The sequence below is a fragment of the Schistocerca serialis genome, chromosome 7, assembly GCF_023864345.2.
Source record: "Schistocerca serialis cubense isolate TAMUIC-IGC-003099 chromosome 7, iqSchSeri2.2, whole genome shotgun sequence".
Lineage (NCBI taxonomy): Eukaryota > Metazoa > Arthropoda > Insecta > Orthoptera > Acrididae > Schistocerca > Schistocerca serialis.
The window spans coordinates 79,855,430-79,927,518 of NC_064644.1; positions in this window are offsets into that span (position 1 = coordinate 79,855,430).

Here is a 72,089-nt window from a genome sequence, read left to right on the forward strand (position 1 = left end):
TCGATCGTCAATTGAAGCTCATGGTATTCACATTTGCTACGTAAGTTAAAATCTGAAACGCGATGATTTTTTGTTATATAATTATTGAGAAGCCATATCAGCACTGTAATTTACGACAAGTTAGATAAGTAATTAAAGATAATTGAGGGTCACTGTAGACCATTTTGATAGTTTTCTCTTTTGTGAAACTTAATTTAAACCTAAATTATAGATGTGATATATCATAGGTCATCCTTCGATCCATTGTAGAACTTGAAAACCCATTCAGGGAATATTCGTTCACATTTTTGTTGAACGCAGTTGGTTTTTATCATCCTGTATTAAAACATTTCCTTTTATCAATAGTGCAATTTATAAACAATGTTTTGTGAGTAGAATAAAATTTCCAATGGTAAGCTTAACTGCTTTTTCGACGTTATTTTACCAGCTAACTAAAAATAGGAAAGCCTTGAACCCCTTCCACTAAATTTAGTTAGTATTGAGATTCTTTTGCAGGGAGTGCAGTGGAGCTGACGCTGAAATCATTAAGTATTTGGTTATATCATCGCTAGTCTCACTGAACTCTTCTGAACTCTACATGTCATGTGTGGTCTGGCGCCTCCTTACCAGCAACAGGTCCCAGGTTCAAACTAGTCAATTCCCTAAAAAACGCGCTCAGAGCGTCGTTGCGCGAAAGTGGTAGGGAGACACGATATAGAACAAACAGACACCACGCAGAATGTTAGAGTACAAGGGTTGAGAGTAAACCGAAAGTAATGAGGAGTAGAAGAATTGGGATTAGTGATAAACTTAACATCAAGACTGGGAACACGAAGTAGACGAAGTAAAGGAACTCTGCTACCTCCGAAGTAGAATAATACAGGTGACCGAGAAGTTCCTAAGCGTTTCTATTTCTTGTAGGAAATCTGAAAGCTGTTGACCACAGAACAACGAATCCGTGTCGTAAGTAGGAGACTCAGCGAATTATCCTTTACTGAAATTCAAAACTATCTCGTACAGATAGCCTTGGATTCGGAACGTAACTCCCCTGATGCATATACGTGGATGGCGCAACCAACAGCGCATTAACGATCCATTCCTAGTCACCTCAACATCGTACCTGGGCGTACCTGAGCAAATGCTGCAGCCCCAATAGTTTGTCAACAACATTCTGAATTCGATGGTGTTTCAACGGAGTGGCGTTCCACCGCATTTTGCGCATATTGCGCGTAGTACCCTAAAAGTGACATTCCCAGGACGCTAGATTGGACGAGGCTCTCAACGGTTCTCGGTAGCACGCTTGACTGGTTAAACGCTCTTCTTTATTTGGAGTCACAGCAAGAATCAGTTGTACAAGATGTACATAAGCGATTTTCAGCGCCAGTGGTGAATATACAGGGTGGTCCATTGACCGTGGCCGGGCCAAATATCTCACGAAATAAGCGTCAAACGAAAAAACTACGCAGAACGAAACTTGTCTAGTTTGAAGGGGGAAAACAGATGGCGCTATAGTTGGACCGCTAGATGGCGCTGCCATAAATCAAACGGATATCAACTGCGTTTTTTAAAATAGGAACACCAATTTTTTATTACATGTTAATGTAGTAAGTAAAAGAAAAAGCACTCGGTCTTCAGGCCACGAGTGGCCTACTGGGACCATCCGACCGCCTTGTCATCCTCAGAGGAGGATGAGGATAGGAGGGGCGTGGGGTCAGAACACCACTCTCCCGGTCGTTATGAAGGTATTCTTGACCGAAGCCGCTACTATTCGGTCGAGTAGCTACTCAATTGGCATCACGAGGCTGAATGCGACCCGAAAAATGGTAGCAGTACATGGCGGCTGGATGTTCACCCAACCAAGTGCCGGCCACGTCCAACAGCGCTTAACTTCCGTGATCTCACGGAAACCGGTGTATCCAATGCTGCAAAGCCGTTGCCTGTAGTAAATAAACAAATATGAATGTTTTAGTTGGACCACTTTCTTCGCTTTGTAATAGATGGTGCTGTAATAGTCACAAACATATTGCTCACAATTTTAGACGAACAGTGGTAACAAGTACGTTTTTTAAATTAAAATATAGAACATAGGTACGTCTGAAGATTTTATTTCGGTTGTTCCAATGTGATACATGTACCTATGTGAACTTATAATTTATGAGAACGCATGCTGTTACTGCGTGATTAGCTGTAAATACCACATTAATGCAATAAATGCTCGAAATTATATCCGTCAACCTCAATTCATTTGGCAATACGTTTAAAGATATTCCTCTTAATAGCGAGTAGTTCGCCTTCCGTAATGTTCACACATGCATTGACAATGCGCTGACACACGTTGTCAGGCGTTATCGGTGGACCATGATAGCTAATATCCTTGAACTTTCCCCACAGAAGGAAATCCGTGGACGTCAGAGTCGGTGAACGTGCGGGCCATGGTATGGTGCTTCGACGACCAATAGACCTGCCATGAAATATACTATTCAGTACCGCTTCAACCACACGCGAGCTATGTGCCGGACATCCATCATGTTGGAAGTAAATCGCCATTCTGTCATGCAGTGAAACATCTCGTAGTAACATCAGTAGAACATTACGTAGGGAACCAGCATACATTGCATCATTTAGATTGCCATCGATAAGATGGCGGCCAATTATCCTTCCTCCCATAATACCGCACCATACATTAACCCGCGAAGTTTACTGATGTTCCACTTGTCGCAGCCATCGTGGATTTTCCGTTGCCCAATAGTGCATATTATGCCGGTTTACGTTACCACTGTTGGTGAACAACTCTTCGTCGCCAGATAGAAAGCGTGCAAAAAATCTGTCATCGTCCCGTAATTTCTCTTGTGCCCAGTGGCAGAACTGTACATGACGTTCAAAGTCGTCGCCATGCAATTCCCGGTGCATAGAAATATAGTACGGGTGCAATCCATGTTGATTTAGTATTCTCAACACCGAATTTTTTGAGATTCCCGATTCTCGCGTAGTTTTTCTGCTACTGATGTGCGGATTAGCCGCGACAGCAGCTAAAACACGTACTTGGGTATCATCACTTGTTGTAGGTCGTGGTTGACGTTTCACATGTGGCTGAACGCTTCCTGTTTCCTTAAATAACGTAACTATCCGGCAATGGGTCCGTACACTTCGATGACGTCGTCCAGGATGCCGAGCAGCATACATAGCACACGCCCGTTGGGCATTTTGATCACAATAACCATACACAACACGATATCGACCTTTTCCGCAATTGGTAAACGGTCCATTTTAACATGGGTAATGTATCAGAAAGCAAATACCGTCCGCACTGGAGGAATGTTACGCGACACCACGTACTTATACACTCCTGGAAATTGAAATAAGAACACCGTGAATTCATTGTCCCAGGAAGGGGAAACTTTATTGACACATTCCTGGGGTCAGATACATCACATGATCACACTCACAGAACCACAGGCACATAGACACAGGCAACAGAGCATGCACAATGTCGGCACTGGTACAGTGTATATCCACCTTTCGCAGCAATGCAGGCTGCTATTCTCCCATGGAGACGATCGTAAAGATGCTGGATGTAGTCCTGTGGAACGGCTTGCCGTGCCATTTCCACCTGGCGCCTCAGTTGGACCAGCGTTCGTGCTGGGCGTGCAGACCGCGTGAGACGACGCTTCATCCAGTCCCAAACATGCTCAATGGGGGACAGATCCGGAGATCTTGCTGGCCAGGGTAGTTGACTTACACCTTCTAGAGCACGTTGGGTGGCACGGGATACATGCGGACGTGCATTGTCCTGTTGGAACAGCAAGTTCCCTTGCCGGTCTAGGAATGGTAGAACGATGGGTTCGATGACGGTTTGGATGTACCGTGCACTATTCAGTGTCCCCTCGACGATCACCAGTGGTGTACGGCCAGTGTAGGAGATCGCTCCCCACACCATGATGCCGGGTGTTGGCCCTGTGTGCTTCGGTCGTATGCAGTCCTGATTGTGGCGCTCACCTGAACGGCGCCAAACACGCATACGACCATCATTGGCACCAAGGCAGAAGCGACACTCATCGCTGAAGACGACACGTCTCCATTCGTCCCTCCATTCACGCCTGTCGCGACACCACTGGAGGCGGGCTGCACGATGTTGGGGCGTGAGCGGAAGACGGCCTAACGGTGTGCGGGACCGTAGCCCAGCTTCATGGAGACGGTTGCGAATGGTCCTCGCCGATACCCCAGGAGCAACAGTGTCCCTAATTTGCTGGGAAGTGGCGATGCGGTCCCCTACGGCACTGCGTAGGATCCTACGGTCTTGGCGTGCATCCGTGCGTCGCTGCGGTCCGGTCCCAGGTCGACGGGCACGCGCACCTTCCGCCGACCACTGGCGACAACATCGATGTACTGTGGAGACCTCACGCCCCACGTGTTGAGCAATTCGGCGGTACGTCCACCCGGCCTCCCGCATGCCCACTATACGCCCTCGCTCGAAGTCCGTCAACTGCACATACGGTTCACGTCCACGCTGTCGCGGCATGCTACCAGTGTTAAAGACTGCGATGAAGCTCCGTATGCCAAGGCAAACTCGCTGACACTGACGGCGGCGGTGTACAAATGCTGCGCAGCTGGCGCCATTCGACGGCCAACACCGCGGTTCCTGGTGTGTCCGCTGTGCCGTGCGTGTGATCATTGCTTGTACAGCCCTCTCGCAGTGTCCGGAGCAAGTATGGTGGGTCTGACACACTGGTGTCAATATGTTCTTTTTTCCATTTCCAGGAGTGTACGTTTCTGACCATTCAGCGCCATCTATAACAAAGCGAAAAAGTGGTCCAACTAAAACATTCATATTTATATACATACTACACGAATATGTAATAAAAAATGGGGGTTCCTGTTTTAAAAAACGCAGTTGATATCCGTTTGACCTATGACAGCGCCATATAGTGGGTCAACCATAGCGCCTTCTGATTTCCCGCTTCAAGCTAGACGAAATTCTTCTTTGCAGTTTTTTCGTTTGACGCTTATTTCGTGAGATATTTGGACCGGTCACTATCAATGGACCACCATGTATAGTTCGGCAGCGGTTCGTACAATTATTCCAGCAATGTTGCAGCGTGTTTTCAGGTGCACCGAGGAGAGATAGCACTCTGCTTGGATATGTAAGGCAATCATTTTGAACGACAGTGACTTCATTGAATTATGGTGTCTTCTTCCATGTTATATTCAAATTATTTCATCTTGCCGACATAACAGTTGAACCGAAGTGCTCCTCCCCAAAAATGGTTGTGGAATTCTCGGGCACCGTATGATGGACGAAGCAAAGAGGAAAGAAAAAGCGGAGTAGCATAAGCAAAGAAGGTATTCGTGTCCAACAGAAGTATAGTAGTATCATGCTTTAGCTTTAATCCCAGGCAGAAATGTCTGAGAGTGGGAGTCAATCCCGTACTGCGAGAAAACGACCCCTGAAGGGACCGATAGCGTTTGATGTGTTGTGCCACAGAATGATGCTGGAACTTATAGGGACTGTTCGAATAAGAAATAAGAATCCTCTACGGAGATACGACGAGTGAAAAACACAGACAACAGGTAGGTACGGGATGGTAAGAGGTGAGAGAAGCATCCCCACGGACATAAAGGGAGCTGCAGACGGTGATAATAAATGCAACAAATAGTTGAGGACGCTGGGTTCGAGTACTACTTAGAGATGGAGAGTGAATCGTGTCGGGCCATACCGAACCCGCCAGAAGACGAAAAGAATCCCTTCCATACAATGGTTACACAGATTAGCACTGTGGTAAGAGAATATATAAATCACAAATAGGGACCGTCACTTGCCGCTGTACTCTGAGGTGACAAAGGTCATGAGACACGGCCTTTTGCGCTGCATAGTGCAGAAACTCGACGTGGCAGGGACTCAACAAGTCATTGGAAGTCCCACTTCAGAAACAGTGAGCCATGCTGTTCATAACTGAGTGTTGCCGGTACAGGATTTTGTGCAAGAACTGACTTCTCGATTTTGCCCCGTAAATGTTCAGTGGGATTCACGTCGGGAGACCAGGACGGCGGAATTCCCTCCAAATGTCCAGGATGTTCTTCAAACCAGTCGCCAGAAACTGTGGCTCGGTGATACAGCACATTGTTATACATAAGAATTCCGTATTTGTTTGGGAACATGAACCCCATAAATACTTGTAAATGGTCTCGAAGTGGCCGAACGTAACCATTTCCAGCCTATAATCTGTTAAGCTGGACCAAAGAGCCCAGTACATTATCAGTAAACTCTTCCGGGCTAAGTTGCCGTGGTCGATCTGTAGAACTTCTTCTCCCTGACGTTTCGTTCTCAACTACGGAGAACATCTTCCGAGGTGAGTCGACGACTGGCTGCTAGGAGATGTGGCCGCCTCTTATATAGAGATCGTAGGGGGCGCCACCACACGTCACGTGGCGTCGATGTGCAGCTATCTCCGGCTATCGTCTGTTCTCTCGATTGCAGGCAAATCGATTGTCACGTGATTGATGCAACGTTGACCGCCATATCTTATCCAATTTTAATCCTTCTTCTTTACGATTAAAATTGTATTGATGTTTGTGGATTTCAATTGCCTCTCTGTACATACCTGTATAATAGTGCGACGTCCTCGCTAGCACGCTTGTTTCACCAAATTTTATTTCGTGATCTCCATCCTTAAAAACATGTTCCGCTACTGCCGATTTGTCGATATGTCCCAAGCGACAGTACCGTCTAATTTCTTATGGTGGGTCGTGTGTTGCCACATAGCAGCTGTGACTGGGTCCGGGGTCCGGTGTGACTGAAAGTAACACCACACCGGCTCCCGTCCCCACTCACACCGTTGCCCGTGTCCCGCCACGTGGAGGCGGGCCGAATTGGTTGGATTCATTTGATATCTTTTTTTTGTGCAGCATTAGAAAAACTTATAACTAATACAAAATCAAGTAAGATATTAATAAACAAAACGAAATTAAATATTTAGAAAGAAGGAGGGAAGAGAATTGAATACAGAAGAGATAGGTGTAATATTGCCAGTCACCTGGTTGTGGGCGGCGGCCCAGGTCTTGGAATGACCCTCAAGACGCTGGCCATCGCTCACCATGCCTTTAACATCTACCATCCTAAAAACTAACTTAACTAGAAGATATTAGGGTACGGTAAGGCTAGAAACTAAGACTAAGACCTCCATGTCCAGCCTGCTAAACTATTTACGATATACAATAGTGAGGTATCTGATTTTGTGCTTGTTGCTAATGAAAGGGTACTTGTGGTAAAAGTAATAAGGTAATGACGCTAACGGTTTGTGTTGAGCCTACAGGGCTCCTAGTAGAGTACATCAGGCGCAAGCACCTCCCGGCCCCGCTGACAAGACGACCTGAACGGTGGTTTTCCCCGATCTACCATAGGTATCCGTCGGGTTGGGCTCAAAAGAGAGGGACCACAATTAAGATCCTTCCATCCAGACTGTGCGCTTCCAGACAGCAACAAAGTCCACGAGACATTGTCTACAAACATTATCGTTCAGAGCGCTAGTTTCCTTGTTTTGCAGACGTTATATAAAGGGCTGCCAGACGCACCAGTACGTCGCTGCAGCTCGGCAAACAGCTAGAGAAGGCTGGACACTTTCTTCGCCCTTCGGTCCGCGCGGCCGTTTCCTACGCTTTCGCGGAGAACGACGTGCAATTAGCCGCGCGGAAGCCGGCGCTCGGGCCCGGGGCGCGCCGGTCTCAGCGAAAGCCGGCCGGGCCGCGGGCTGCGGGCAGCCGCCCGAGATCAACAATTGGTCCTCCGCCGGCGTTTCGCAAGCGCGGCCGCGGCCGTCCTCAGGCTGCTGCTTTCTACGGCGCTTGCGAAACGCAGCAGAGCGTCCGTAGCGTCGTGTGCACGCTGCCCCATTACCCGCGCGCTCCGGCTTAACTAGCCCACAGCCGTAATGCGGGCCATTGATAGATGCTCCGCTGTTCGTCACAGTGAGTGAGCACGGCCGGGGCGCGTCCCACACTGCTCTCTGCTCTCCGTGTCGCAACGGCCGCCGTCTTCGGGGCGCAGCTGCGCCTCTGGCACACCTGCCGGAAGGAACGTCGAAGTCATCAAGAGCCCGAAGCGGCGATTCTCGCAGGTATTAAAATCCTGTAGAGTAAGCCGTAAAACAGTCCTTTGCAAGGGTTTCCGCTTCTATGCTGAAATCTGAAGGGTAAGGCTCAACTCCTCCCAACATATTACAATGAAATGAACACCCTTAGCTGCATACAGGCGTTGACATACGTCAACGGGGACAGATGAAAATGTGGGCCCCGACCGGGACTCGAACTCGGGATCTCCTGCTTGCATGGCAGACGCTCTATCGATCTTTTTTTTAATTTTTTTTTTTATTTTTTATAAAGGAACCGCTGGTGGGTTGCAGGGAGACGGGTAGGGCAGGGGTCGACACCCGAAGCCTGGCCATCCCGCCGCCACGCCCAAGCAACGTGTTCGAGTTCGAGGATCGAAGGATCAGGAAGAGGATGTAGTGGGTTTCTCGATGTTGTTTTATTTATTTATTTCTTCAATTTTTTTAGAACATTTTTAATTGTTTTTTTATATAAATTTTCATTTCGTATTGTGTTTATAGATTTATTTTTGTTAACCGCGGGACTGCTACGGTCGCAGGTTCGAATCCTGCCTCGGGCATGGGTGTGTGTGATGTTCTTAGGTTAGTTAGGTTTAAGTAGTTCTAAGTTCTAGGGGACTTATGACCCAAGATGTTGAGTCCCATAGTGCTCTGAGCCATTTGAACCATTTTTTATATTTGTTCCATTACAAAGAAAGATCCTACAACTGCCGTAGCCGAGCGTCCGAGTCGTCTTCTCGCCTGTTGGAAGGGGTTCCCCCCTATTCCGTCCGTAGAGGATCAATATGCTCCAGGATTCTTCTTCATTTTCAGCGTCACAGAGTAATATCTTTGTCTGTGTCAGCGTCTCATACTCGGAACGCCCCAGTGAGCAGGAGGATCCGCAAATAATGAACCTAAATAATTTGCGAAACGAGTTCTGTGCTCCGGGTGGCGGCTGAAAGCTGCATGTGTCGTCATCAGTAGGGACCATAAGACGAGTGTGCCTTTGGGAGCATCGCGAAATATGTAGTAAAGGGCCGTGCCTTATAGCCAGCTAACGGCGTTCGTCCTGGTTGATGGAAAGTATACTCCTTCGGGGCGCAATGTATCATCAGGGGAGATAGACTCCGGCAATCGCCGCAAGAGTAATGCCAGCATGCGCTGCGTCAGTAGCCAGCACTCGCTGGTCGCGGCACAAGTCAGACGGTGTGCATCCGAGTCAACGACTGAGCATGTCGGACGCAAGGGGTCGTCCGTCAGATGTATGGAATGTAGCCTCTGACGATTAGCGAACTTCCCATTCACAACCACGTACCACAATGAACGCACCGTCGTAGGTAGAAAAGGAGTGTGTGCCGCTCTCCACACCGTGTTCCAGACACCTTCAGGATGTCTGTGGATCCATCTGACCCACCGAGGACACAGAGGATAGCGCGACTGCAGGGATTTATCTCTGGCACGCCTCCAGGGAAACTCACATTCTCAACGTATTGTCCCGCACTACATTCGTAGTGCTCCCGCCCATTATACTCATTATCCCCGGCGCATTGCCGATTCCCGGAAGAGTTCGGGCACTGTTTGTGCATTCGCACAGAAGAAGAAGATGGTCAAGTGTCCGGTGAGCCTTAACTATATATAGATGCTAAAATGGTTTCTGTTCTTTCGGACATGTCCGAAAGAACAGATAACATCGGTGACCCCGCAGCTCGTTAGAATGAAAAAATTGCAATGAAATGAACACCCATAGCTGCTTACAGGCGTTGACATACGTCAACGGGGACAGATGAAAATGTATGTCCCGACCGGGACTCGAACCCGGGATCTACTGCTTACATGGTAGACGCTCTATCCATCTGACCCACCGAGTACACAGAGGACAGCGCGACTGCAGGGATTTATCTCTGGCACGCCTTCCGCGAAAGAACAGATACCATCTTAGTATATATATAGTTAAGGCTCACCGGCCACTCGACCATCTTCTTCTTCTGTGCGATTGCACAAACGGTGCCCGAACTCTTACGGGAATCGGCAACACGCCGCGGGTAGTGAGTATAAAGGGCGGGGGCACTACGAATGTAGTGCGGGACATTACGTTGAGAATGTGGGTTTCGCGGGAGGCGTGCCAGAGATAAATCCCTGCAGGCGCGCTATACTCTGTGTCCTCGGTGCCTCAGATGGGTAGAGCTTCTGCCATGTAAGCAGGAGATCCCGGGTTCGAGTCCCGGTCGGGGCGCACATTTTCATCTGTCCCCGTTGACGTATGTCAACGCCTGTAAGCAGCTAAAGGTGTTCATTTCATTGTAATTTTTTCATTCTAACGAGCTGCGGGGTCACCGATGGTATCTGCTCTTTCGGACATGTCCGAAGGAACAGATGCTATCTTAGTATATCCTCCCAACACAGTTCAGAGGTTCATCAGGGTGTTCTGCTAAGTGTTTCGATAGGATGTCTAGAGCATCCTTCCTTCTTTGTAACGTACTGCTGCTCCACGAATCAGTATAGGAACGAATTTGGAGAATTCTTAAAAATTGTTTGCGGCTATGGCCGGCAAGTATAAGTAAAGGGACAAATGGACACATCGAGTAGCCTGCAGTGGCACTGTTGTTATCAGGCAGGTTTACGACGCTCCTCGCAGGCGAGAAAGCGCGGCCTCGCGGGCGCGATAAACAAGTGTGGAGACGTGTGTGCAGTAATGAGGCGCAACAAGGGGCACCGATGTGCTGTGGAAAAGTTCAAGTTGAAGTTGCAACAGCGCCTAGCAACCTGTATGTGGAGGCCGAAGCGGGATAGAATAATCTGACACTATCTTTATTGTGGATCACTCGACCATCCAGAGGGACATCAGCGGCGTAGGAAAGAAGTATAAATAAGGGACCCCAGAGGCTCAAGACAAGCAGTTGTGCCTCCATTCTGTCCGTGTGGAAGTAGCGAGAGTGACGATTGTTTAAATTGCCGGCCAACCACAACGACTGTTTGGTGATGCGTTTCAGCAGCCGATCGGGCCGGGCCGTTCTATCGACCGCCGAGCTCTGCTGTGGTGAAGGGGACCCGAAACCTGTCGCTGCACGGGTGCAGGGATCACGCAGGCGGCCAGCTTCCGCTCGCTTGGTGACGTCATCCAACGGACTGTAAGCTGCCGTGTGCGACGGCCGAGGCAGGGAGCGATCTTGAGGCCTCCAGGATCGAAGGCTGTCCACAATCACCGACATGGTCGCCATGGGCGGGTGAATGGAGCTGCCGAAGCTCTGCTACAACGACGGCTGCTGGCTCATACCCTATGGTAACCACGAGTAGTGCTTCACGGAATACCCAGCCGCGCTCCAGACGGCAGGTGCAGGGCTTTTGGGTCTGCCCACACACGATGCCGGCCCGAACGAGGACAGGGGCTTTTACGTCGCGCGAGCGGAGTGCCCGAGTGCCGTAACAGCAGATTCGGGCGCTGGCGTTTGCAATTATACACACAGACACACGCCGTGCTACTAACATCTGGATCAGCAGAGATACTTTGTATTCTTTGGCAGAATAAAAGACAGTAGAATAGTTGTCTTAGTATCTCTGCACGCCTTGGCGTGTTTCACTCCTCTCTCTCCCAAACAGTATCACTCAGTCATCCTGGCGTATTACGGCCCCTGAGACCAGGGGGTCGTAACTGTATTAACCAAATCCTGTCACGGTCGCCAAGTGCAAAATCCCTACCTTCTTTACACATGCACAGGGATTTCCAAAAAGTTTTCCATATTTTGAGATAGCAGTGTGGGCCAAAAAAAGATAAAAATATCTTGTAAACATGGGATCTGAAATGCATACCTTACGTGCCGTAAGAGCTATAGCACTTGGTCATCCTCGCTGCTGTTAAATACATCTCTTCCACAGCAAAATCTCTGCGGTTACGTACGTCCTACAGAATGCAGTAAACAAATGAAGACACATTTCTCGTATTGTCCTTAGATACAGCATTCAGTAAACAGTGGTCAGTGTTGTTACTTTAATTGGTATTCACAGTTCTGCATAAGTGCAGCGCACACGTTAATTCCAATGGAACCAGATTTTGTTTTGGTAAGGTTGTGAAACGTTGTAAATTGTTGTTTTATCTTTGCACTACCCAGCATAAAGGAAGCCTATTACTACGCAGGGGAAGCGACAGACATGGCCTTCTGTTATGGTCTGGCAAATGGAAGCAACCGTTGAGCCAATGTCTTGAACGCTAAAAAATATCCGGAATTCAGAGTACCATCAACATGATTATTCAGCCATCTTTTCGAGTGACTAGCAGACTCTGGTTTCGTAGCTATAATAACGGCGAATCGTGGCAGATCTCGGACCATTTGAACTTCTGGTCTGGAGGGGCGATTATTGCAACAAGAGGAAAGACATCGTCGAACTGATGTTCGTAGAACTTCAGCATGTATCGGGGTTAGTCATCCTCTAGTCTGGGCAGTATTATAAGAAAAGTTGCTATACCCATATCGTTAGCAGCGCGTCCAAGTCCTTTGGTCACAAAATCAGCTTGCCAGGTTACGGTTCTGCCAGTGGCCGTTGCAAAGATATGGTGAAGATGTACTTCTCAAGACAAAGATACTGTTCCCAAACGAAGTAGATACTGTCCCAAAACTAGGCTTGTTTCACATGAGATGGGTGGGCTGATACAAGTCGACAAGTGCAGGTCGCGTGTGATAGCGAGCAGAATAATTTACAGGCCTGTTGTTTCACAGGAACTTAACACGTTGGTATTTGTTTACTCATTTGTTTAGTGCATTCTGTAGCTCGTTCAGCAATAACAGCTTGTGGTAGATGAGATATGTTTCACGATAGAGAAGATGAACAAGTGCTCAAACATATTTAGTTGTCGATGAGTCCATGGTTATGTTACGCCTTCTGCACCACTTGTTAGCAGCAGACACAGTGGCTGCGCCAAGGACTGAGACGGTGTGGAGTTTTACAATTATTTATTGAACTTTCTTTACAATTTCTCCCCCGTCGTTGCTGCCCAGCCCTGCAGATCCCTCCACCTGGCTTCTGCTGTGTAGATTCTCCGACAATGCGCGCAACGCGCACCGCTGATCGCACTCGGGAGCCTCAGGCCACCAGTGCTCCGCTGAAGTCAGGATGCCCTGTGGTTGAGATGAACTCGTCGCCGCTCGGCAGCCGCGTCGCCGTGAGGTCAGCTGCCGACACCTGCTGCACCGGCGGCTGGGAAGCCGTCAGTCGCGATGTCCGCGAGGTCCCGTCATGGACGGACCACGCGCCGTGGGGCCGGGTTGCCGTGAAGTCCGAGCGTTAGTCCCCTCTGGCGCCTGTGACCGAGCCCATGCTGCGGCCAGTCCTACTGGAAATTCTCGCTGTAGTTAGTCAGCCATGGTGCCGACCGAACTCGGGCCGACCTCCAGAGCTGAAGTTGACATCTGGCGGCGAACGGATGACTCCTGCAAGCTGGAACAGACTTCCAGAATCGTCACCTACGAAGACTGAACATTCGGATACGGACAACGTCCGTCCTCAGATCCGAACTGCTACCTAATGGCTTCTGTCTGTTGCTGCCTGCGCACCACCATTTATATCTGGCAGGAGGACGTTTTTTACCCTCGGTGGTAGCTTTTTGTTATTACTCCCGCAGTATATTGCAGCATAACTTAGCGTGCTGGCCTCACTTCCCCTTACTCAGCACTCTCCAGGCTTCGCTCGGCACTCGATCTGTGTGTGTCCTTACGTCACCCTGTTGGTAGACTGCTGCTGTCAACAAGGCTATCTGTGCCCGCCTACTTCGCAACGCATCGGTCGCTGGCGTGTCTCTGTTTTGCCATTCTCCACTACGTGAAGCAACGCTTACTACATGTGGCCACAACAGTTACCAGTGTTCGAGAATTAACTGTGAATGGGCGTACTGAGTAGTCATCTATCCATGTTCGCAATAACACTCGCAAAGTAGAGAAGGGGTGGTTTAGCTATGATACTGAAATTGAGGAAACATGCTGTCACATGACTGGCTGGTGTTGAAGTTAGTATAAAATTGTTCGCACTATCAAGTTTCACGTTTATTTTTAGAGTACATGGATGGTATCTTCTCCATTCCATGCCTGCAATGGTTAGCAGATAATGATTGACTGATATGGCTTGTTTGAGTTGAGGGAAAAAGTTTTCGTGGATGGACGTCAACTTCTGGGGGTTGCCAGTAACAAAACAGTGATCGCATACAGGAGTGCAATATGAGGAATGAGTCGAAAGGGGACGCATAATCGTCAGCTATTCCGTCTGTGTGAGAGACGGACTGCAGTCTGGAGACCTACGCCTGAACCGTAAAAGTCTTCTACTTTCGTTATGTTGTAAGTTGTGTTTTATTTAACATAAAAAGATGTGTGGCGTGTAATTGTAGTTGCAGTAATAAAATGATTTACACCGTGCGATGTCTAGTTTTTTGTGAGAGGCCGTGTATCAGGGCGTCTTAATGTTAGTTTAGAACATGAGACAGGCATGGAACTCGTGGCAGAAAAACGAACTGTTTGGCGTTGTTTAAAAGCGTGTTAGAAAACAGTGTTTGAGACAACTAAATAGGACCAGAAGGAGCGTGTAATACGCTAATTCACCTAGATTATAGGTGATCAAACTTTAAAGTGGCCTCGGCGGTGTCTGTATATTTAATTGAATCGTGTCCTGCATACAGCAGCAGTAGGAGTAGCAGTTTGGGGTGAGAGCAGGTGAGGAAGGGGCTACACCGTTAGGAATGCTTGGATGGCTGCACGCTACGCTATTGTTTGAAGTGTTGTGAAATTTGTTTCCCCGCGCTCGAGGCAGACCACAGTTATTTGTCATTGCGCCAGTATCGGTGCCTTGGTGACTTCTAATTCGTATGAGCTTTTATAGTTCGCAATTTGTATCTGTTGGGCTGACTGATTTGAATGGACGTGGATCTGTAGTACTTCTATTTAGTTTGGGGACGTACGAAATTGCGTACATTTCCACCGAATGGTCAAAACACGGTCCTGTTGCAGTAATTCAGGTCGTTCTGTTTCTACAGAGGTTGCCGAAGGTGGTGGATATGTCTTTCTCCGACTTCTGCTCAGTTCGAACTTAAATTGGAATGAGCACTTGTGGAAAGCAGTAGAAACGGGTGCAACTGCAAGATGTGTAGGGTGTGATTAAAACAAGGTTGCAATTTTGGTGTAGCAGACAGGTTCGAGGAAGGTGACTCGCTTAGAGATATGAGAGTGCGTGAAATATGATTGACTTGTGGGTGTGAGCCTGGTGGTGGTGGTGTGTTGGGGCTTATGGGCGCTCAACATCGAGGTCATCAGCGCCCTGACACACATTAAAAGGAACGAATGTGGACAGACCTAAGAAAACTAAAGCACACACTCAAAGAAAGCAGGAAAAGAAGGAACAATGCTACATAAGAAAGTAAAACCTAAGGAAAGGGAAACATAGCAACAAGAATGTCACAGGAAATTGTTATTGGCTGGCCACTTACATAAAATATGTGCGAGCTTGTCACACAGTGAGCAAATTAAAATCCTCTCCCTAAAATCTTTGTAAAAACATTTGACAGGGCACAGAACTTTAAAACTTTAACCACATTCGTCCGAGTGTTGCCTAAAAGAGATGGCAGGTCCGCTGGCAAGTCAGCCGCGACCCGCTGGTCAGAAAATAAAACGCAATCCAATAAAACGTGGCGCACAGTGACCTGGACGCTGCAAGCACCACACATTGGAGGGTCCTCTCGCCGGAGCAGGAAGCCATGCGTCATATGCCTGTGGCCTATTCGAAGCCGAGTGAGGAGAACCTCGTCCCGTCGATGGGGCTGAAAGGAAGTACACCACACACGCGTTGTGGGCTTGACTATACGGAGCTTATTGTCAGTCACTTCCAGCCACTCATCGTCCCACCGACGCATGACCCGTGAGCTCAACAGCGAGGTGAGTGCGTGCAAGGGGATAGCACACTGGGATACTTGTGGGGCGAGACACGCCTCCTTGGCTGCGAGATCTGCCCTTTCATTCCCAGCAATGCCGACATGCCCCGGAACCCAGCAGAAAGCTACAACCTTCCCCAGTCGCTGTAGTCGGAGGAGGGCATCCTGGATGGTCTGGACAATTTTGTCTGCCGGATACAAACGTTGCAATGAGTGAAGGGCACTGAGTGAATCGGAACAGACAAGAAATTTAGGAGAGGAAGAATGTCTCATGTGCTCCAGTGCCCGCAAGATCGCAAACAATTCTACATCAAAGACAGTAAAAGTCTGAGGCAGTCGGACCTTGAGGACACGATATGGAAAAACAACTGAGCAACCAACAGAATCCCCCTGTTTCGACCCATCCGTAAAAACAGCTACGTAGTCGTGGTGCTCAGATAAAATGGCAGAAAATGCTGCATTAAAAACGGTGGCAGGAGTGCAATCTCTCTTGTACTGCAGTAACCAGGGTGGCAGGCGGTTAAAACCTTGGATTTGGGGTTGTACAGACTCCACACCGAGGGACTCTAGTACACGTTGCACACGGATCCCAAATGGCAACGTAGCCCGGGGATGGCGGGAAAAAAGGCGGTCCAGAGGTGGGTGGGCAACAAGATGGTGAGCAGGCGATCTGGGAGCTGCAAGAAACTTACAAGCCTGGCGCACCAGCAGGAACTGTCGGCGGACGGTAAGTGGCGGTTCGCCAGACTCAGCACAGAGGCTGGGTACGGGACTGGTCCGATAAGCACCCGTGGCCAGTCGGATCCCAGCATGGTGAACAGCGTCAAGGATCCGCAAATAAGATGGCCTCGCTGACCCATATACTGTGCACCCATAGTCCAGCCGTGAACGCACAAAAGCTCCATAAAACTGTAGGAGACGCGCCCTGTCCGCGCCCCAAGACCTGTGGCTGAGGCACTTGAGGATGTTCAGTGTGAGCCTCTGCAAGTATGTGTTTGAATGGACGTAATTTCTAACATATAGCGTAAAGTTACAGATCTGAGAAGTTAGTGTATATTTTTCTTCTTACGACCTCAATCAGCACATCATCTAATCTACTACTACTGTCTGTCGTCGCCTATAACTCGGTGGATACATCGCGGAACGTCTGATATGATGTCGAGACAGAGTGCGATGCAAATACTAAAGAATTGTCTAGTTGGGTGCGGTGTGATGAGTCGCAAATACCGCGTACATACCACGTTCCATAGCTGAATCACTTTCTACGTTCAGTGATTTTATCCCGAGGTTGCATCGCTGGCTGTTAATAGACACATTTCTAAGATCACCGTCACGGTATTTGTTTAAAAAGCACCAACTCGTTCAGAGGTAATGTCGTACGTCGGTTCGTAATGGGGGTATATGTTTTAACTGGGATACTTGTGTGCACCAGTAGAACCAAGACCGATTGTGACAGTAACATGCAGTAGTTGTTGGGGTCGTGTTTTTTCTTTAACATCTGCTCGATTACGTCTATGACATAGTGATATGACTCGCAGGAAGAACGTAAGAGACATGTACACCCATAGTTCATTTTCGATCAGTATTATTTCGTATCGTATGCATCCAGTTATTGATGAGGTAATATTGTATTTAGTATTAGTGCTGGGAGTGTGATATGTTCACATTTGAGCATCAGTTTTATTAAGTATATGTGTTTGTATAAAGGAAATGTCTCTGTCGTGTTGTAGGGAGTACTGTGATAGCGAAGGGAAGGGTATGTCTAGTCGAAAGGATGGTACAGGTATTTCCAGAGCCACAGTGGTCAACAGAGTGTATTTCCCATGCTTCGCTCATTTCCGAATACCGTTCAGCTGAGACGGCGATCGAAACATTTAATTGTAAGTATAATGATAAACATATATGCGACCAGTTTTTCGGAATGATCCCGTGTATGAAACGTCCGTGGTGGTAATGATCCACGTTTCCTGTTAACAGCAGGTTCGCCGGTTGGGATTAGCCGAGCGGTCTAGGGGGCTGCAGTCATGGACTGTGCGGCTGGTCCCGGCGGAGGTTCGAGTCCTCCCTCGGGCATGGGTGTGTGTGTTTGTCTTTATGGTAATTTAGGTTAAGTAGTGTGTAAGCTTAGGGACTGATGACCTTAGCAGTTAAGTCCCGTAAGAAATCACACACATTTTTTTGAACAGCAGCTTCCGTGCGAATGTAGGGTCTGTTAGATTGTAGGAATGTATATGAGTTAACTTTGCCCTTGTCTAGACGGCCAGATAGCGAACTAATACTTAGTATGTGTTCGGCTGCTTTCGTGATCAAGAGGAACTTTGAGAAGATGGTACGATTGCGATGGAGTGTTATTCCCGCCCACATAAATTGTTAGGTTGACAGTTTGTGCAATTTCGGGTCTTTATTTAGTTGAGAGAAGGTCGAATGTGGTGTGTGGAAGATACGTTTGCCTGTTCTCTAAACGTGGGAAGAACCTTAGTTGGCTTGTAAATTATATGGATGATTTGGAGTATGTTAGATGAGCGAGACTGGTATTCGCAGTTGGAAATATGATTTTTCATATGTTTGTTTCTAGTTACTCAATGGTCTAGAGGACATAAGAAACTTCAACATCGCAGCGCGTCAGCAATCGTTAGTTAATATATTAAGTTTATGGCGGTTATTGAGTTTATGGCGGGTCGTGGCCCATCGAACATAGGCCGGTGTGAGGTGGAGGTTACACCATTAAGTTAAGTAGTGGATTAGACTTTGTACACACGTACTGCTTGTGTTTTCCCTTTTATTCGTTTACAAATGTATAGCTATTGTGTTCTTTTAATCATTGACAAACGTCTTCTTAGCCACTTGTGGGTTTTATTGTTCTGAAGAAGGTGTAGTTATCTACGCCGAAACCTAGGTTAACACTAGGTGCTTTTTACGCAATCGAGGCGGGTTTCTAGTTTTTTAATGTAGTCTAGAGGACGCTCCACGTACTTAAAGTTTCGTGTTTGTAGAGAAATTATTTCGAGTTTTTATGTCGGGAGTTATGTTGCGTTAGCTATCGGGAGCATAGCGAAAATGATATAATATTATGGCGAAAATAGGAGTGTTCTTGTAATCCCCGAGTCTGGAGATGTGCCTAGTAAAGCGAGCAGGCAAGGAAGCAGAAACAGCAACACGATTTTGGCGAGGTGAAACGATCGCTAATTTGTAGAACAGCTCTGAGACTGACTTCGGTTCGCTGATGTAAAAGGGACGATTTTTTATGATGTGGGATGTGAACTGTATTTTTACTAGATCGACAAGATACTCCGTGGTATATTGCTGGGATGGTGATCTGTTTCACGCTCCAATATTCTTGTGAGTCTGGTAGGTATTTGATAATGGGGAGAAAATTTTGCGGGTTTAACTGTGAATGCAATTTAGCATTCTGTGTAATATAAGGTCTGAAAGCACCAGATAGAATAGGTGGATCGTGCTTCGATACCGGCTGATTAAATAATTGGTCGTGTAAATTCGATAAGAGCAAATAAGAATGCGCCATCGTTTGTGCTGTGATATAGGGGTTTGTACATAGCGGAGGGAACGTTGCATATGTTGAAATCTGGAGGGGAAAGACGTTAAGAGCGATGGGGTGAGTGCATTAGATGTAACTTTCGTAAGGAGGTTCTGTTAGAGTAGGAATTTCCGTGGCTGGCCGGAGTGGCCGAGCGGTTCTGGGCTCTACAGTCTGGAACCGCGCGGCCGCTACGGTCGCAGGTTCGAATCCTGCCTCGGGCATGGATGTGTGTGATGTCCTTAGGTTAGTTAGGTTTAAGGAGTTCTAAGTTCTAGGGGACTGATGACCTCAGAAGTTAAGTCCCATGGTGCTCAGAGCCATTTGATCCATTTAAATTTCCCTGCATACAAGGTGGGACATATAGAAAGCTAGAATATACAGTTCTGGAGAGGTGGAGATATTTTTTTAAAAAAAAGCATGGTGATGTAAGAATAAGATTGGGAACGTTGTTACATGGCGAACTGCGACGCGGATGTTTCGCCGGGAGACGCAGCGTGAGCCATGCTGTGGCAAGCAAACACAGCTGAACACGTAATATACACTCCTGGAAATTGAAATAAGAACACCGTGAATTCATTGTCCCAGGAAGGGGAAACTTTATTGACACATTCCTGGGGTCAGATACATCACATGATCACACTGACAGAACCACAGGCACATAGACACAGGCAACAGAGCATGCACAATGTCGGCACTAGTACAGTGTATATCCACCTTTCGCAGCAATGCAGGCTGCTATTCTCCCATGGAGACGATCGTATGGATGCTAGATGTAGTCCTGTGGAACGGCTTGCCATGCCATTTCCACCTGGCGCCTCAGTTGGACCAGCGTTCGTGCTGGACGTGCAGACCGCGTGAGACGACGCTTCATCCAGTCCCAAACATGCTCAATGGGGGACAGATCCGGAGATCTTGCTGGCCAGGGTAGTTGACTTACACCTTCTAGAGCACGTTGGGTGGCACGGGATACATGCGGACGTGCATTGTCCTGTTGGAACAGCAAGTTCCCTTGCCGGTCTAGGAATGGTAGAACGATGGGTTCGATGACGGTTTGGATGTACCGTGCACTATTCAGTGTCCCCTCGACGATCACCAGTGGTGCACGGCCAGTGTAGGAGATCGCTCCCCACACCATGATGCCGGGTGTTGGCCCTGTGTGCCTCGGTCGTATGCAGTCCTGATTGTGGCGCTCACCTGCACGGCGCCAAACACGCATACGACCATCATTGGCACCAAGGCAGAAGCGACTCTCATCGCTGAAGACGACACGTCTCCATTCGTCCCTCCATTCACGCCTGTCGCGACACCACTGGAGGCGGGGTGCACGATGTTGGGGCGTGAGCGGAAGACGGCCTAACGGTGTGCGGGACCGTAGCCCAGCTTCATGGAGACGGTTGCGAATGGTCCTCGCCGATACCCCAGGAGCAACAGTGTCCCTAATTTGCTGGGAAGTGGCGGTGCGGTCCCCTACGGCACTGCGTAGGATCCTACGGTCTTGGCGTGCATCCGTGCGTCGCTGCGGTCCGGTCCCAGGTCGACGGGCACGTGCACCTTCCGCCGACCACTGGCGACAACATCGATGTACTGTGGAGACCTCACGCCCCACGTGTTGAGCAATTCGGCGGTACGTCCACCCGGCCTCCCGCATGCCCACTATACGCCCTCGCTCAAAGTCCGTCAACTGCACATACGGTTCACGTCCACGCTGTCGCGGCATGCTACCAGTGTTAAAGACTGCGATGGAGCTCCGTATGCCACGGCAAACTGGCTGACACTGACGGCGGCGGTGCACAAATGCTGCGCAGCTAGCGCCATTCGACGGCCAACACCGCGGTTCCTGGTGTGTCCGCTGTGCCGTGCGTGTGATCATTGCTTGTACAGCCCTCTCGCAGTGTCCGGAGCAAGTATGGTGGGTCTGACACACCGGTGTCAATGTGTTCTTTTTTCCATTTCCAGGAGTGTATGTTCCGTTAGATGGAAGAATGCTGCGTTATTCTGTCATCCGCGGTAAAGACAATGCTGGCCAGAGGTGTCTCGAGTATGGGTGTGCGCCTTGGAGTTCTGTGACATGGGTATAAGGGACACTGTATAGAGGCAACTTTCGAATGCGTTCGGGGGCAGCTCGCGGCTGCGGTCCCAACCGATCACGTCAGCACGTGTGTCTAGGTGAACACGTATTTGGATAGGAATTTCTCGGAAATAATGAATGAATGAGATGCCGCCGCTTGCGGGACGCTGGCGGGTCCGTGCGTGGTTTGTCAGTTGACGGCTGCGCCACGTCGATGGGCTGTCTGTGCACTCTGCTGGATAGGGGTTGGCGGAGGGTGCTTGCAGGCGTTGATTGAGTTATTTTACGAGTAGGTGTGTAGGCTGTGCTATGACTTATTTGGACAGTTTATGAGTACTGAGAGTGTCTATACATATCTGTGCTGAATTATTTAGGAGGAATGTGAATGTCTGTTATTAAATTATTTGCGTAAATTTTAGGAGTTTTTGCGTGTCTGTAGAGTGTGTATTGTGAGCGCAAGGATAAGATGGAGAGTGTTTTGCCTCAGTGTGATAAATATATTAGATGTCTAAATAAAATGTTCGAAAGTAGAGTGGACTGCTCCCTTACTCTCCCCAGCAACGTAGTGAAGCCTGAGTAGTTTTAGCATAATTTTCGCCCTTACAGACCACAATCTGGGATTAGGTTATAGGAGGGATGAAAGTACGATCTGATGGCAGTAATGTGTACTATGTCAATTGGACAGTAAACGTGGTGGAGACACGGCCTGGAAAATAAATACTTGTCTTCATATCGGTTTTCCCGTCATTTTGCCACCCCATCTTGGATGAAGTCATGCGCTGTGCATGTTAGTACACGTTGGTACAGGTTAGTGCGCATTAGTGAGGTTAGTACACGTTAGCCCAGGGTCGGTAAGGGGGCTTGGTGCTGGGTTGAGGATCGTGGTAGAGACTTTAACTATTTGATTCCAAGTCCAGGTGGTTGTGGCATTGGTGAAAATGGATTCCAAGTCCTAGGCTCAAGGAAGTCGAATCATGTGACTAATGCAGCAGCCAATAGGAGTGCAGCATTCTAGGGGTGGGGGGGGGGGTGCTTTGTCACGGATGAACACCGTGCTGATAGCGGAAAAATGTCGAACTTCTCATTTGATAACTGAATATTGAATTTTTATATTGACTTATTGAAAATGATTAAAACTGAAATAGAATTAGGTACTTAGGTAATTGATAGGTTAGATGCGCGATGTGGGTGTTTGTTTAGTTAGCATATTTAGAGAAGACTATGTACAGTGCGTGTATGGAGGTGGCTGCCGAGTGTGTTTGACGTACGCGGTCGGACATTCGTGGGCCAGTGGCGCGACGCGAGAGAGCTGACGATCTTGTGTCATCAGCTGACTTCACGGTAGCGTCCTCTGGTGGCCACGAAATGAACTAAGGCAGCTGGGCTTTTGAGCTCGCGGTGAGCAAATTGTATATGACCATCTGGAATACCGGTACTTGCGTCATCACCTGACGTAAGGAGAGCGTCCTCTGGTGGCACCGATATGAACTAAGCCAGGTGGAGTCCAGACCCAGAGGAGAACACATCTGCTTGAAATTGGTTAACCAATAAAGATCTTTTTTCCCGGAATTTTCTTTGCTTAGTAGAGATAAGTGTCGTGTGACGCATTATGATGTTGGAATTTGAACTTCGCGCCATTTTTCTGGGTGAGGGGGGCGTGGCACTTACCCGACAAAATTCAAATTTCCACCAAAATCCGCCATCTTGCATGACGTCATGGCCGCCATCTTGGATAACGGTACTTTGACCTGGTACGCAGGTTGTTCCAATACTATAATATATTTTGAATTTTTAGAAATATATCTTTCGTTCACATCTCCTTGAAATAAGAAATGTTATTTATCTCTAAGAAAGTTGCTAATCCTAGTCTTGGTTCATGTATAACCGAAAAGGCTGAAAAAGATGTAAGTTCATTCGATGACGGTGAGTGAGTGAAATTCATATAATGACCGTAAATTACGCAGACTTTTTTCAGTCGGTTGTCTCGAATTTAGTGAAACCAATCAAACAAGATGAGTGAGTGGAAACATTCATATAATTACCGCAGGCAGAATACCCTCAGACTTCAGTAAGAATGTAGTAATTTCAATTCCAAAGAAAGCAGTTGCTGACAGCTTGAAAATTACCGAATAATCGGTTTAATAAGTCGTGGTTGCATAATACAACCATAAATTCTTTACAGAAGAAGGAAAAACTGGTAGAAGCTGACCTCGGGGAAGATAAATGTGGTTTCTGAAGAAATGTAGGAACACGCAAGGTGACCCTAAGACTTATCTTAGACGACAGGTAAATGGAGGACAAATCTACATTTATAGCATTTGTGGACTTAGAGAAGGCTTTTGAGAGTGCTGACTGGAATATTCTCTTTGACATTCTGAAGATAGCCGGGATAAAATACAGGGAGCGAAACGCTATTTACAACTTGTACTGAAACCAGATGGTAGTTGTAAGAGTCGGGGGGTATGAAAGGGAAGCAGTAGCTGAGAAGTGAGTGAGACAGGCCTGTAGCCTACACCCGATGTTATTTAATATATACACTGAACGAGCAGTAGAGGAAACCCACGAAAAATTTGGAGTAGAAATTAAAGTTAAGGGAGAAGAAATAAAAACTTTTGCCAATGACATTGTAATTCTACCAGAGACAGCAAAGGTCGTGTGAAAGCAGTTGAACGGAATGGACAGTGCATTGAAAGGAGGATATAAGATGAACATCAACAAAAGCAAAAGAAGTACAATGGAATGTAGTCGAATTAGATGATACAGAGGGAATTAAATTAGGAAACGAGACACTTAAAGTAGTAGACGAGTTTTACTATTTGGGCAGCAAAATAACTGAGGATGGTCGAAGTAGAGAGGATATTGAATGTAGGCTGGGTATGGCAAGGAAAGCGTTTCTGGAGAAGAGAAATTTGTTAACATCGAGAATAGATTTAAGTGTCAGGAAGTCTTTTCTGAAGGTATTTGTCTGGCGCGTAGCCATATATGGAAGTGAAACATGGGCGATAAACTGTTCAGACAAGAAGAGAATAGAACCTTTCGAAATGTGGTACTACAGAAGAATGCTGAAGATTACCTGTACATGCGTTGATAACGTAATAAATTAGGAGATACTGAATAGAATTGGGGAAACAAGGAATCTGTGGCGCAACTTGACCAAAAGAAGGGATCAGTTGATAGGCCTCATTCTGACACATCCAGAGATCACCAATTTAGAATTGGAGGGAAGCGTTGTTGGTAAAGGTCGTAGAGGGAGACGAAGAGATGACTACAGTAAGCAGATGTATCACACCAGTCTCCAGACTGAAGACCGCAACGACAACGTCCGCAACCAATGGAGACTTGTTTCAGTCGGTTGTATCACTTTGAGTAAAACCACTCAAACTCGGTGTGCGAGTGAAAACATCCATACAGCTGACCTGGCTGCAGAGACTAGATTCATTTGGTTGTTTCATTCGACTGAAAAAACCGAATGAAAGTAAAAACAATCGATTAACGCATCGATTGTTAAAAATAGTGGATTGTTCAATCACTATGATTTATGAAGCATTTCATTGTGAAAACGTTTTTAAAACTAATTTTATAAAAAAGTATATTTGTCTTCTCGCTTAGAAATAACTGTTTTTGGAAACTGAACCCCTATGGGGGTAAAATAGAGGACGAAAGCTTTAATGGAAATATTTCATTTCTATGAAAATATTTGTTTGGCTTCTCTGTTAGGAAAAAAAGTGTATTTCACTGTTTTCGGATACTGAACCCAGAAGGGGGTGAAATAGGAGGATGAAACGTTTTATGAAAATATTTCATTGTGAAAGCATTTTTAAAACTATATCTATGACAAATGGTGCCTGGCTTCTCAATTAGAAAGGAAAAAATGCATGTTTCACTGTTTTCGAAAATTCAACCACTGTGGGGTATGGAATAGTGCGAGACTGATTCACTGACTCATCTTCGCACAGCCCGGACTGCTAAAGATAGAAACTTGAAATTTGGAGAGGATGTAAATCTTGCACTGTAGGCATCGCTTAAGAACTGTTGTTCCAAATTAAACTCCTAAAGGGGAGAAACAGTGGATGAAAGGTTTTTTGCAAACATATCGCTATTAAGGTAAGTTTGGAGCCAGACCTACGAAAGTTGGAATTGCGTTTCTCATTCAGAAATGGAAAAACACATGTGTCAGCGTTTTTGGAAATTAAACCACTGCGGAGATAAAGTAGGGGACGAAAAATTTTTAAGAAAATATTTCGTTATGTTAAAATTTTTTTAAAGGTAAGTCTATACAACTGACCTTTCACTTCTCGGTTAGATATACATAATAATGTGTTAGGGGATGAAGTTTCTATCGAAATACCACCACAAGAACGTAAAGGGCATGGTTAACAAAAGCCTTGCCCTCCAGCTACCAAAATCGCATTTTTAATTCAGAAGTGTATTCAGCAAAGGCCGCGCTTTTATGGTCTTATTTAGTGCTACAAGTTTAGAAGGTATTGCAGTTTGTGAACAACATGAACATTCGATTAAAGGAAACAAAATAAATAAATAATTAAATATCAGTGCGGACCATATAGCCTGCACGGGCGAAGCAGCGGACGCTAAGCTAGTCACTTATACAGGGTAATTTTTTCCACCGTCTACAAACTCTTGGGATTGGTCGGTGAGAGGATACGGAACAACAAAGGTCTGATGAACTTATGTACGGAAATGCATGGTTTCCATGGTAGAGACCGTTTATTCTGTCGTACATTGTTACAGAGACGGCGGTCTAATACGCGCTGTACCATGCAGTATGTGCAGAAAATGGTTTCCTTGTGCCTCGTTACGTGCCGTAGCATGTTCTGTCTCACACGTTCACATCGGCCAGGCTGGATCAAAGAGTGTCAAAGGCAGCATGAATGCGCAGCTCCAGTGCCTCCACTTCTGGAATGGGCTCTGCATACACGACACTTTTGAGATGCGTCCATAACCAGAAATGGTACGGGCTGCGATCTCGTGAACGAGCCAGCCATGCAACTGAGCCTCGTCCATCCATCGAGCAGGGAAGACACAAATGAGAGGGGTCCGGACGTTATCGGCGAAGTGGTCTGGAGAACCACCACAGAGCCGTTCGAATCCTCAATGGCATTTCTTCCATCGGGGGGGGGGGGGGGGGGGGCAAAGTCACCCGAAAGAGACGCCGATAGCTCCAGCCTGTTAGGTAAAGTGGAAGGAATATTGGGCCAAAATACGGTCGCCAGTTATCCTGGCTCATAGAGTCTGGCTGAGCCAATGCTGATGATTACCATGGGGGTTTTGCATACTATTGCACGGATGACTGTGATGAAAGTTGAAGATATCACTCCGCGTAAAGGGAGCCTCATCTGTGAATAGGATGGATGACACGAATCCAGCCGGCCGCGGTGGTCGAGCGGTTCTAGGCGCTTCAGTCCGGAACCGCGCGACTGCTACGGTCGCAGATTCGAATCCTGCCTCGGGCATGGATGTCTGTGATGTCCTTAGGTTAGTTAGGTTTAAGTAGTTCTAAGTTCTAGGGGACTGATGATATCAGATGTTAAGTCCCATAGTGCACAGAGCCATTTGAACCATTTTGAATACAAATCTGGGAATCTTGGTTGCCTGGTGAAGAAACGAGTGACAAAACTGCTCCCGATGTGGAAAGTTTGTCGCTAATAAGCCCTGCACACGCTGTAAGTGATACGGGTAGTAGCAGTTGCCACGGAGCATGTTCCACACGGTCGTCTAGCTTACCCTGTACTGGAAGGCCAGCTACCTGGTACTGAGAAGGCAACACCTTCCACAGAGTTAATCACACTTTCCGCCAAGTCTGCTGTCCGAACATTTCGTGTACGTCATTCATAATTTCTTGCTTCCTGAAACGACTCTTGCTCAGACAAACGGCGAAACATTGTTGCAAACACTGAATGCTGTGGTTGCTGTATTTTTCTCTTATTACGAGTGTACAATGACAATGCAGAAGGTGACATACAAGCCGATTTACCAAAGTCTTTATTTGCAAGTTCTGCCATATGATAGGTACGGTAGGCAATAATGTCTCTATCAATGAAACTTTCAAGTCCAGGTACATTAGGAACTCCAGTACCTCCACGTACAATGGCTACAGTGAGCCAACCATTGCCATGAGAAAAACTATCATTAATATCAATACTAAAACTAAGTCTACAACCACAAAAAACAAACGGTCCGTCGACAAGTGCAGTGGCAGGAACACTCTTAACTGGTATCCTATTCTTCTTACGTAATCGTGGCGGCGTGCCAGCGGACGCGCACACCTAGTACGGCTAGTGTGCGCGTACGGGATAACGTGTGGTGTCACCGCCAGACACCACACTTGCTAGGTGGTAGCCTTTAAATCGGCCGCGGTCCGTTAGTATACGGCGGACCCGCGTGTCGCCACTGTCAGTGATAGCAGATCGAGCGCCACCACACGGCAGGTCTAGAGAGACGTCCTGGCACTCACCCCAGTTGTACAGCCGACTTTGCTAGCGAAGCTACACTGACCGATACGCTCTCATTTGCCGAGACGATAGTTAGCATAGCCTTCAGCTACGTCATTTGCTACGTCCTAGCAAGGCGACATAGCAGTTGATAATTAATATTATGAAGCATGTATCGTAACGAGAGATGTTCTACAATTGTGGATCAAAGTTAAGTATTACATCTACGTACTTTATTTGCAATTCTCAAGATATTGTCCTGTTCCAGACCTCACGCCAGTCAGCGTGTAATTAAACGCGTGCATTTCGGCCTCCTCTAGAAACACAGTGTTGGCTCTTCTGCCAACACTACATAACGCTCCGCTGGCACTGTGAAAAGATTCTAAGTCCGAGCTACCGCATATACTATATAAGCGAGCGAGAGCCGCGCAGAGGCTCATTCGCGCTGCTGCTGCTGCTGCTGCACAGGCAACTGCATTGAACGCCGCCACGATGCCTTACAGGAGAATTCGTCGTCGTTCTAAACAGACAGTCTACAAAACCATCGAGAACATCGAGTTCTCCACAACAGCTGGAGACAAGAGGGGTAGGATACCAGTTAAGAGTGTTGGTGCCACTGCACTTGTCGACGGACCGTTTGTTTTTTGTGGTTGTAGACTTAGTTTTAGTATTGATATTAATGATAGTTTTTCTCATGGCAATGGTTGGCTCACTATAGCCATTGTACGTGGAGGTACTGGAGTTCCTAATGTACCTGGACTTGAAAGTTTCGTTGATAGAGACATTATTGCCTACCGTACCTATCATATGGCAGAACTTGCAAGTAAAGACTTTGGTAAATCGGCTTGTATGTCACCTTCTGCATTGTCATTGTATACTCGTAATAAGAGAAAAATATCTGTAACTGAGTCTCTATTCATTTGGGTTAAAGGTAAAGGAGTATGTGAGTATGTAAAGTTTGTTGCTCGCTAGCCGCTCCCATTTGCCTTTTCGTAGGTAAACACCACGTCGGCAAGTTCTCGATTCGAATACGGAACCATTGTGTACAACGCTGTTATTCCACCCACTACAAGGTGAGTCAGCAGGAGAAGTGAATCGGACACTACATTACCAATTACTATGGCAGGAGAGGGCTCTAGTACCATCCTCTAGGAGGAAATCATGCATAATGTAACTGTGGCTGCATGAAAGAGCGCGTATTAGACCGCAGTCTCTGTAACAAAGTACGATTGAATAAATGGCCTGACATACGCTCATTAGACCATTTTTATTCCGTATCCTCTCATCGATCGGTCCCTAGACTTCGTACACGGTGGGAATAATCACCCTGTATACGAGCGTATGCACGAAATTACATCGACATTAGACCACGTCTTCTGCCCGCTAAACTGTTTTTGTGGTGCAGAGTACGTTCCGTGATATTTGCGTTTCAAAAATGTTCAAATGTGTGTGAAATCTTATGGGACTTAACTGCTAAGGTCATCAGTCCCTAAGCGTACACACTATTTAACCTAAATTATCCTAAAGACAAACGCACACACCCATGCCCGAGGGAGGACATGAACCTCCGCCGGGACCAGCCGCACAGTCCATGATTTGCGTTTCGTGTTCGATTATTTGAGTGAGCAGTGGCGGCTTCAGTCTCTTAAACTGACATACGGCCGGCAGAGCGGTCTGCTGACCACATGCCCCTCCAGTGACGCTTGTGCCCTGAGGATGACACGGCGGCCGGTCTACATCTACATCTACATTGATACTCCGCAAGCCACCCAACGGTGTGTTGCGGAGGGCACTTTACGTGCCCCTGTCATTACCTCCCTTTTCTGTTCCAGTCGCGCATGGTTCGCGGGAAGAACGACTGTCTGAAAGCCTCCGTGCGCGCTCTAATCTCTCTAATATTATATTCGTGATCTCCTCTGGAGGTATATGCAGGGGGAAGCAATATATTCAATACCTCATCCAGAAACGCACCCTCTCGAAACCTAGACAGCAAGCTACACCGCGATGCAGAGCGCCTCTCTTGCAGAGTCTGCTACTTGAGCTTGCTAAACATCTCCGTAACGCTATCACGGTTACCAAATAACCCTGCGACGAAACGCGCCGCTCTTCTTTGGATCTTCTCTATCTCCTCCGTCAACCCGATCTGGTACGGGTCCCACACTGATGAGCAATACTCAAGTATAGGTCGAACGAGTGTTTTGTAAGCCACCTCCTTTGTTGATCGACTACATTTTCAAAGGACTCTCCCAATGAATCTCAACCTGGTACCCGCCTTACCAACAATTAATTTTATATTATCATTCCACTTCAAATCGTTCCGCACGCATGCTCCCAGATATTTTACAGAAGTAACTGCTACCAGTGTTTGTTCTGCTATCATATAATCGTACAATATGGGATCCTTCTTTCTATGTATTCGCAATACATTACATTTGTTTATGTTAATGGTCAGTTGCCACTCCCTGCACCAAGTGCCTATCCGCTGCAGATCTTCCTGCATTTCGCTACAATTTTCTAATGCTGCAACTTCTCTGTATACTACAGCATCATCCGCGAAAAGCCGCATGGAACTTCCGACACTATCTACTGGGTCATTTATATATATTGTGAAAAGCAATGGTCCCATAACACTCCCCTGTGGCATGCCAGAGGTTACTTTAACGTCTGTAGACGTCTCTCCATTAATAACAACACGCTGTGTTCTGTTTGCTAAAAACTCTTCAATCCAGCCACACTGCTGGTATGATATTCCGTAGGCTCTTACTTTCTTTATCAGGCGACAGTGCGGAACTGTATCGAACGCCTTCCGGAAGTCAAGGAAAATAGCATCTACCAGGGAGCCTGTATCTAATATTTTCTGGGTCTCATGAACAAATAAAGCGACTTGGGTCTCACACGATCGCTGTTTCCGGAATCCATGTTGATTCCTACAGAGTAGATTCTGGGTTTCCAAAAACGACATGATACGCGAGCAAAAAACATGTTCTAAAATTCTACAACAGATCGACGTCAGAGATGAAGGTCTATAGTTTTGCGCATCTGCTCGACGACCCTTCTTGAAGACTGGGACTACCTGTGCTCTTTTCCAATCATTTGGAACCTTCCGTTCCTCTAGAGACTTGCGGTACACGGCTGTTAGAAGGGCGGCAAATTCTTTCGCGTACTCTGTGTAGAATCGAATTGGTATCCCGTCAGGTCCAGTGGACTTTCCTCTGTTGAGTGATTCCCGTTGCTTTTCTATTCCTTGGACACTTATTTCGATGTCAGCCATTTTTTCGTTTGTGCGAGGATTTAGAGAAGGAACTGCAGTGCGGTCTTCCTCTGTGAAACAGCTTTGGAAAAAGGTGTTTAGTATTTCAGCTTTACGCGTGTCATCCTCTGTTTCAATGCCATCATCATCCCGGAGTGTCTGGATATGCTGTTTCGACCCACTTACTGATTTAACGTAAGACCAGAACTTCCTAGGATTTTCTGTCAAGTCGGTACATAGAATTTTACTTTCGAATTCACTGAACGCTTCACGCATAGCCCTCCTTACGCTAACTTTGACATCGTTTAGCTTCTGTTTGCCTGAGAGGTTTTGGCTGCGTTTACACTTTTAGTGAAGTTCTCTTTGCTTTCGCAGTAATTTCCTAACTTTGTTGTTGAACCACGGTGGGTTTTTCCCGTCCCTCACAGTTTTACTCGGCACGTACCTGTCTAAAACGCATTTTACGATTGACTTGAACCTTTTCCATAAACACTCAACATTGTGAGTGTCGGAACAAAAATTTTCGTTTTGATCTGTTAGGTAGTCTGAAATCTGCCTTCTATTACTCTTGCTAAACAGATAAACCTTCCTCTCTTTTTTTTTATTTCTATTAACTTCCCTATTCAGGGACGCTGCAACGGCCTTATGATCACTGTTTCCCTGTTCTGCACTTACAGAGTCGAAAAGTTCGGGTCTGTTTGTTATCAGTAGGTCCAAGATGTTATCTCCACGAGTCGGTTCTCTGTTTAATTGCTCGAGGTAATTTTCGGATAGTGCACTCAGTATAATGTCACTCGATGCTCTGTCCCTACCACCCGTCCTAAACATCTGAGTATCCCAGTCTATATCTGGTAAATTGAAATCTCCACCTAAGACTATAACATGCTGAGAAAATTTATGTGAAATGTACTCCAAATTTTCTCTCAGTTGTTCTGCCACTAATGCTGCTGAGTCGGGAGGTCGGTAAAAGGAGCCAACTATTAACCTAGCTCGGTTGTTGAGTGTAAACTCCACCCATAATAATTCACAGGAACTACCCACTTCTACTTCACTACAGGATAAACTACTACTAACAGCGACAAACACGCCACCACCGGTTGCATGCAATCTATCCTTTCTAAACACCGTCTGTGCCTTTGTAAAAATTTCGGCAGAATTTATCTCTGGCTTCAGCCATCTTTCCGTACCTATAACGATTTAAGCTTCGGTGCTTTCTATCAGTGCTTGAAGTTCCGGTACTTTACCAATGCAGCTTCGACAGTTTACAATTGCAATGCCGATTGCTGCTTGGCCCCCGCATGTCCTGACTTTGCCCCGCACCCTTTGAGGCTGCTGCCCTTTCTGTACTTGCCCGAGGCCGGTCGGTGCCGTTGGGCCTTCCAGGTCCTGTTCGGACGGAGTTTAGTTCTCTAAGCTCGATTACAGTCGATCTGCTTACGTTGTGTAGAAAACTGTCTGTACGCTTGTCCAGCAATCTGCTCGTGGTGGCTGCAGACGTGGCCTCTGGTGCTAGCGCCTTTCGCCGGAGCGCTGCACTTCGGGGAACATTTCTTTAAGAGTCGGTCGCCGTTGTCGCCTCCTGGCGTGGCGAATCCGGCACAGCCACCGCAGACCGCAGAACACCGGCGACACGACGTGCATCGTAGCCTCGGTCCTTTCACGCGACGCGCCAAAAGACTCCAGCCTTCACACCACGAGCGCGCCGTGGAAATCGCATCAGCCACGGCGCGACCCACAGTGTAAAGCGTCTCCTTTCTGCTGCGGCTCTCCCCTTGTGACGGAAAGGCGAGAACTCACAGAACGAACACAATGCGTTTTCACGTACCTTTAATAACAAGGAAACGTGTTTTGTGACGACACACGTCTGCGCCCTATGCCCTATTGACCCCTATCGCGGCAATCTCTTCGAAATAACACGAGTTTATTCAACGGCGGCTCCAAACATCGTCGTGAAAGCTGTTTAGAATCGAGCGGGGACGTCGTTGTTTTATTTAGCATAAATCCTGCAGGTAATACGAGGGAGAGCCGTCCTGCAGTCTCGTCACGTCCGTCGCGTGTGCGGAGAGATTACGGCTTCGTTTAGGGAGCCGAAAGCGGCGCGCTGCGGCCGGTATTTTCCGTCCACTTAGGCGTTTGTACGATTCACTGTGCAGCGTGACGTCATGCATCTTAAGGAAACTGATTGTTAGTCGAAGCAAAATGTTTGAATTAGAGACTCAGACAGGTCTATTGGGAGTTTGTTGTTTGCATTTCTGGAATCCGTACGTACTTTGGATGTCTCAAAACGCTAAGCGACAGTTTTGAATCGCTTGTTAATAGCGCTCAGTTTTGTTATCGCTGCTTGGCAGCGAGGGACGCGGGAGTTTTGTCGTTTGAGTAGTAGTGAGGCAGACACCGAGCAGAGGACTCGTGGCAATGTAGACGTAAGGTTAAGTGCGTCTATGTTTAAGCAAAATGATTTCTGTTTGAATATTGAGAGACAGAGGACAACTATTTGATTGGAGATTTAGAATGAAAACAGTATGAAAAGGAACGAAGCTAATATTTTTATTTATTGGCTCCGCAATCGCGAGAAGTTACATTCATTGTTGAATGAGACATCCATATCAGGGAACTTACGCTGTTTTATTGAAGATTGAGTAACTAATTTTTACTGTAATGTAATTTTCATGTTTATTAATGAATTGTCTATAATTTGTGATAATAAGCGTTTGATATTCAACGTTGCCCTTTCTCAGCGTTAGTGACTGTTGTAACATGAATTGCCTGCAAGTAATAATATATCAGATAGTTTAAAAACAGTTTGTTACAGGAATATTTCACCTAATAGAATTTTCCACGTCCTCGATTCAAATCATTTTTATTTAAAGAGTGTGTCAGACAATGATGTCTAGAAAATAGTTTACTTGCTGTTTGGAGTACTGCACTAAGCTCTCAGCTACAGCAGTTAGAAATTTTTACCTGGCGCACAGAGAGCAGCTATTCACCGCCTTTTGTCACAGTGGGACAAGTGTCTCAACAGCCAGGGTCAATACTTCTAACATACAGGTACTGGTTTCTGTAGTTATGCCTCCTCCGGCTCGTTTCTTATTGAGTGCCTCTTATAATCTGAGTGCAATACTTATGGTCCAAGGTTCTGATCGTGTAAAAAAAAAAAAAAAAAAAAAAAAAAAAAAAAAAAAAAAAAAAAAAAAAAAAAAAAAAAAAAATTTGGTATCTGTAGCAGAAAATGGGCTTTGATGTAATTGTCACAATGTTATTAGACGCAGTTCAGAGAAGAATGCACTAAGATACTGTAACAAAACGATACGAACTGTCGATACGATTTTGTAGACAGTAACTTAATGTGAAAATCGTCGTATTCAAATAACGCAGTTAAATTACGACTTTAACAAATTTTTAAGGCCAACACTTCCAAAACACGATTTTGTAGACAGTAACTTAATGTGAAAATCGTCGTATTCAAATAACGCAGTTAAATTAGGACTTTAACAAATTTTTAAGGCCAACACTTCCAAAACATAGGGACACATGGCAATTTTCGTTCGTATATTTGTTAATTTTATTTAATTATTAATTTTGAGGTATTTTGATACACTTACCAATGTTCTGATGTAATTGTATTTTTAATGTCGTTATGCTTTGTGACAAGACAGTGCTGCAAAGATATTTCCGACGTCAACATTCCGTTTATCATGTTCAAGAAGAATCAGTTCTTCTCTTGTTTAAAGTTACTGTTTCAAAATTCAGCAAACATGCAAAATTAGGATTCCGTTACTTTGTGCTCTTGCAGCATTTTCGTTTCTACACGGTTTTGGTAGTCCGATGCACTCATGGTCACATCTCTTCCTTAAATAGGGTATTAAATAATAAGTTCTGACGGCCGCATAACAGTGTCAGTGCGATACTGAAGTCATCCGTTAGCTTCTAATCTAACTCTCATCTTACGTAATATTTAGCTGTAAAATTTGGCAGGAAGTGTCATTACTAGGCGCTTCAGTCTGGAGCCGCGCGACCACTACGGTCGCAGGTTTGAATCCTGCCTTTGGCATGGATGTGTGTGATGTCCTTAGGTTAGTTAGGTTTGAGTAGTTCTAAGTTCTAGGGGACTGATGACCTCAGATGTTAAGTCCCATAATGCTCAGAGACATTTGATTTTTGTCATTACTATCTAAAATCGAGTCATTCAAGCAGTTTATTATTAAATCAGGTACAACATTTCGTGTCACATGTGTAAAGTGTTTCAATCGAGCAGTCAGATGGACACTTGATTGTAAAACGATGCTTAATGTGAGTGATACTGAATACTGCACGGGACATTGTATGTTACAGGCCTAACCCACCTTTGAAATTTAAAAGATGCGCTATGTAACTTGACAGACAGCGATTAGTGCTGGAAAACCAATTGTCGTTAAGAAGATGACAACGATGGTCAGCATGAACGAAGCGCGGTATAAATTACACGAGCGTTGTTTTGCTCATTAAAGAGCACATGGGACGCAAACCACAGATGTATCAACACATATGGAAACACTGTGGCTTTACTGCCGCCACATCTAGGGCCTTGGTCAGAACTATAAAAAACTGACCACTCGTACAAATTAACTCAAAAATTTTCCTAAAGGATGTATGTACATTTAACTGCCTCAAATAAATCGTGTGTAGTATTTTCTTAGATTGTCCTGATGCAAAACCTACATCTGCATCTATATTTCTACCCCGCAAGCAGCCTTCTGGCCGAGGGTACTTCTGGTATCGCCGTCTTTTTCTACATCCTCTGTTCCAATCATCAATGGCGCGTCGGAAGAATGGTTATAGGCATTCTAATGCTCTAATTTCTCTTTCTTTCTTGTTGTAGAAGGAATTAATATGTTTCCGATGTCTTCTTGGAACCTACTCTCTTGGATTTCAATGGCAAGCCCCTCCCTATTGTACAACTCACTTTTAGCGTCTGCCGTCGGTGTTTGTTAAGCCTCTCCGTAACGCTCTCGTGCCTACTGAATGACACAGCGACGAAACGCGCGACTCTTAGCTGGATCTGCTCTCTCTCTCTCTGTTAATCCTACTTGGTAAGAGTCCCAGATTGATGAAGCCACCGAATGGGTGTTTCGTGCCTTATTTGGTGGATAAATTAATTTCATTAGGTTCTCCTAAAGTAACTCAATCAATTGACTACTTTCGCCCCATTTCTTTTTATTTTTCTCTGGTGTTTTAGACTAATAGGTATTACAGGGCAGTCAGCATTTCCAGTGATTTGTCAGCAATAGTGTAATCGAACAGTAGAGGCCTTTTCACCTATTTGTGCGCAACTCGTTACATTTATTTACATTCAGGGTCAGTTTCTTCATCAGTCATCGATACTCAGCCGGTCTTCCTGCATTTCTATATTGAACTCTGTGCTGAACATTAATTTCATTCATACACTGAGGTGACAGAAGTCATGAGACGCCTCCAAATATCGTGCCGGAACTCTTTTTGTCCGGCGTAGGAGAGCAGATCGACGTGGTGTGGACTCAACATATCGTTGGAAGTCCATAATTACGAAAGTGTTGCCGGTGCAGCATGTAGAGAACGACCTGACCTCTAGGTTAGTCCCACGAACGATCGATGGGATTCATGTTGGGGTACCTGGGTGGCCAAATGATTCTCTCGACCTGTCCAGAATGTTCTTCAGACCAATCGCGATCAGTTGTGGCCTGGTGACATCTGGCATTGTCAGCCACAAGAATTCCCTCTTTGTTCTTGAACATGAAGTCCATGAACGGCTGCAGGTGGTCTCCGAGTACTAAAACGTAAGCAATGGCCGGTGCAGTACGGCCAGAGGACCCAGTCTGTTACATGTACACCCAGCCACACCACAGAGTGGGTTCCAAAGCATTGTGGGGTCCACGCCACGTTCGAACCCTACCATCGCCTCTTACCACTGAAACGGGGACTCATCTGACCAGGCCACTGTTTGCCAGTCGTCTAGGGTCGAAATGGTGTGGTCACGAGCCCAGGAGAGACGCTGTAGACGATGCCGTACTGTTAGCAAAGGCAGTCACCTCGTTAGTCTGCTGCCATATCACATTAACGCCGTATTTCCGCGCACTGTTCTAACACATACACTACTGGCCATTAAAATTGGTACACCACGTAGATGACCGACAGGAAGAAGATGCTGTGATTTGCAAATGATTAGCTTTTCAGAGCATTCACACAAGGTTGGCGCCGTTGGCGACACCTTCAACATGCTGACATGAGGAAAGTTTCCAACCGATTTCTCATACACAAACAGCAGTTGACCGGCGTTGCCTCGTGTAAGGAGGAGAAATGCGTACCATCACGTTTCCGACTGTGATAAAGGTCGGATTGTAGCCTATCGTGATTGCGGTTTATCGTATGGCGACATTGTTGCTCCCGTTGGTCGAAGTCAAATGACTGTTAGCAGGATATGGAATCGGTGGGCTCAGGAGGGTAATACGGAACGCCGTGCTGGATCCCAACGGCCTCGAAACACTAGCAGTCGAGATGACAGGCATCTTATCCGCACGGTTGTAACGGATCGTGCAGCCACGTCTCGATCCCTGAGTCAACAGATGGGGACGTTTGCAAGACAACGACCATCTGCACGAATAGTTCGGCGACGTTTGCAGCAGCATGGACTATCAGCTCGGAGACCACGGCTGCGGTTACCATTGAGGCTGCATCACAGACAGAAGCACCTGCGATGGTGTACTCAACGACGAACCTGGGTGCACGAATAGCAAAACGTCATTTTTTTCGGATGAATCCAGGTTCTGTTTACAGCATCATGATGTTGGCATCCGTGTTTGGCGACATCGTGGTGAACGCACATTGGAAGCGTGTATTCGTCATCGCCATACTGGTGTATCACCCGACGTGATGGTATGGGCTGCGATTGGTTACACGTCTCGGTCACCTCTTGTTCGCATTGACGGTACTTTGAACAGTGGACGTTACATTTAAGATGTGTTACGATCCGTAGCTCTACCCTTCATTCCATACCTGTGAAACCCTACATTTCAGCAGGATAATGCACGACCGTATGTTGCAGGTCCTGTACGGTCCATTCTGGATACAGAAAATGTTCGACTGCTGCCCTGGCCAGCACATTCTCCATATCTCCCACCAATTGAAAACGTCTGGTTAATGGTGTCCGAGCAAGTGGCTCGTTACAATACGCCAGTCACTACTCTTGATGAACTGTGGTATCGTGTTGGAGCTGCATGGGCAGCTGTACCTGCACACATCATCCAAGCTTTGTTTGACTCAATGCCCAGGCGTATCAAGACCGTTATTACGGCCAGAGGAGGTTGCTCTAGGTACTGGTTTCTCAGGATCTATGCACCCAAATTGCGGGTATGTCCAATGAATACCCCTTTATCGTCTGCATTTCTTCTTGGTGTAGCAATTTTAATGGCCAGTAGTGTACGTTTGTCGTACGTCCCACATAGATTTCCACTGTTATTCCATTCAGTGTTGCTTATCTGTTAGTACTGACAACGTTACTCACACACCGCTGCTCTCTGTCTTTAAGCGAAGGCCGTCGGCCACTCCATTGTCCGTGGTGAGAGGTAATGCCTAAAATTTGGTCTTCTCGCCTCACTCTCGACACTCTGGATCTCAGAATATTGGATCCCCTACCGATTTTCGAAATTGGATCCCATGGGTCTAGCACCAACTACCATTCCGTGTTCTAAGACTGCTAATTCACTTCTTGCGGCCACAATGACGCCAGAAATGCTTTCAAATGAATCGCCTGAGTACAAATGACAGGACTTCAATGAACTGGCATTTTCTACTTTGTGTACGCTATACTATCGCTGTCTGCATATGCGTCTATCGCTATCCTATGACATTGCATTGTATTATATGTAACTGGGGACCCAGAAACGACGGAGAGGCTTCGTCTCCGCCGTAGCCCTCAGTGGTACACAACCCCACAGGCTAGAGGAGTCCACTCACCCCACCGCCGCCCCACATCGAACCCAGGGTTATTGTGCGGTTCGTCCCCCAGTGGAGCCATCCAGAATCGTCTCACACCAGCCGGGTGTAACACCAATGTTTCAGCGGTAGAGTAATTATGGTGTATGCATATGTGGAGAAAGAGTTTGCGCAGCAATCACCGACATAGTGTAACTGAGGCGGAATAGGGGGAACCACCCCGCATTCGCCAAGGCAGATGGAAAACCATCCACAGACTAGCCACAACTGTCCTCGTCACTGAATCGCCGGGCGGATTCATGCCGGTCCCCGAAAGCAGTGCGTTAGACCGTACGGCTAACGGGGCGGGCTTCCGAAGACTTTTGTCGCCTCAATGTATAGGATAGAATGAATTGGTGAATCTTAAAGTTCCTTTTTAAAATACATAAACTGTTTTGCACTGCACTGCATAGAACAGCATTTTGAGCATTTGTGGTAAAGTAAATTGCACCATTGTGGTCAGTGATGGCAGGTTTCATTTATGAATCTCGCAGAAACTAAAAATCTTAACTAACAGACAGTTTAAGAAAGACAATGTGCAGTTCGTGATAACCTGGTTACGGAAATCCAAGAATGCTCTTTCAGGCAGTGTATACTGATAGTGCAAATGGATTGGTGTGGATCAGTGATTGAGAGACGTATACTTGAATATTTACGTATTTTTTGTGTTTCTCCGCTCTCGAGCTGTCTACTTGATTGAATGTGCATCAGCGGAGTCTTCCGAAGTAAGAGTGACTTCAGGTGAGCCGCAGGGACGTGTCGTAGGACCGTTGCTATTCACAATATAAATGACCTTGTGGAAAACATCGGAAGTTCACTGAGACTTCTTACGAATGATGCTCTAGTATATCGAGAGGTTGTGACAATGGAAAACTGTACTGAAATGCAGGAGGATCTGCAACGAATTCACGCATGGTGTAGGGAATGGCAATTGAATCTCAATGTAGACAAGTGTAATGTGCTGCGAATACATATAAATAAAGATCCTTTACCATTTAGCTATAATATAGCAGGTCAGCAACTGGAAGCAGTTAATTCCATAAATTATCTGGGAGTAGGCATTAGGAGTGATTTAAAATGGAATGACCATATAAAATTAATCGTCGGTAAAGCAGATGCCACACTGAGATTCATTGGAAGAATTCTAAGGAAATGCAGTCCAAAAACAAAGGAAGTAGGTTACGGTACGCTTGTTCGCCCACTGCTTGAATACTGCTCACCGGTGTGGAATCCGTATCAGATAGGGTGGATAGAAGAGATAGAGAAGATCCAACGGAGAGCAGCGCCCTTTCTTTACAGGATCATTTAGTTATCGCGAAAGCGTTACGGAGATGATAGATAAACTCAAGTGGAGGACTCTGCAGGAGAGACGCTCAGTAGCTCGGTACGGGCTTTTGTTAAAGTTTCGAGAACATGCCTTTACCGAGGAGTCAAGCGTTATGCTGCTCCCTCCTATGTATATCTCGCGAAGAGACCTTAAGGATAAAATCAGAGAGATTAGAGCCCAGACAGAGGCATACCGACAATCTTGCTTTCCACGAACAATAAGAGACTGGTATAGAAGGGAGAGCAGATAGAGGTACTCCAAGTACCCTCCGCCACACACCGACAGGTGGCTTGCGGATTATGGATGTAGATGTAGATGTAGATGTACATGGCGGCTTGTAAGAGCCAGTTAATTATCAGCACCAAGTAATTTTCTTTGATTTACATGAAAAAGTTCAGGTGTCTAACCTAATATATTTAGAGCTACCTACAGTTATCGATGTAAAAGAGGAGGTGAATTGGAGAGGCAGTTTAAGTTCCAGCACGCACTAAGGTGAACAACAGAGGTAACTCGATGGAGTTAGCAGGAACTGGTAACGCTTACTGATAATGGTATGAGCGGCATCCAGTTAGGGCAGGAGTAAATAAGTCTGCATTAAGTGTCTTTCATTCGATGTTTATATTTTTATCTCTTTCATTCGATGTTTGTATATTTCGCATATTTAGAGGCCTCCATTAAGTCGGAGACGAAATCCGGGAAGAGACTGATTTTGCTAAAAGATACGAGTCACATTTTCCTACACCCTACAATCTACACTGGTGTGCGAAACTTAAGGTCGAAACCAACTTTCGTATCACGTCTCATTACCAAGTAACAGAGCTCAGTCAAAAGTGGACCATACATAGGAAGAAGTACTACAATTGCCCGAAACTGACCGTGATTGATGACGGTCCGTTGGACATTGCAAAATACGGAACATCCTTCTTAATTGGGTGTTTGATCAACGCTGGCGGTGATCAATCACACGTCTCCGTGCTGGCCACATGCTTGATAAAGAGTTATTGTTGCAAGACGTTCTTTTACTGTAACTGTTGGATGGTCGTTGGTGCGGGTGAAACTGCTGCGATACGTCTCCCCAACGCATCTCAGACGCGCCACTCGTCGAAAATCCTGTTGTTAAAAAGCCCCTCCACGTGCGCTGTTCGACGCGGTCCATAAAACAGAAGTCAGGGCCGGATGCAGCCCTAAAAAGACGCACGTGGGGAAGAAGTGGAGCGTCACATGACGCTGACGGGTCACTGACCTATGTTCGGGGATTTGTAGGTCAATAAGCCCATGCAAAATTATGCCTCTCCACACCATAACACCTGGCTGACCAAAACGACCATGTTCGACAATACAGGTCGTACCAACATATGGCGAAAGGTGTGAACACGTAATGCACCCAAGAACATCGATGAACATCATCGGTTTGGTGTTCCAGATTTTACGATGCAAACGACCTCGCCGCAGTCGTAACACCGGTTTCCGTCAGATCACCGAAGTTAAGGGCTGTCGGTCTGTGATAGAACTGGAATGGGTGACCATCCGCTCTGCAGAGCGCTGTTGGCACACGGTGCAAGACCGTTGGCAATTATTGCACAAAGCAAATTTAAATTACAGTTTTGTTTCAGGTACGAAGCTTGCTCTGTGTCTGGCTGTGGTCGCGTATAGTTGGGCGCTTTGTAAGGTTACAGATTTCATATCTTACCCTCGCTTATCACTGTCTACTGGACTAAAGATCACAGGTGGCACGGGAATACCCTGTCAGCCGGGCTGTGGGGTGAATAATTGGGGGCCACTCAGTCAGCCTGTTGGCTTGTGCAGTGAACAATACAGTCTGGTAGTCTGAACGTTGGTGCCAACAGTGGTGAATAAATTGCTCAAAGATGTAAGAAAACTGAGGATCTGTTAGATGACCATGAGTTTGGCTTTCGGAAAGGTGAGTGGACCAGAGAGGCAGTTCTGATGCTGCAATTGGGGATGGAAGCAAGACTTAAATCAAGAGACGTTAATAGAATTTGCTGGCTTGGAAAAAGCTTTCGACCATGTAAAATGTTGATTAACGTTCGAAATTCTGAGGAAAATAGTGGTAAGGTATAGGGAAAGACGGGTAACATACAGTATCTACAAAGGTCAAGAGGGAACAGTAAGATGGAATGCCAAGAGTGAAGTGCTCAGATTCAGCAAGGTGTATGTATAAAACACGGACGTAGTCTTTCACCCTTACTGTTCAGATATACATTCAAGATGCATTGACGAAAAACAAAATTTCTGGTGTGGGATCAATATTAAGATTCATTGATAAAATTAATGAAAGTGAAGAAATACTGTAGAACATGTTGAATGGAGCGAACAGTCTAATGAATAGACAATGTGGACTGAAAGTAAATTGAAGGAAGACGAAAGTAATCAGAAGTAGCAGAAATGAAATTAGTGATAAACTTAACATCAAAATTGTCGATTGCGAAGTATTCGGATTTGGCATTAGAGAAGAATTCGTGCACGGCTGCATCAAATCCGTCTGAAGACTACAGACCCAAAAAAATCGTATTGTGCAGTATGAAACCACATTTTTTTTTTCTGTACGTCGGGAGGATGGAATATTAAAGGGCAAAGGCTAATTCAAGTGAAAAATGTGAATGGTACGTGTGTTCAACATCTTTAGCGAATATTAGACAGACACACAGACGTTTTCATGAGCTCAAGACGTAATAAAATCAATGTTTTTCATAAACTGTTTAAAGTCCCTTTTCTTCATCGCAATAGGTTTCTGGGTTCCTTATAATGAAGACTGGCAGTAGTAGCCTGACAGGAGAAGTGGAACATTTGCACACTTTTGTGGAAGCTATTACAGTGATATACATACACTTTAGGAGTAATTGTGTGCAGTAATTTCTTCTACAAGTACAGTGATACCGAATGAAACGACCTCAAACAACAGATCAAGCGGACGAAAAGTAAATAAAATAGTATGTGCGATTGGGCAACTTACAAGGTTAAAACACAACAATATTTTAAAATATGAATCGCTCAAAAACTCTAGTATTTTGTAAACATCGGTACTATGCTGTCGATGTTTACAGAAAAGTCATTATAACGATATTTACGATAATTTAACAATCTTAACCCTGAAATACTATTGGTCGTCAACTCGACGAACACATTTTACTTCAATGAGTCCCCCTCTTCTTTCGGACGGGGGAGGGGAACGGGGGTGTTCGCCGTCCTCTCGGAGTGCCTGGAGTGTGTAATCGGCCGTGTGATTCCGCTGGCGCTTGTGATCCCCACCGCTCCTCGATCACGTAAACCATATTTCCTCCCAAAGTTACAGCGTCAAATAGGTGAAGGTATAGGTGTGCACGTAGTCGAAATGACTAATATGTAGTATTTACGAACAAACTGGACTCGTCAGTTCGACGAACGTTTAGCAATGAGAGACCAATTTGCAGTACATATCTGATTGGATGCTTCTTGAAAAGAACGTTTTCGTTTCGAGTGGCTTGTAGTACCTATTTCATAACTTTCATTTTCTTTTTAGGTCCGGACGAATTATCCAAAACTTAGAGTTATGGATGCAATGGAACTAGATCTTGACACGCCATCATCTGATTATTCTGACGAACACTACAACGTCGAAGAAGAAGACACCGTTTACGATGACACTATCCACTCTGCATCGGATTGGGATGAAGAAATCCTCAACGCAAAAGTGACACAAACTGAGAAGAAAGCGTGTGTTGGGAAAAACAAGGAAACAAAATAGTCAATTATTCGTCCCAGAAATACTGGTCTGAAATATCTTCAGAACACAAGTAACGAGAATGGTTGAAAGAAGAAGAGTTCTTCAGCAGCTTCCCAGTCGTGAGACACAGTTTCGTCCTCTGGAGGTAACTTCCAATAGATTTTGGTGCCATCTAAAGGCGAGCTAATGTCTAAGACGAGAATGGTCTGGCAAGGCCCATCTCGACTTAATTTCATGTTCTTCCTCGCAGATGCTTTGTCGCAGGAATGGCTCATTGAAAGTAAAGATACTGTAGGGCAACATCGGCACGTGAAAAAGAGAATAGAGAACGTATCTTTTAACGGTGGCCGAAACAAAAGGAAGAGGAACTCCAACCCTGTTCCAGCAATTCCCAACGCAGGTCAAAGAGCCGCATCCCAACCCAGCCCTCTCAGCCTGAAGAACGCCGCATTTGCAGAGACTGCAGTTATAAGCTGAGAAGAATGACGGAAAGCAGTGCATAACGTGTGATGAACCTGTCTGTGGGGAACATCACAAGATTGTGTGCTCATGAAGCTTGAAGAAATTCGCATTATCACGATGAGTTACGTGTCTACCAGAGGGTTTTTCTTTGAAGTTAATTTTCTATAGTTCCTCAACGCAACAGCTGCAGTTAAGAGGCCATTTGCGATATGTAGCCATATTCTTTAGTCAAGGGCGGCCTTGATTTATTTTTTGTATCTTTTTCTGATATTGTATTTGTTTTTATGTCGGCTATTCTGATTATTTCTTTGGGTATTACATCCTTTCTGTATTTCCACATTTTTTGTCAAGTTATGTTTGATTCATTGGGTAAACTGATCCAATATTTTTCTTCTTATGTTGTTTGAGAAACTATTGTTTCTATTTAATACTGTTAGCACACGCTCACTCGGATTATTGTGCCACAGTTGATGTGATGTTCTTTAGGATACTTATTCCATAGTGTTCTTACTGTGTTTGTGAACCTGTGCGGTGTGAGTTTATTTATTTTTATTTATCTATTGCAATGGAAAGACCGTGTAAACCTTGAAATCTACAATGGTGTCTAAAATTAAAGCAAAAAACCACTATTTCCTAGCCTTATTTCTAATTCACCATATAATCATACAAACTGTCAACAGATGTCCGTACAGTCCTGTTCTGCGCGGAAAATGGCATTCATGTCAACGGATAACCACATGAACGAAGACGACAAGGCACCTATCAAACGAGGTAGTGTTTGCCGGGTAGTCCCACATCCACAATCGCTGTGTAAGCAGTCGCCGACGGTGCAGTGTGGCACAAAGAAGACTCCTGCCAGGCTCTCTGTGGTGGAGAGCCATAAGAAGAATGGGAGCAGGACATTAGCAAACTGATGAGTCCCGATGGCTTAATGTGAATCGTTCTCTTGTTTCTCGAATGTGGCGACAGTATATAACGACCGAAACAGTACCCCAAAGACCAGGGTAGGACCAACCACGTGAGATGTGAGAAAGAGAGAACCGTTATTTGGATGTAAGGGCACGACAGTACAGTCCTAGTACTGCACGTCACCAGGCATGTGAGCTCGCAGCCTCCACTGGGTGTGTTGTATCGAAACAGACAGTGTACAGAAGGCTTCGGCATGTGAGTTAATGGTCGAATGAGACAGCCTTCCAGGAGTTGTGGTTCAAGTGGCTCTAAGCACTACGGGACTTAACATCGGAGGTCATCAGTCCTCTAGACTTAGAACTACTAGACTGACTGACCTAAGGGTATCACACACATCCATGCCCGAGGCAGGATTCGAGCCTGCGACAGCAGCAGCAGCGCGGTTCCGGACTGAAGTGCCTAGAGCCACTCGGCCACAGCGGCCGCCCCAGGAATTGTGAAACGAATCCTGTCATCCAGGACCATGAGCCACAAAGAGCGTAGATTCGCCACGAGATGGGGAAATTCACAGACGTCTGTTATGCTGAATGAGGCCTGGCTTATCAGTCCTAAGCGCTGTAGTGTGCGAGTGAGACAGACGAGAACCTGCGTCATAGGGAAACCCCGTAGGAGCTGTTTGTGCCCAGGGAGGCGTAGCGGTGTGAAATATGGCGGACGTAAGATAGGCCATAAAGGGAAATGTTTGTGAAAACTGTTTAATTCCGTAGTAATTCAGGGAATGAAGACACAGTAATTTTAATCTACCACCTTTCTCAAATTTTGATGATGATCCCAATAAAACTTGAATATTGATCATATCTATATCTATAATGCTTAAGGTTTTACTGTTTAAGTGAAATTCACAAGTTTTTGTAACAAAGACCAGAATGCTAAAATCTGAACGCTTTGGTCTATCTTAACTATTGACATTCATATAAAAGCACATCATTAAGATGACAGATGGTGTAAATATCAACTCTGTAACTTTATTTTTTTTAAAAGATATAGTAAATTTAAATTGTCAGTATTTTCAGTTAAGCTTCAGATCATCATTTCCTCCACACAATGAACGATGACAGCATGACTCATTATTGAATCATTAGGTAATAGAATATTTGTTGTAAAGTTTAGTGCATAATAGTTACTTTTGTTCTTTATTTATTTATCAGAAAGCACATTGCTGCAAGGCTAGTGGCCATGACATTCAAAGTTAAGAATGAAACTGTACCGGTTTTATGTAAAAGAACTTACTTTATTTAGGACGTGAAAGTGATCAAGCTTTGATTAAATAATGTAGAATAAGCTGTAGCCAATCAGATGGACGGCTTCAAGAAAGGGAACTGCACTAGTCAGTTGAGCGATGATGTTCGGCACGCGGGGGACGCGGCCGAAGACGGGCAGAGGGACAGTTCGGATGGAGACGCGAAAGCGGACGGTCGGTCTTTAGGCAGCTGGGAAGTGAAACAACTTAGAAAATTTCGCGTTGTGTGGTATCGCGGGACTTAGTCTGTGAGCGGCGTGCAGCCGCGCGCCTGGTGTGAACTCTAACTTTTGACATAGATAACGAGGTGGAGTATCGAACTTGTAATTAGCGATGAGATTCTGAATGATCGTAATGTGGCAAATGGATATGCGCTCGAATGTAACAGTAACTCTTAATACGACCACTTTCGCAATTAGTTTGCTTTCTGAAGAAACATTGTTCTAACCAAATTGCTACTGTGTGGCCTACATCATTTGTGGGTCGTTAATTTAGCTTCCGATATTATTACTACTGTTATTGTATGTCATATTAACTTTGTATATTTCATACAATTTCGCAAACTTGCCATAAGCCAGACAATTTAACCAAGGGGTCACAAGTGTCTAATTGAGGGCGTGTAATGCGACAGGTGCGGTTCAACCCCTAGACGAGTTTGAGCCAAGACATTAAGACGAAGAGGAACCGCATGTGAACCCAAACATCTCTGGGATGTCATCTCGGAGGCAGAGCGGCCTTTGTTGATGGAGACATGCTGTATGCGTACCCCTGATGCGCCCTCACAGAAAGGAACTTCTAGAGTGGAGTTGTCGACATGCCAGTTGGACGGTCAAACAGTGGCCAATGTTCTTTTCACAGATGAGTCCCAAATTCGTCTGGAGAGTGATTCTCGACGCATTAGCATCTGGAGGGAACGTGGAACACGATTTCGGAACCCAAACATTTTGCAAAGAGACAATATAGAGGAGAATCGCTAATGTTGTTTGCAAGGTTTGTGTTGACCAAATGAATACCTCCTCATGAAATTGTATGAGTGGATCGGCAAGGTTTAATTGTTGTCAGGTATCGTGGCGAGATTTTGGGACCTTATGTGCGGTTGTTGCGAAGTAGTGCGGGCCCAGACTTCGTATTGATGGAAGATAACGATCGATCCTTGGAAACGGAAGATACAGAATGCATGGCGTGGCCTGCTCGCTCTCTCGATTTGAATCCCATAGAGCACGGCTGGGGGGCATTAGGGAGACAGGTTGCATCATGTCAGCATACAACAACCACTCTCCAAGACTTGCGAGCAGCTATCCAGAAAGAAAGCGCGTCATTGCCTCTACATGAGACTGATGACATCACTCACAGCATGCCCCGTCGTTGTCAGGCCTGTATTGGTGCCAGGGTGAACACACCCCGCACTGAGGACATTAACCAGTTGTAGGAGTGTGTGTGAAAATCCGTTAAGTTGGAAAAAACGAAGAACATTTTGGTCTACGGTTATGCATATTGCAGTTCTTTAGGTTCTGTATTCTTTACATTCTTTCTACTTTAATACAGGGTGCCGCACGAAATGTGTTACCATTTTCTTTTTGAATATAAACTTTATTGTCAATACAATCTGAAAGGAACATATACTACAATGAAGAGCCGTCCATGGAGATTTGTTCTTACTCAGCACACGCTCAATATGTCCACCATTTCGTTTCCTAACTTCCTTCAAACGAACACTGAAGTTAGCGATTAGCCTACGGCACATGTCTTCCGTAATTTGACTCCAAGCTGGAAGAATAAGTCTTGTGAGCTACATTAAATCACGTGGACGTTTCGGGAAAATTTTTTCCTTTAGCTACCCCCAAAGAAAAAAGTCACATGGATTGAGGTCTGGACTATTGGGGGCCAATTTCGTCCGTCGTTGAAGCGACCTGGCAACCTGACTGAAATGATCCGCATGTCGAAATGCTCGTGTAAAAACTCCAACACAGTGTTTGCAGTATGTGGCCTTGCTCCATCTTGCATGAACCACTGCGTGTTGAAGTGCAAGGCAGTAGCAAGAAGCTGTGGAATGAAGCTATTGCGAAGCATGCTCAAATAACGCTCGCTGTTCACAGTTTCTTCAAAGAAAAAGGGCCCAGTAAGTCCGTGACTGGAAATTTCTGCCCACACTGTAATCCTCGGAGCATAGTGTTGTCGTTCATGAAGCACTTGTGGGTTTTCAGTGGCCCAGAAGCGTAAATTTTGTTTGTTAACCACACCATCTAAATGAAAATGCGCCTCGTCTGAAAACCAAACGTTGTTGAGAGTTTCTTCCCTATCCTCCGCCCAATGAGCAAACAGTAGTCTCTGCTGCTTGTGTTCTTCAGTGAGCTTCTGTGCACAGGTCATCTTCTATGGGTACGTATGGAGGTCACTTTTAAGAATGCGTTGAACGGAGCGTCTGGATACTCCCAGCTGCACTGCTACCTTTCTACACGATTTCCCGGGACTTCTCTGTACAGCAACTCGTACCACTTCAATATTCTCCGGCGAACAAACAGGATTAGGCCGAGGTCGCTTCGTTTCCAATACTGTTCCTTCCTGTACAAATTTATCGTAGAACCTGTGGATGGTCTTCTTGAAAGGGACCCATCGTGTGTTAAACTGTTGTCGAAAACGCCTCTGAGTCACACCAAGGCTTTTCGTTTCATGAACAAGTAACACAATTGCCGATCGTTGCTGTGTCGACAGTCTTTAATTGTCAGCTATTGCTGCTTACTAGTCTCCTTGCGGAAGTATCGTGAATTAGACGTCATTTCGTAACTCATTTGTTATTCCAAGCTCTACTGGTACTGCTGTAGAGATCCCAGCGGGATATCTAATATGCGGCAAAATAAAGTCAACCTTGCAAAATTCCCGTTTGTTGATTTAATTTTGGACAGCAGTGTATTCTTAACTTTCCTTCAATAAAGGGTTACGTCGCTTTTAACCATTTACTGGTCAAACGCAGGTGCGGTAGACGAATCGATGAAGGTATAGACACGGAGGGGTTTGAAATCGGTATAGGATTCTAGAGTTAAAGTGTGTACGAGGGTGAGATGACGGGAGTACAGGTTGCGAAGATGACGACTCGCAGGTTGTGAACAGCTGCGGCACCAGCGACAGTCTGCCGCCACGCCGCCGATCGCGCCAGCGAGAGCCGGCGCCCCGCCTGGCAGCTTCCGCTTTTAATTAAAACTCTCGTAGCTGCGGCCGCCACCGCCCTCCCCCCGTCAGGGGACGCATTCGTCAGCAGCTACGACGGTGCAGCCCTTTCTTCCCGTCTTCCTCGGTAACCGCCTACCAGCGCAGTTACGGGCCCGGAGAGCAACATCTTGGCTTTATTCCTCATATTTCTGTGCTGCTATTTAATTGGTACATTTGTTTACTTCAGACGCACTTTGTGACGGGAGAAATCTGCTCACGCAGCCAAATGCAGCCGGACGTCAAACGAAACCCCGTCTGCATGACGTCAGGCTATTGAATCGAACATATACGAAGGGTCGCAGAACAGATGTGCAGAACTGTACATCGTTCTCACTAACGTCCATTTCTTGCAGATTTATGGAGAGCAGTTTGTGATTCTTCTGTATGCACAAGAAGTTCGCCTGTAGGAACTACAGATAATTAACAGGCAAAAATTCCTCTTTTTTCAGATCTTGACCAACAGTTTCGTAAACAACGGTAACGCTAGCAACCGTTGCGTCAAAGAATCCAACTACCGTGTGGAATACAGCTTCAGATTATGTTTAGAGGTTTTGGAAGTCGCCAAGTTCTCTCATTATGAAACACTATTGAATATAGTCTGAATAATTTACCAAATTCTACAATAAACGCAGAGAACCGTCCAAGTTGCAATATTAATTTTCTTTATTGCTTCATGGATAGTTTAGAGCCTAAGCTCATTATCAAATCATCCAATAAGCTTTGCAATAACATACATCACGCTAGTCACATGACTATCCATTCTAGTAAAGCACATCTTGTGAAACAGTTGTAAGATGTCGTGGTCTCCTGACTTTCATTGCTTACATATTCCGCCCTCAGTCATATTCCGCACCATCAAGACGCTTCATTTGAACCCAAACTCGGTAAGATAAAGTGAATGTTGTATTAATTCATGCAAGCAATATGCAAATAACTAGTAAATCGCAAATGCGCTCCGAGATTGAAATACTCGAGGCTGATGTACACACACACACATTCAAGACACGATGGTCGCAGGGGCTTTTAGTTCGGGAGATGCAAAGCGCATATCGGGGTGCCGATCCCTTCAGAGGAGAGTCAACGCCAAACGCCAAGGTGACCGCCCGTGGAGCGGACAGCGTTTGCCTGAGTGAAAGGAAGAACGACCCCGTGTTCGGCTTAAAAGCAAATTCCACTACATTGTGTGGGAGCGCCCAGTCTACGCATTCTTTACAACATAGCACACAGTTTCAGAGATTTTCACAGGGAGACAGCAAACGCCAAACGCCGATGCTACAGATTTCTGCATTGGTCACCTTAAACGAAGCGTGATTCTCCCGTTTTAGAAGAGCAATGCTGATTGGCAGACGATATTTCTGATGCCTTGAGCTGAAGGAGTAATGGAAGAGACTGAAAGATATAACTCTTCATGTCTGGCTTGGAGAGGGGCCTTCCGTTGTTGCTCTTGGAGCAATAACACATCACAAGAGCGTGCGCGCTCGTACGTGTACTCAAAGAGCGAGGAACAAGTCTCTCCTCAGTACTTCACTGGGAGAGCACCTCTGTCGACAGCGAATCAGAGTGCGACTCTATATTGAGTCCTTGTGATTAAGCATTGTTGACTTTGTTGGTCACCACACTTATTGTGTGGTGTGAATGGACAGAGTTATAGTTAAACGCCTGCGAGCGAATTTTTAAGTGGCATTGTGGTGGACTGGTTATCTGACCGGTGTACCACGCCAATAGTTAGACTAGGGCCGAATAGGAATCCTTGGCTTCATCAAGGCATAGGGAGAGTTTGATTGGCGATGGTCAATCCAGATAGAATGAGAGTTACCTTATTTGTCAGCAGCGAGTGGCATAGACAGCAGTCATCGCAGCTTACGGTATTGTGTGCTACAGTTCTTGCGAGCCCCTTATTTCCTCCACAACAGTACACTTCACTGCATTTCACACGCAACAGCTTCGACCACACCTAGTAACATTCTAACGGATAATTATTCAAGTTGAGTAGGTCCGGCTCTCAGCCATTCTGCCAAACCATTAACAATCTTAAAATTTGTATAGAAATTTCATTAGCGAATCCTATCCCTAAGAGGTAACTTCACATTCTGAAAAGAATCCGGAAGTAACTTGTTCAGTTCATAACTGAAAGTACCATTGTGATTTCTCAGAATTTTTGCAAACTAAATAATAATTTTCGTTAGTTTCATGTTTTTCTTACACTAACTGGCACTACTCCAGTCCCCAAGCATCCCACTACACTCCTGGAAATTGAAATAAGAACACCGTGAATTCATTGTCCCAGGAAGGGGAAACTTTATTGACACATTCCTGGGGTCAGATACATCACATGATCACACTGACAGAACCACAGGCACATAGACACAGGCAACAGAGCATGCACAATGTCGGCACTAGTACAGTGTATATCCACCTTTCGCAGCAATGCAGGCTGCTATTCTCCCATGGAGACAATCGTAGAGATGCTGGATGTAGTCCTGTGGAACGGCTTGCCATGCCATTTCCACCTGGCGCCTCAGTTGGACCAGCGTTCGTGCTGGACGTGCAGACCGCGTGAGACGACGCTTCATCCAGTCCCAAACATGCTCAATGGGGGACAGATCCGGAGATCTTGCTGGCCAGGGTAGTTGACTTACACCTTCTAGAGCACGTTGGGTGGCACGGGATACATGCGGACGTGCATTGTCGTGTTGGAACAGCAAGTTCCCTTGCCGGTCTAGGAATGGTAGAACGATGGGTTAGATGACGGTTTGGATGTACCGTGCACTATTCAGTGTCCCCTCGACGATCACCAGTGGTGTACGGCCAGTGTAGGAGATCGCTCCCCACACCATGATGCCGGGTGTTGGCCCTGTGTGCCTCGGTCGTATGCAGTCCTGATTGTGGCGCTCACCTGCACGGCGCCAAACACGCATACGACCATCATTGGCACCAAGGCAGAAGCGACTCTCATCGCTGAAGACGACACGTCTCCATTCGTCCCTCCATTCACGCCTGTCGCGACACCACTGGAGGCGGGCTGCACGATGTTGGGGCGTGAGCGGAAGACGGCCTAACGGTGTGCGGGACCGTAGCCCAGCTTCATGGAGACGGTTGCGAATGGTCCTCGCCGATACCCCAGGAGCAACAGTGTCCCTAATTTGCTGGGAAGTGGCGGTGCGGTCCCCTACGGCATTGCGTAGTATCCTACGATCTTGGCGTGCATCCGTGCGTCGCTGCGGTCCGGTCCCAGGTCGACGGGCACGTGCACCTTCCGCCGACCACTGGCGACAACATCGATGTACTGTGGAGACCTCACGCCCGACGTGTTGAGCAATTCGGCGGTACGTCCACCCGGCCTCCCGCATGCCCACTGTACGCCCTCGCTCAAAGTCCGTCAACTGCACATACGGTTCACGTCCATGCTGTCGCGGCATGCTACCAGTGTTAAAGACTGCGATGGAGCTCCGTATGCCACGGCAAACTGGCTGACACTGACGGCGGCGGTGCACAAATGCTGCGCAGCTAGCGCCATTCGACGGCCAACACCGCGGTTCCTGGTGTGTCCGCTGTGCCGTGCGTGTGATCATTGCTTGTACAGCCCTCTCGCAGTGTCCGGAGCAAGTATGGTGGGTCTGACACACCGGTGTCAATGTGTTCTTTTTTCCATTTCCAGGAGTGTAGTTACGTGAGAAATTTTGTAAATTTTTGTGTAATTTCCTTACAGTGGACGACACCAGAAGATATTTATTGCTGAAAGTTTTTCAGGCATTTCTCTTTAGAACGTTAGGAGCGTCTGTCTGACTTCTGTAGTAATGTGGGGGTGGAAATTGCATCTTGCAGGAGCCACAGGGTAAACGGTACATCTCAGATTAATCCGTTGCACAGAATGACAGAATAGCACCCACACGCTCACACAGTGCAAGGCTGAACTTCACTGCACACTTTACAAGATGTGTTTTACAATAATGGACAATCATGTGACTGTCGTAATGTATGTTACTGCATAGTTTTCTGAATGATTTTGTGAGCTTAGACTCGAAACATGTCATCACATAATAAAAAAAAACTAATATTGCAACTGAGACGGTTCCCTGCAATTTATTGCATAATGTGATAAATAATACGATTGCTGACGTCCTGCCTTCCAGAACACTGTAAATTAGTGAATAATTCACGTTTCTTGTCAAAAAGCTAGCATGTTAATAATATTTTATCTCCTGAACTACCTTTCATACAATAATATCATTTTTCAGTATATTCAGTGATACATGTGGATTCAGGCTGTAAAATGTTTTGTGAACAGAATTAGCAATAAAGAAGTAAAAATTAAAACTTCATGGCTGATGCAGCGTAAACAGCCAAAATGTTGCAAGCGAAAATTTCTATTTCCTTCCATTGTTTGGTATGTGTGAGGGCAACGGCCTTGTCGCACTTGTAACACCAGATCCGATGTGCTGTGGGGGTAGGCTAACACTTGGACGGGTAACCACTTGGGTCTGTCGAGCGCTGTTGCCGAGCGCGATGCATTCAACCCTTATGAGGCAAACTGAGGAGCTTCTTTATTGAGAAATAGTGGTTCCTGTCACGAAAGCTGACAACGGCCGGCAGAGCGGTGTGCTGATACACGCCCCTCCATACCCGCCTCCAGTGACGCCCATCGGCTAAGGATGACACGGCGGTCGGTCGGTCCCGTTGCTCCTTCCGAGGCCTGTTCAGTTCAGTTTTGTGTCTGCGCAGGGGAGAGGGGGGGGGGGCGAGGAGAGGGCATGTGTACCATCGAGATAATTATGTGTAAAGTGTTGACTTAATGTGTTAAACCTTTAGTACAATTGTTTAAAGGAGCACACCATCTTTTGACAGTTTCATTGCTTATTTAAGTACAAGGCAGGTTTCGGCCTTTTATGCCATTCTGAAGTATTTCATAAAAGCAAAAACTGCGTACAGTAAGACCATGTAAGATTTCAAAAGAAGTAAAATGTCTTAAACAATGAAAGTAAATAAGATGTATAATTACAAAATGTGTACTTACATTTTATGTCTTTAGTATATATTGTAGGACACTTAATATGTTGTCAGGCTCAAAATTGGTCGTAAACTAAGAAAAATAATGGCTTCTGAAGATGCAAAATTACAATCTTGTAACGGGTCAGTAAATAATAGTGGGAGCACGTCATATTTAGTAGAAACAGACTTATTTTGGTAAATAAAAGATAAGCACATATTCTTAAAACATAATGATAGCGAAACGAAAGAGTCTGAGTAATAGGACAATTGAATACTAAAATCACGAAGTGTCATAAATAAATGACTGTTAACGTTAAATATCTTCAGACTATATATTATTATCTTTGGGGTAGCTCTTTGCAATAAACATGTATACATGTGATCATCAAGAACTGTAAGTGAACATACATTAAACTGTATGAGGAACTGAAGTGTAAAAGGAAGAAAACGAAATAAAATTCAAAGACAGTGAATCACATATAAAAGTTTAGTAAGCGCCATCCATAATGCAAAATACGAAAGTTAACAATAAAGGCGAGGGGGGGGGGTTGTAAATATATGCTGGCTGAATTATACATAGTCTGAAAACATTTAACATTAATGGTCATCTTATATTAATGACACTTTGTGATTTTAGTATTCAGTTGTCCTATTACTCACACTCCTTGATTTCACTGTCATTACTTTTTTAAGGACATGTTCTCACCTTTTCTTTACCAACGTAAGCGTGTTTTTAATAAATATAACGTACTCCAATAATTATTTACTGAATATGGTGATTTTACGTCTGGCATTTCGTGAGGAGCCAATATTTTTCTTAATTTATGGCCAACTTTGAGCCTGACAACATGTTAAGTGCCCTGCAATATATGTTAAAAACATAAAATGTAAATACATATTTCGCTATTATATACCTAATTTACATTCACTGTGTACGACATTTTATATCTTTTGAAATTTCACTTGGTCTTACTGTATGCAATTTTTGCTTTTATCAAGTACTTGAAAATGGCATAAAAGGCCGAAACATGGGTTGTACTTAAATTAACAATTAAACAGTCAAATGGTGGTGTTTTCCTTTAAAAAATTATACTAAAGTTTTAACAGAATGAATCAACACTTTTCACATAATTTTCTCACTGGTTCACATGCCCTCCCCTAACCGATCTATATAGGTGTTGCCGACGGCAGCGCCGTATTCTGCCTGAGTACATACCTCGGCATTTGAATACGCATGCCTATACCAGTTTCTTTGGCGCTTCAGTGTATGTTCCCGACAGAACATGTGTGAGACCAACACGGTTGTCAATTCTGTCTCAGTGCCAATATTCGGGATACCGGGGACCAGATACAACAAATGTTGGCCAGCTTGCCTTAGAAGAGGACATAACCATTTATCACACCTTTCCCAACCGAATCAGTGATCAGTGGATGCATCCTGGCCAGGTGAGGGGGCAGGGAGGTAGAGGGAGGGCTGCAACGTCATACTGGTAAGTGGGCTCATACTACAGTATTTTTTGTCAATTTCTCTCGACTTTGTAGCACTATCGTAACATAACGTATCTTCTCAACCCCTGAAGTTTTATTTCATTTCCTGCTCCCGTTCTGAGTGCTTCACTTTTTTTTTCAGGCAGTGTACTTAACATTATACAAAGTATTCTTGCTTTTTCGATGTCGATTTGCATATAGTTTTTTATTTGTTCTCTGCATCTGATACAGAGAAGATACTGAAGATGGGATATCACACGAATACCCGTCTCGAAAATAAATACGTTTTAAGCGTAACTCTAAGTGTAGTACACAACTCATACAATTATAGTTGGTGGTGACTTTAATTTACCCTCGAAATGTTGGCGAAAATACGTGTTTAAATCGGGAGGTACGCATAAAACATCATCCGAAATTGTACTGAGCGCATTCTCTGTAAATTATTTCGACCAGTTACTTAATGAGCCAACACGAACAGTAAACGGTTGTGAAAACACACTTGACCTCTTAGCAACAAATAATTCTGAGCTAATAACGAACACCAAAACCGATACGGGGACTAGTGAACACAGGCTCTTGAAGAGAGACTGAGTATTGTAAGCCCCAAATCCTACAAAAATAAACGAAAAATACACCTACCATAAAGGCAGGTAGAAATTTACTTGACTTCTTCCTGAGAGGCAATCTCCACTCCTTCCAAATTAAAAACGTAAGGTAGACCAGATATGGCTTGAATTCAGAGAAATACTATCGACAGCAATTGAGAGATTTATACAAAATAGGTTAACATACGACGGAGCTGATGCCCGTTGGTACACAAAACGGGTATGAACACTGTTGCAGAAACAACGAAAAAAGTTGGTCAAATTTAAACGAACGGGAAATCGTTTTAAGAAGCTCTATATTTAGTGCAGACTTCAATGTGAGATGCCTGTAATACTTTCCACAACGAAACGTTGTCTCGAAACCTGGCAGAAAATCCAAAGACATTCTGGTCGTATGAAAAGAACGCTAGCGGCAAGACACAAACAGTGCCTTCTCTGCGCGATAACAGTGGAAATATTATCGACGACAGTGCTGCCAAATCAAAGTTATTTAACACAACCGTCCGAAATTCCTTCACCAAAGAAGACGAAGTAAACATTCCAGAATTCGAATCAAGAATAGCTGTCAGCATGAGTAACTTAGATGTAGATGTCTTCGCAGTAGCGAAGCAACTCAAAACACTTAATGAAAGCAGGTCTTTCGGTCGAGATGCTATACCAGTTAGGTTGATTTCAGAAGATGCTGATACAATAGCTCCATACTTAACAATCAAATACAACCACTCGCTCGACGAAAGATCCGTACCCAAAGGCTGGACAATTGCATAGGTCACACCAGTATTCAAGAAAGGTAGTAGATGAAATCCACTCTATTACAAACCATTATCGTTAACGTCGGCATGCAGTATGATTTTGGAACATATATTGTATCCGAACATTATGATTTACCTTGAAGGAAGCGGTCTGTTCACACATCGTAAATACAGACTCAGAAAACATCGTCCTTGGGAAGCACAATTAGGTCTTTACTCACACAAAGCGTTGAGTGCTATTGGCAAAGGATTTCAAATTGACTCCGTATCTTTAGACTTCCAGAAGGTTTTTGACAACGTTCCACATAAAGTGCTTGTAGTGAAATTGCGTGCTTATGGGATATCGTCTCAGTTACGTGACTGCGTTCGTGATTTCCTCAGTTCGTAGTAACTGACGAAAAGTCACCGAGAGAAGCAGAAGCGATTTCTGTCGTTTCCTAAGGGAGTGTTAAAGGCCCTCCACTGTTCCATATATATGTACAAACGATTTAGGAGATAATCTGAGCTGCCCTCTTAGGCTGTTTGCAGATGATGCTATCGTTTATCGCCTAGAAAAATCATCAGATGATCAAAACTAACTGCAAAACGATTTAGAACAGATGTGGGTATGGTGCGAAAATTGGCAATTGACCGTAGATAATGAAAAGTGTGAGGTCATCCACCTGAGTGCTAAAAGGCATGCGTTAAACTTCGGTTACACGATTGATCAGTTAAATCTAAACTTCGTAAATTCAACTAAATATCTAGTAATTACAATTATGAACAACTTAAATTGGAAGGAGAACATAGAAAATGTTGTGGTGAAGGCTAGCCAAAGACTGCGTTTTATTAGCAGGACAGAATATAGCAGATCTACTAAAGAGACCACCTATACTACGCTTGTCGGTCCTCTTTTAGAGTACTGCTGCGCGATCTGGAATCCTTACCAGACAGGATTAACGGAGTACAAGGTGAAAGTTTAAAGAAAAGCAGCATGCTTTGTATTCTCGCGAAATAGAGGAGTGAGTGTGACTGATATGATACAGGATTTTGTGTGGACATCATTAAAATAAAGGCGTTTATCGTTGCGGCGGTATCTTCGCACGAAATTCCGGTCACCATCTTTCTCTTCCGAATACGAAAATATTTTGTTGATGCCGACCTACATAGCGAGGAAAGATCAGCATTTTAAATTAAGAAAAAGATATAGGTGGTCGTTTTTTCCGTGCACTGTCCAAGAGTGGAATTATAGATAACTATTGTGAAGGTGGGTCGATGAACCCTCTGCCAGGAACTTAAGTGTGATTTGCAGAGAATCCTTGTAGATGTCATTAATGAAGTACATACAGACTGTTGAGCAGCCAACATATAAGATCAGCTTTCGGTCCGGGAACCTTAGTGAGTTGGATTGATGGGTGCATATAAGAGAAGATGCAGGATACGTCAGTAGTGGAACAAACTATATTCCAGTGCATTTTGTTAATGCAGGTAGCCTATATCAGCGGCAAGTATGCGCTCAGAGGCAACCCTACTGTTCTACTTTGCTTGACAGATACTTAACTTATTGTTCTCCTTTGACTCGAAGGTACTTAACCTATTGTTCTGCTAAAATGATGCTTCCTTTTGACTTGCAGGTCCTTAACCCATTGTTCCCCCACCCCATCCCACTCACCTCCCCTGTAAGAAAACCACAAACACATATCCACCCCCTTGCTGCTACAGGTACACTTTAAGGTGTGAGTTATTGGATAGTCCCTCTCACTCTTATCAGTTTGACGGACTACAATAATTAACCGCTGCCCCTCTGGTGCAAGACACCTATACACCATTGGGTAGAGGTCAACCGCGATCAAGCAAATGGCGCTGTCACAGTACCTGCTGAAAGTGGAGGCCAGCCGCTCGGTCTTTTCCCGGAGCTGTGGAGAGCAGGTTCGTCTTGGAATCTTAGTCAAAGGTGGAAGTAAGAGCTGTTATCCGCTTTGAATGGGCATGTGGAGTATCAGACACAGAAATTCGTAACCGCCTTGTTGAGGTGTATGGGTCGGGTGTGATGTCAAGGCAAATGGTGTGGAGATGGTGCCAGCAATTCAGTGATGGAAGTCAGCTAGTGCACGATGTACCGAGACCTGGAGGGATGTGCACAGCCACTACAGATGCAAATGTCAGGAAGGTGGATGACATGATTAAAGTGAACCGGAGTATCACCATTGATGGAGTAGAGCAGAACTTGGAATTGGACATGAGTAAGCTCATAAGATCATCCACAACATTCTTTGATACAGGAAGGTGTCAGCACGATGGGTGCCCCGCCAACTGATGCTGGCGCGAATGGAACAACACATGGCGTTCAGCCTGGAACAGCTCGTGCGTTACCATGCATCTTACAATCACGTTCTGTTTTGGATTGTATTGAGGATGAAATGTGGGTCCACCATTACACACCCGAATCGAAGGCTGCAACCATGGAGTGGATACATCCATCATCACCTTTCAGAAAGAAGTTCAAAAGCACTCTATCTCCAGGTAAAATGCTACTCACCATTTTCTGGAACGCCAAAGGAGTTATGCTGCTGGACTTTCTGGAGGATGCAACAATCAGTGCTGCACGGTGCTGTGTCACTCTGTCGAAACTGAAAGAGGTGATGTGGAAAAAGTGGCCTGGTCTTCTCAGATCACACACGGCGACAGCAACACAAAGCCATATTGCAACTCTTGGTTGGGAGCGCCTACACTATCCGCCTTACAGTCCGGATTTTGCAGCAAGTGACTTCCATCTGTTTCCTGCTTTGAAGAAGACTCTTGGTGGAAGGCGCTTTGGCAGCATTGCTGACGTCAAATAAGCCATTCAACGGTTCTTCCGTATGCAGTGCCCTGATTTTTTCCTGGAAGGCTTTTTGAAGCTTATAAAGTGGTATGACAAATGTCTCAATGTACTTGGAAATTATGTAAAAAATAAAGATATGTCTTATCTTTAATGTCTCACTCTCTTTTTTTACTTTCACAGACAACTTTGACTGCAGTCGACAGGGAAAACTTATTTTCTAACACTCGCATGTGAATTAAACAAAATATCACTAGTAAAAAACACATCGCATAGCCCGACGCCCATTGCCGACACCGCCAACAACGCACACGCCCCCAGGAGTCGAGGTGCACAACGAAGTGATGATGGGGCCTTCACTTTTGAGCCACACGTAGGTGTCCGTTCGAGTCCCACAAGCATGAAGTGGTGCCATCCCTTTCATACTTGACACCCGAGAAATTCCTGTCAAAATACATGTTTACCTAGGCACCATTGCTGGCACGATGAAATATAGCTGTGGCGCAGTTCCAGCGCCAAGAGAAATATTTGCATAGTGGCTGAAAGGTTCTCAATATTATCCTGATGTCACAGGTCGCAGTATAGAAATCTGCTGCAATGCTTCTCAGAAAAATACAGAATGCATTCTTCCTAGAATCCTAACAGGATTTACCCATCAAACTGCTACTGCCAGTGTGGGAGCACCATCCACCATTGTTTAAAAACTAATTTGTAGAGATCGCCACATTGCACTAATAGTTAAACACTGTAAAAATTGTCTACAGATCATCAAATACATACAAGACTAACAAGAGTATTGGGAACCAGGAACATATTTACCAGTGTAGCTACAATTAAATATAACGATTGGTGCTGCAGTCTGACACTGATCGATGTACAGGTAATGTCTCCTCTTGACGGCTGTGGTTCTGGAAACATCTCATTATCTATAGCGCACATAGTTTTCCACGTAAAAATCTCTCTCATACCCTTACGGTTGTCGATGCACTGAATCTATACATCCCTCATGAAAGGACACCTACTCATTTTCTCTGCTCATGACACTACATAAGCCATAGTAATATTATACTGCAATATAAACACATTTTACGCAAACAGTGCAGTTATCTTTTATATATCTGTACAGCGCCAGAAAAAAATATGGTATACCTACACTCACACTGGCTATATGTCTCGAGTCTCTTCTGTACTAGGAAACTGTCTGACAAAGTCTTCGAACCAGTGCTTCTGGAAGGTGCTGCATCCTGCCAAGAATCTCTCAAACAGGTGTTATGAAGGAAAGGCATCCAGCACTATGTGTGGTAATGAATACCACAACTATGGATGTAAAGCTTGGAAAGACATCATTGACACGTGTTGGTGTACTGTGATCGACATCACTAACAAGAAGGAAAATGCGAGGGTATGCATAGGAGTGCAGATGAGGGGACGTACTGTTACAGCCGTATTGCCCATCCTGTTTGTTCACTATAGCAGGTCCAGCTGAATACTTGCATTGATCTATTCTCCAGCTGTATACAAAATGAATGTATCACCACTTACTTTCGATTATACTCCTCAGTGCGTTGAAATCACAGTTCACCATGTCCAATCTATCCTTCCATTACGACTAGACATATGTAATTTTTTTTGTTTTTAAGTATATAGTAGAGCATTCTTACAGTATTAGGATAAAATTAGAGTATGAAAGACCCCGCCGCAATGTCTTTGATCAGTCCGCCTTGCAGCACTGTTGTCACTGTGCCCGAGCGGTTCTAGGCGTTGCGGTCCAGAACCGTGCTGCTGCTATGGTCACAGATTCGAATCCTGCCTTGGGCATGGATGTGTGTGATGTCCTTAGGTTAGTTAGGTTTAAGTAGTTCTACAGCTAGGTGACTGATGACATCAGATGTTAAGTCCCATAGTGATTAGGGGCATTTGAACCATTTTTTGCAGCATTGTTACCAATTTAATCTGCAGGTGACCGTAAGTAGTCGGTTACACGCCGTGTCTCGTGAACGAATGGGGCTAACTGAGTCCTCGCCAATCCAAGTACACAAAATTTCTCCAAAAAAAAAAATGGTTAAAATGGCTCTGAGCACTATGGGACTCAACATCTTAGGTCATAAGTCCCCCAGAACTTAGAACTACTTAAACCTAACTAACCTAAGGACATCACACACACCCATGCCCGAGGCAGGATTCGAACCTGCGACCGTAGCAGTCCCGCGGTTCCGGACTGCAGCGCCAGAACCGCTAGACCACCGCGGCCGGCACAAAATTTCTCCACATGCACCCATGTCAAGGAGGTAAGCATTCCTTATCAGTGTATAGTAACAGATGTCTTGTTTTTCTTAACTGTCTGCTGTTACATTACAACACTTTCCAATATGTTACTATACACCAATAAGGGGTGCTAAACCCCTCGACATGGGGACATCTGGAGAAATGTTGTGTACTTGGATGGGCGAGGACTTAGCTAGCTCCATTCACTCATGACACGCGGAAAGTAGCTGTTGTGTTGGCAGCAGAGCCAACACCGTGTTACTAGTGGGGGCCAAAATGCACGCAGAGCCTCCACCAGCTTGAACAATCCCTTGCGAAATATAGGGTCCATGGATTCACGAGGTTGTCTCCATAACCGTACGCGTCCATCTGCTCGGTACAACTTGAAACGGGACTCGACCGAACAGGCAACATGTTTCCAGTCATTAAGAGTCCAATGTCGGTGCTGTAGGGCCCAGCCGAGGCGTAAAGCTTTGTTTCGTGCAGTCTTTAAAGGCATACGAGTGGGCCTTCGGCTTCTAAAGCCCGTATCGATGATGTTTCGTTGAACGGTTCGCACGCTGACACTAGTTGATGGCCCAGCACTGAAACCTGCAGCAATTTGCGGAAGGGGTGCACTTCTGTAACGTTGAACGATTCTCCTCAGTGGTCATTGGCCCCCTTGTTGCAGGATCTTTTTCCGGCCACAGCGACGTCTGAGATTTGATGTTTTACGGGATTCCCGATATTCATGGTACAGTCGTGGAATGCTCGCACGGGAAAATCGCCACTTCATCGCTACCTCGGAGATGCTGTGTCCCATCGCTCCTGCTCCGACTATAACACCATATTCGGTCTCACTTGAATCTTGACAACCTGCCATTGTAGCAACAGTAACTGATCTAACAACTGCTCCAGACACTTGTTGTCTTATATAGGCGTTGCCGATCGCTGCCCCGTATTCTACCTGTTTGCATATCTCTGTATTTCAGTACGCTTGCTTATATCAGTTTCTTTGGCGATTCAGTGTACATCTCCTACGTACATCGCAGGAGAAACTAATAATTCTAAAGAAAACACAGGACATTGTAGCATCTGATGGTGGCAATATGCCGAAATGGGCTTATAGTGAGTGATTTATAAAATAAAAACCATTTAAAGGGCAGTACAGCTGGATGATATTCATAACATTCATGTGATTAGAGGACATATTTTGCACTGCGTGACCCAAAGAACAAAAGCGCTTAAAGTCGTGCGACTTAATACTCGGGCGTACATCAGACGGGAATTTCTTTCAGCTCTTCTATTTCTTGAAAAACATCCGTTTTAAGCAACCCTCCAGCCACTTGTAGATTCATATTTCTGGTCATAATTCAGTGTCTCGAGTAATAGTGCTTTAATAACAGCCACTCTATGACTACACATTGTAAATACCCTGCAACTATATATCTATAATCTGTAACGACGTATGTTGCCTACGTTCTAGATTTATGCTGATCTGCGGCAGTTTAATCACGAAGAAAATATGAGGAAGTGTGAACGAACAGTTGCAGCGGCGGATTTATGGGCACTAAAGTTTCTTGTTGCTACGGCATTGAAAGCGTGAATAGTGGTATTGAATTAAAGTCGATCGTAGACGGCGGCGGCTGGACTGCGTCAGGAGTAGCAAGTTGTCACGCCTTACACTCGCACCTGCTGTCGGCGCCTTTGAAGTTGTTTCCATTTGGGTTCCAATCACACCGCTGTTCTGCAATACTCGATCCCTGGAACGCTTTATGTTCCTTGTAGATTCTGGGGTCCTGTTATTTCCCGCCTTAGTTTTATGACCTGCTGGTCCATTGAACAGAGGTAAATGTTAACTACGCTATGACTAATCCGAACTTCCTCCAAACGCCGCACAAAGATTTATGACCTTCAGTTGACGCCTTTTAGTACATTCTGAAATGCACTTACTAGGTCTGTTGACTTAAACAGAATCTCTGTGCCGTGTCAGTGTTTCGAAAGCACCTGTTATTCGGCTTGAGAGAGCAACAAGCTGCTCACGCGTGAAATTTTTCAGTTCCAAGTAAGTTCGTTGTCATCATAATCGGTGTTTACAGATGGTTCTACCTCATATTAAATTTCCCTTTTGGTTATCTGAGATTTTAGTTTTTTTCTAATAACAGGCAAGGTAGCCTCGCATTCGGGAGGACCGTGGATCAATTCTCCGAGTGGTCACCCGTATTTCGGATTTCGTAATTCTCATAAACAGCTTAAGGCTGTAAACGGCCCAGTTGGAATAATACTGGCAGGTGATTTGAAAGTTTATTTGACGACCGCGGCATATACCACCTATCTGAAGCTTCAGCACATACTGCACCTTCCGTCGTGACACTGACGTTCGTAGAGATGCTGAAATCTTTCGACACGATATTTTGACACTGAGGAAATGGGTGTTATTATACTGACTAATTTAATTTTTCAGTTTCGTGTTCCATCAATGATTTTGCACAATAAATCGTATTGATGTGGAACGAGACATTTTACATTCACATCGTAGATTAATTTGTAAATATGGCTACATGATGACATTTATAAGAAACTTTTAATAATAATACAGATGTTTTTGTTATTGTTGTTGTGGTCTTCAGTCCGAAGACTGGTTTGGTTCAGCTCTCTGTGCAAGCCTCTTAATCTCCGGATAACTACTGCAAGCCACATCCTTCTAAATCTCCTTATTGTATTCATCTCCCGGTCACTCCCTACCATTTTAAGCCCCCCCCCCCCCCGGTCACACACACACACACACACACACACACACACACACACACACACACACATACATACATACTTCTGCCCCCCCCTTCTCCTAGGTACTAAATTGGTGATCCCTTGTTGTCTTAGAATGTGTCTTACCTATCGATCACTTCTTTTGATCATGTTGTGACACAAATTTCTTGTCTCCACAGTTATATTCAGTAGCTCCTCATTAGTTACGTGATGTCCGCCCCGATATCTGAATGATCAGCGTGACGGACTGCGTCCTAAGGGGCATGGGTTCGATTCCCGGCTGGGTCCGGGATTTTATCCGCTCAGGGACGGGGTGTTGTATTGTCTTCATCATCATTTCATCCCCATCCGGCGTGCAGGATTAGATTAGATTAGATTAATACTTGTTCCATAGATCATGAATACGACACTTTGTAATGATGTGGAACGTGTCAGGTTAATAAAAGATGTCTGTACAGGATATTACATTACACAAAATATTGCATGACACTAACGTTTAAGTTGTTTTTTTCCCTTAATTTATATCTAAAAATTCAGCCAATGAGTAGAAGGAGTTGTCATCTAGAAATTCTTTTAATTTATTTTTAAATGTTAGTTGGCTATTTGTCAGGCTTTTGATGCTGTTTGGTAGGTGACCAAAGACTTTTGTGGCAGCATAATTTACCCCTTTCTGTGCCAAAGTCAGATTTAACCCTGCGTAGTGAAGATCATCCTTTCTCCTGGTGTTATAGCTATGCACACTGCTATTACTTTTGAACTGGGTTGGATTATTAACAACAAATTTCATAAGTGAATATATATACTGTGAGGATCCCTAGATCCTTAAATAGATGTCTGCAGGATGACCGTGGGTGGGCTCCAGCAATTATTCTGATTACATGTTTTTGAGCAATAAATACTTTTCTACTCAACGATGAATTACCCCAGAATATGATGCCATACGAAAGCAGTGAATGAAAGTAGACATAGTAAGCTAATTTACTGAGATTCTTATCACCAAAATTTGCAATAACCCTAATAGCATACGTAGCTGAACTCAGACGTTTCAGCAGACCATCAGTGTGTTGCTTCCAGTTTAACCTCTCATCAATGGACACACCTAAAAATTTTGAAAATTCTACCCCCACTACAGACTTCTGTTCAAAGTCTATATTTATTACTGGAGTTGTGCCATTTACTGTACGGAACTGTATATACTGTGTTTTATCAAAATTTAAAGAGAGTCCGTTTGCTGAGAACCACTTAATAATTTTGTGAAAAACATCACTTACAATTACATCACTTAGTTCTTGGTTTTTGGACGTTATTACTATACTTGTAGCATCAGCAAAAAGAACTAACTTAGCATCTTCATCAATGTGGAACGGTAAGTCGTTAATGTATATCAAGAACAGTAAAGGACCTAAGACCGAACCCTGTGGGACCCCATACTTGATAGCCCCCCCAGTTTGAGGAATCAGCTATTGTTTTAACATTACATGAACCACTTATTTCAACTTTCTGCATTCTTCCAGTTAAGTATGAATTAAACCATTTGTGCACTGCCCCACTCAAACCATAATGATTTAGCTTATCTAAAAGAATTCCTTGATTTACACAATCAAAGGCCTTTGAGAGACCACAAAAAATACCAATGGGTGATGTCCGGTTATTCAGAGCATTTAATATTTGATCAGTGAAAGCGTATATAGCATTTTCTGTTGAAAAGCCTTTCTGAAAACCAAACTGACATTTTGTTAGTACTTTATTTTTACAAATATGGGAGGGTACTCTTGAATACATTACTTTCTCAAAAATTTTTGATAGAGCCGTCAGAAGAGAGATTGGGCAGTAGTTGTTGACATCCAACGTATCCCCCTTTTTATGCAATGGTTTTACAATGGCATATTTCAGTCTATCAGGGAAAACACCGTGCTCCTAAGAGCTACTACATACGTGGCTGGGAATCCTACTTATCTGTGGGGAGCAAGCTTTAAGTACCTTGCTGGAAATGCCATCAATTCCGTAAGAACTTATACTTTTCAGTGAGTTTATTATTTTACTGATTTCAGAGGTGGAATTACAGTTGTTTCAAACTGCACAGGTATGGCCTCTTCTATTAATAGCCTTGCCTCTTCTAGTGAAGATCTAGATCCTATTTTCTCCACAACATTTAAAAAATTATTATTGAAAATATTTTCAATTTCCGATTGTTTGTTAGTACACTTGTCATTCAGTTTTATGGCAGTAAAGTCTTCCTGTGCTCTTGGTTGCTTTGTTTCCCTTTCAATAATATTCCAAATTGCTTTAATTTTATTATCAGAGTTACTGATCTCAGACATGATACACATGCATCTGGACTGTTTAACAACTTTTCTTAGTAGCGCACAATAGTTTGTATAATATTGAACAATTTCAGGGTCAGTACTCCCTCTTGCTGTTAGATACAGTTCTCTGTTATGGTTGCAAGATATTCTTATTCCTTTAGTTAGCCAAGGTTTTTTATATGTTTTCATGGAATTATGTTTAACTATTTTATTGGGAAAACAGTTTTCAAATACCCTTAAAAATGTATCGTGAAATAAGTTATATTTCAAGTTTGCATCGGGTTCCTTATACACTTCATCCCAGTCTAGCTGCTGTAGGCTTTCCCTAATGTTTGCAATATTTATATTGTTAACTGAACGCACTGCTTTGAAAGTCTGATTTGATATACTGCATGGAACTATGTCATGTGCTGTAACTAGCTGTGCACCATGATCTGAAAGACCATTCTCAACAAGATAAGCATTTATGTCCTTAAACTTATCTTGGTCTATAAAAAAGTTATTTATCAATGTACAGCTGTTCTTTGTTATCCGAGTAGGAAAATCAATGACGGAGCTCAAATTGAAAGAACTGAGTAATACTACAAGCTCATTCTTCCTATTACACTCTTTCAGAGAATCAACACTGAAATCCCCACAAGTGATAATTTGCTTCCCCCTGTGTGACAAATAGCACAACAAAGCATCAAAGTTTTCTAGAAATAGCTGGAAATTCCCTGAGGGGGACCTATACACTGTTACAATTATGAAAGTGCCATCATTTAGTTTAAGTTCAGTGGCACATGCTTCCATATGCTGCTCTACACAAAAATTTTTAGTTCCTAAATTTTTTACGCTGTGGAAGCTTTTGACATATATGGCAACTCCTCCTCTCATCATATTATCTCTACTTACACGTGCAGCTAATTTGTATCCATTGATGCTAACCTTTTGCATATCAGTGACAATGTGATGCTCAGACAGGCATAGTACATCTATTACATTCTCAGTTTCTATATCTTCTAAACAAAGCAGAAGCTCATCAATTTTATTCTTCACTCCTCCAATATTTTGGTGAAATATACTAACATTATTTTTCACTTTACTTTTGTGAGTATCTTGAACTTTTTTAACATCTTTAGTACTTGCCTGGCTGAGTTTCCCACTGGACACTGATCTTACACCAAGAAAAAGTTTCCCAATGTGGCGTCGAATGTAATAAGACCTGCACCAAGGCGGCCGGACCTGCCGCCTAAGGGGTCTCCCAGCCAGTGACGTCAAACACTCATTTTCAGTCACGTGATCTACCCATATAATCTTCAACATTTAGTCTAAGCTGTTTATGGTCCATGTTTCACTTTCATATATGACTACACCCTCGACAAACGCTTTCAGAAAAGACCTCCTAACACTTTGGTTGGTTCAAATGGCTTTGAGCACTATGCGACTTAACTTCTGAGGTCATCAGTCGCCTAGAACTTAGAACTAATTAAACCTAACTAACCTAAGGACATCACACACATTCATGCCTGAGGCAGGATTCGAACCTGCGACCGTGGCGGTTGCTCGGTTCCAAACTGTAGCGCCTAGAACCGCACGGCCACTCCGGCCGGCCTCCTAACACTTTAATCTACATTCTATTTTAATACATTTCTCTTCTTCAGACATGGGGCCACTCCGGCCGGCCTCCTAACACTTTAATCTACATTCTATTTTGATAGATTTCTCTTCTTCAGACATGTTTTTCTTGCTGTTACCAGTGTACATCTTATATCCTCTCTACTTCGGCCATTGTCACTTACTTTGCTGCCCAAATATCAAAACTTATCTGCTATTTTAACTGCCTCGTTTACTAATCTAAATCCCTCAGCATCTTCTTATTTAAATCGAATACATTTCATAATCCTTGTTTTGATTTGTTGATATTCATGTTGTATTCTACTTTCGAGACACTATCCATTCCATACAACTGCTCCTATGAGTCATTTACTATCTCTGATAGAATTACAATGTCATAAGCAAATCTCAAAGTCTTTATTTCTAGTCCCTGGTCTTTAATTCCTACTCCAAACTTGTCTTTGGTTCCTTTTACTTCTTGGTCAGTGTACTACAGATTGAATTACAGCGGGGATATGCTACAACAATGTCTCACTCCCTTCCCAACCGCTGCTTCAATTTCATGCCCCTCGACTTTTATAACCGACGTTTCGTTGCTGTAAAAGTTGCAATCAGCTTTTCACTCCCTGTATTCTATTCCTGCTACCTTCAGAATTTCAAAGAGTTTGTTCGAGTCAGCACTGTTAAAAACTTTCTCTAACTTTAAAAACGCTGTGAACATAGATTTGCCTTTCCTTAACCTACCTCCCAAGAGAAGTCGTATGGTCAGTATTGCCTCGCTTGTTCCTACATTTCCCCTGAATCCAAATTTTTCTGCCCTAGTGTCGGTTTCTACCAGTTTTTCCATTCTACTGCAAAGAATTCGTGTCAAAATGTTACAACCATGACTTTTTAAACTGATAGTTTGGTAATTTTGACACCTGTCACCACCTGCTTCCTTTGGAATTGAAATTATTACATTCTTCTGCAAGTCAGAGGGTATTTTCCCTGTCTGATACATCTTGCACGCCAGATGTTAAAGTTTCGTGCTGGCTTGTTCTCCCATGGCTGTCGGTAATTCTGACGGGACGTTGTCTGCTCCCGGGGCCTTGTTTCGAGTTAGGTCTTTCAGTGCTCTGTGAAATTCTTCTCGCAAAATCAAGTCTCCTATCTTATTTTCATCTACGTTCTTTTCTCTTTGCGTAATATTGCCTTCAAGTTCATTTGCCTCGTACAGACCCACTATACATTGCTTCCATCTTTCAGCTTTCCCTTCTTTGCTTAGGACTGGTTTTCCATCCGTGCTCTGGACGTTCACACAGCTGCTTTTCTTTTCTCCAAATGCCTCTGTAATTTTCCTGTAGACGGTATCTATTCTTTCCCTAGTGACATATGCTTCTACATCCTTATGTTTGTCCTCTGGCCATTTCTGATTAGCCATGTTGCATTTCCTCTCAATCTCAGTTTCAGATGTTTGCATCCCCTTTCGCCAGCTTCTTTTGCTGCTTTCGTATATTTTCTGCTTTCATCAGTTAAACTGCATGTCTCCCGTGTTATCCAAGGATTTCAACTTGGCCTTGTCGTTTTACATATTCGATCGTCTCCCGAATTGACTATTTCGGCTCTCAAAGCTACTCATTCGACTTTTACTGTACTTCTTTCCCCCTTTATTGTCCATCGTTGCCTAATGCTTCCTCTGAAACTCTCAATAAACTCTAGCTCTTTCAATTTATCCAGGCCCTTTCTCCTTAATTCCCTAAAGTTTTACAAATATTTCAGCTTTTATCTATGGTTCATAAACAATAAATTGCGGTCACAGTTCACATATGTCCTGGAAACATCTTACAAGTTAAAATCTGGTTCCTAAATCTGAAACCTTCCGGTGCCTCCAGGTCCCTTCCACGTGTACAGCGTTCTTTCACGATTCTTATGCCATGTGTTAGCGATGGTTAAATTGCGCTCGGTGAAAACTCTACCCTGCGGCTTCCTCTTTCATTCCTTTCCCCCAGTCCATCTTCAACTACAGTTTTCCTTCTCTTCATTTTCTTACTTCGAATTACAGTCACCTGTCACTATTAAATTTTTGTCTCCTTTAACTATCTGAATCATTTCTGTTATCTCATCATAAATTTCTTCAATTTCTTCATCATCTGTGGAGGTAGTTGGCGTATAAACCTCTACTACCATGGTGAGTGTGGGCTCCGTGTCTATCTTCTCTACAGCGTAGCCGCGTTGCTATTTGCCTATTCATTATTAAACCTACTTCTGCATTATCCCTGTTTGGTTTTATATTTGTAACTGTTTATTCACCTTACCAAAAATCGTGTTCCAACCACCACCAACTTCACTAATTCCCACTATATCTAACCGTAACC